This window comes from Amphibalanus amphitrite, unplaced genomic scaffold, assembly GCF_019059575.1.
Source record: "Amphibalanus amphitrite isolate SeventyFive unplaced genomic scaffold, NRLGWU_Aamphi_draft 000118F_arrow, whole genome shotgun sequence".
Lineage (NCBI taxonomy): Eukaryota > Metazoa > Arthropoda > Thecostraca > Balanomorpha > Balanidae > Amphibalanus > Amphibalanus amphitrite.
Genome location: NW_024881613.1, coordinates 900,033 through 972,121, shown reverse-complemented (window position 1 = coordinate 972,121; position 72,089 = coordinate 900,033). Strand labels below are relative to the sequence as shown.

Below are 72,089 nucleotides of genomic sequence, written 5' to 3'. Positions count from 1 at the left end.
CAGCTGCGACCGGTGATTCGTCGTAGTTGAGAGATGCGAGGGCGGACGCGGCGGCGGAGGTTCCTGCAGTGGGGGCCGAACCCCAGAGTCCTGTCCAGCGTTACGCCGAGTAACTTCAGTTCAGGGCCTCCTTCCACCGTCTGGCCCGCCACACGGATGCGGCAACCGACGGCGTCCCGGTGGCTCTGAGACAGAACTAGAAGCTGGGTTTTCTGGCCCGCCACCTCCATCTTGTTCTCCCGGGCCCACTTGACCAGGGTATCGGCCGCTCGTTGTGCCCGCTCCCGCGCGACTTCAATCGTGTTACCCGAGCACAGTGTGGAGGTGTCGTCCGCAAACATGTACGGAGTAGTGCCCGGCAGGGCTCGGAGGGTTGACGCTAGTGGAGCCGACCACAACAAAAACAAGGTCGGGGACAGAACACTGCCCTGGGGCAGCCCTGCCCTGTAGACGCGCTCGCCGCTCCTTGCTCCGTTGAGCTCGACACAAGCCCGCCGGTCTCTGAGGAAGCTCCACACCCAGGAGTTGAAGCACGCCGGTACTCCCATCTCAGCGAGCCGGGCACGCAGGAGGCGATGGTCCACCTTATCGTACGCTCGTGCGAAGTCGTACGCAACGAGGACGAATCTCTGCGCCGACTCACCGTCCGGCAGCTGTCTCCGGGATGGGGGGCACGGCTTCAGCTGCCATCCGTCCTGAACTTGTTGGGTTAGACGAGCGATGGCATCCTCCACACCCCGCTTCTCTCTGAAGCCAACCTGTTCAGGCGGGATCATGCTTCGGGTTGCGATGATGTGGTTTAGTCGAGTCGCAACGAGTCGTTCAGCCAGTTTGGCGATGTGGGATGTCAGGGCAATCGGGCGGTAACTTGCTATGAGCCGTTGGTCCTTCCCAACGGCTCATAGTTGAATTAATGAAGATCTCGTTTGTGTATAGGTTACGTCACAATGAAAGCCACCCATGCGGACAAAAAGCTTAAAGAATTCTTCGCAATTGCCCGAAAACATGATTGGTGGAGTCCTTTATTAAATTGTTGAATTTAGTTCGGTGTGGTAAGTATAGTTCACCGAATTCGTACTTGCATAAGCCATCAAAATATGGACACGTTAGACCTCTTATGACCCTATTCCTCGTTGGCACTGTGCAGACATGTGCATTGTGCAATGATGTCGAACGTTTATCGGCATCAACCTCTTGAACCTGGCTCAGTCAGGTCGAAAGTCATGGATCTGTCCTTGCTGCCACAACGGCAGGTTCACTTCCTATTTATGACAAATCTATGATTTTTGTCTGCACTGTCATGAGTGACCAAGGGCTGGCATGAATTATCGACTTTGCCAGCACCACATCGTCACACTTCCTCTCTCATGCCTCATTGTGTTCCACTGTGCTCCACCGCCGGTCTTCCGCTGTGTTCCGGTGTGCTCGACCGCAGTGGATGTTCCCTGTTTCGCTGTGTTTCGCCTGTGTTACGTCCCCTCACATCCCTTCTCCCATGTCTTACTGTTTCTTTATGCCGGTGTTCCGCTGTGTTCCGCCGTCGCCGGTGTTCCGCTGTGTTCCGCCCTCAGTGCGCCTGTGTCACGCCCCTCACCCCTCTCCCGTCGGTCGGTGTTTCTCTCATTTACACCCGCCGTCGGCACCGACTGTGTGTGACGAAGGAGCGTCGGCCCCCGTCGTCGGTCCGCGTCCCCCCACTCGGCGCAGCTCGAGAGCGGCCCGATGATAAAAAGTTGCCGCTATAAAAGTCAGAAGTGGTTCAGTAATGACGCATCAACAGGCCGGCGGGCACAAAGGCCGGCCCGGACGCCCCGCAGAGAGGTGCGCACACCACGTGAAGCGAGCTTTAGAGAGCGCCGCCATGGCACGCCGCCGGCTTTATATTCCGTATGAAGAACCCGAAAGCGTCGCCGTTTATGAGGCAATAAAAACGTGCGAATTTAAAGCGCAACCACTAACTGTAGTACTGCGAGGAGGGGTTATAAGGACCTCCGGGTGTAAAAACAGACTAGATTAGGAGAATTGTCGATAGCAAAAAGTCACCGAAGCGTTCATCCATTTACGAGTCTGAAGAGCATGGAGCATCGAACTAACATATTTTTATTGCCTTGTGACAAATGAGCGTAAGATCGCTATCTGCCACGCACGAAAGGATTCGACTGTATGGCACTGAGCCAAAGAACTGAAGAGCGTACAGGCCGGTCTGGTTCTTTACGCTGAGGAACAAAGGGTTAACTCAACAAGTGCATTGACAATTAACATAACTACACAACATGTGCTTCATTCGAGTAGCAGTTACTTTTAAAAGATGTCCTCAAGCATTTCACGCCACCTGAAGTTCTTTGGTGCTGTAACCTATTGGAATTTCATGCGAACCTATTGAATGACTTTTTGATTGACATCTGGCAGGTACTCGAAGGACCTTTTGATCGACATCTGGTAAGTACTTACATACTCAATGTTCTTAATGATTGATGATGAGATTTAGCTGCAAATGTTGTCAATTTTCCTGGTGCTGACATTTAGAATTATCCGTTACACCTGATTATCCAAATAATCCAAAAAGAGATGACGCTACCATTTCGTCAGTAAAACTAAACACCAGCACAGCGGTCGGCCACCTTTCTTGATATTCTCAATCATTTCCTCTGCTCTGCGGGTGTGTGACACCCTCTTCCACAGCCACACGGCATCCAGCTCCTCTGCTCCTCGGACCCCCGAGCCGTCGTGTTCGACGAGAGCCCCGAACAGTTGTCGTCGGCTCCGACGGGGCCCGTTGAGTCAGCAGCCGCGCGTGACGTCGATACGCGCGATGCACGCGAGGCGATCACACGCGCGCGGCGCGGCGAGCTTATCGGGCGTCATCACTCGTCATTGTTGGACGGCAGGTAATCGACAGGAAGCGGGGATGAACAGACCGGTGATCAGCTGGGTCGGTGACCTTAGGTGCTGCTCGTGGCCTGTCTGCATTATATATCGGGTATAAAATAGGGTTTGTGCTATGTTTGTGCATTCTATACTTACCAACTCCTAGCATATAGCTATAGGTATGTATAATGTGGAGTTATTTCTATTATCAAACTATGTTAGTAATTAGAAGTGCCTACATGATTTAGGTCATTCACTAATTATGAGGTGCCGGAGTGAATATGCACATGTCATATGCCGCGTGATTCAAAAATGCAAGAACGGCAATTTGGAGCAGCGGCGCGGCGGCGAGGGGGAAGCGGTAGAGGAACGAAGGAAAGTGGATTTATTGATATGGAGTGGAGTGAAGCAATTGTAGAAGCGTAATTGTTGAGTTCACGGCGGATTTCGTATTGAGTTGAAACCGATAAACGCTTTACTTTTATTCGGTCTCTTTCTAGTACAATACAAGCTATTTCGGCTCGCTTCAAAATGGACACAAATACTTTCGATTTGAGGATCATCCTAGAATTCGATGGAAGACAACCAGTGCTCGAGTGGCTGGAAAAAGTGGAACTCACCTGCAGACTGAGGTCAGTGACAGAGTTGGAAAACGTTATTCCGCTTCGTCTAACTGGTGGCGCATTTAACGTTTACCAGCAGCTCAGTGAAGAGGACAAGGCCGATGCGAGTCGGATAAAAGAGGCGCTGCGAACGGCATTCGCAGCTGACAAGTTCACGGCTTATGACCAGTTCATCTCCAGGAGACTCCGTGCTGGTGAGTCCGTCGATGTCTATCTTTCTGAGCTTAAACGGCTAGCTCTGTTGTTCGGAGGAATCCCTGATACTGGTCTGATATGTGCCTTTGTGGCCGGTCTGCCGGACTCTGTGCGTCAGACTATGAGAGCTGGGACCCGTATCGAGTCGCTAACCCTGAGTGAAGTGCTCGGCCGTGCGCGGGCGCTGCTGGCGGACGACTGCGACACCGCCGCGGCGGTTCAGACTCGTCAGACTTGGCGTGGTGCTACTAGCGACAAGCGCCAGCGTGGTGAGACTCGTGGGCCAGTGAAGTGCTACCGATGTGGAGAAGAGGGTCATATCGCACGCCTCTGCCGACAGGTAGTCTGCTTCCGGTGTCAGAAGTCGGGTCACACGATGGCTCACTGTCCGGAAAACAGGCAGGGAGGGGAGACGTCAGCGCCAGCCTCCTCTCCGCGCTAAGCGGCGCCCTCCCTACAAGACAATTAGAGGTCAATGGCACCAGCGGCTTGGCGCTGGTCGACTCTGGATGTTCCCGCAGTATTGTTGATCAGTCCTTCTGTCCCGGCTGGACCAAGAGAAGAATCAATGTGAGAACTGTAAGCGGCGAACGGTACCAATGTGACGGCAGTGGACCTATTCGAGTGTGTCTTCCGAACGGTGCTGCTGCTGATCTTGATGTCCTAGTGGTGATGGAGAAGCCATTGGGTTTTGATCTTGTGCTTGGCATGGACGGCATTGAGGCATTGGGAGGAGTTACGCTGGTAAACTCTAGTCAAGTGCAGTTCGGAGGTGAGCTCAACTGTGCTGCCGTTCAACTGACAAAACCAGAACCGACAGAACCAGAGCTGACAGAATCGAAACCGTTGAAACAAGGAGTGATGAACCCGGAACAGACAAACATGGAAATTGGTCTGAGTGGGAATGAGAGCCGTGTGAAAGTGCATGTTGATGAGGCAGATTTTCAAGCAAGTTACGATGAAAAGGATAAGAAGTGGACTATGAGCTGGAAGTGGGCGGATGGCTCGGCACCTGAGGCGCTGAGGGACACCGTGTCGGAGTATAAAATACCGCCAGAGAGCCGTGAGGAATATGAAGAGGAGCTGAAACAGTGGGTGGAAAACGGTTGGCTCGAGCCGTACGATGAAGAGAAACAGGGGCCGCCGAAGGGAACAATTCCTCTCATGGCGGTGCTGAATCGGAACAAGGAGAAGGTGAGACCAGTTCTAGACTTCAGACAGCTGAATTCGTTCGTTGATGCGCATACCGCAGACGCAGACGTGTGCGCCGAGAAACTGCGCGAGTGGAGGAAAAGGGGCACTGATGGAGCCATGATCGACCTCCGAAAAGCATACTTGCAAGTGCACGTAGACGAGTCACTTTGGCCCTATCAAACAGTTGTCTTCCATGGCAGACGGTATAGTCTTACGCGTCTTGGCTTTGGTTTGAGCGTCGGGCCTCTGGTGCTGAAGAAGGTGTTGGCCACTATCCTGAGCTGGGACGCAGACATCAGACGCGCTACTTCAGCATACATCGACGACATCTTTGTCGATGAGAGTGCTGTTCCGGCGGAGCGTGTTGTGGCGCACCTCAAGAAGCATGGCCTGGACTGCAAGCCCCCGGAGCGCCTCTCTGGCGGTACCCGTGTCCTTGGACTTCGGGTACAGGAGGGCGACGGTCATCTGGTCTGGAGACGAGACAACACTGTCGGAGACGTCCCAGAGCCACTGACAAAGCGGGCTCTGTTCTCGCTATGTGGTCGGCTCGTCAGTCACCTTCCGGTCTGCGGCTGGCTGAGGCCGGCTGCCTCCTTCATGAAGAGAGTGGCGAATGCGACTACAACGTCGTGGGATGAACCGGTGACGGACCCGAAGATACTGAAGATGTTGGAAGAAGTCATGCAGCGAGTGGATGCAGCAGACCCAGCACGCGGCAGATGGGACGTGGATGGAGAAGACGCAACAGTATGGGTAGATGCGAGCTCCCTGGCCCTAGGTGCTGTGGTACAGATCGGGGGAGAAGTGGTTGAAGACGCATGTTGGCTAAGACGTGACGAGTGCGCCCATATAAATATGGCTGAGCTAGATGCAGCACTAAAAGGCATCAATCTCGTGATTCCATGGGGAGTCAAAACAGTGAAACTGATGACAGACTCGCGGACAGTCTACCACTGGCTGAGCGATGCGATTTCAGGAAAAGCAAGAGTGAAAACGAAAGCGGCGGGGGAGATGCTGATTCGTCGGCGACTGGAGACCATCAGAAGCACGGTGGAGGAATACGGTCTCCAGGTAGACGTGAGCTTCGTCACGTCCAGAGAGAACAGAGCTGACGCCCTCACCAGAGTGCCGCAGAAGTGGCTCGCTCCGACATCAGACGGCTCTGCTGTCCGTGTTGAAGTCGGTGGCGCCGACCAGCGAAGTGACGGTGGTGTAGCCGCCGCCGCAGCAAGTCATGACAACTCAGATGAGATCCGGCGCATACATGACTCGACTGGGCACCCTGGGATACGGCGCACCTTCTACTTCTGCAAGAAGTCCGTACCAGCAGTCACCAAGAGCCAGGTGCGCGCCGTCGTCCATCAGTGTCACAAGTGCCTGTCGTTGGATCCAGCTCCAGTCAGGTGGTGTAAGGGAGATCTCAGCGTTCCGGAAACGTGGACACGGCTGAGCATGGACATAACACATGTGAACGGCGGCCAGTATCTGACGGTGATAGATAACGGCCCATCTCGCTTTGCTGTGTGGCGGAAGTTGAAGAGGCAGGACAGCAGCAGCGTCATCGAACAGCTGGACAGGGCATATTTTAACATACTGACTGCGTCCCATTTTGGGACGCAGCCCCCTGCCTTTGGGACGTAGCACTCGCGAAATTTGGACCACTGCGTCCCACACTGGAATGTCACGGTTTCAGTGGAAAAGTGCAAGCAATAATTACGAGCGAGCGAGCGCAGCGAGCGAAGCGAAGTCTTTTCAATATAACGGAAAAATCTCAGTATGAGCGGCCCGGCCCGGCCCGGCCCGGCCCGGCCTGTAACGCTTTTGAGAGGCTTATATCTCAGCAACCGCTTGACCGATTGGCCTGCGGTCTTTTTTGCTGGGTAGCCCCATCCCTTCTACCCCGTAATTGACTACTTTTGATACATCTCAGTGACCGCCGTGGCACGTGCCACGTGAAAAGTCAAGGGTGTTCAAGCTGTTTTGCAAAAGTAGTGATTTTGAGAGGCCCATATCTCAGCAGCCGCTCGGGCGATTGTCTTGCGGTAATTTTTGTAGGGTAGCTGCATCCCTTCTTCCAATGGTCGGATACTCTTGATCTATGTGAGTGACCCCCACTGCACGTGCAAAATGCAAAAAGAAGAGGTGCCAAATTTGTTCCCATTTCAATAACTCGGTAATTACTGGGGCGATTTCGCTGAAACTTGGCATACAGGTAGGCACCCACCAGGCAATGCATTCCCATGTGCTGCGGTTAGGGTGCTACTGCACGTGCGCACGTGCAGGGGGCGTTTCCAGATCTCGAGAACGGCTGGGCCGATTGCGCTCAAATTTGGTACACGGTTGAGGACCGGTTAGTAGGGTGCCGTGCAAAAGTCATTTTGGACCCTGTTTGCACGTGCGCACGTGCAGAATGCCGCTTCCAGATCTCAGGAACGGCTGGGCCGATTGCGTTCAAATTTGGCACACCGCTAGCGACCGGTTAGAAGGGTGCTTTGCACAAGCCCGTTGGAAGTACCCTCTCGCCCTTCCGCACGTGCAGGGCTCACTATCTCGCTCGCTCGTTCTTCGCCCAAAAGGCGTTTTACTGGTAATTAGCATGCCTCGGTCTTTTACTATGCAACAGATGTTGCCTTTCTGATTGCTTTGTGCCCTGATTTACTATGCACCTAAGCACATACATGCGCTCTCCAGTCCTTGTGCCCTGCCCTATCCTAGGGTCGTACACCTTGTTATGTCCCATGCCCTACTATACCCCTAGGATATGTGACCTGCCCAGTGCCCTGTCTTAAGGTCTTGTACCTTGCCCTGCCCTTCCTTCAGGCCTTGCGCCCTGCTCTGCATTCAGGCCCTGTGGCCCTCTCTGCCCTGCCCAGTGCCCTCAAACCCGATACCTTGTTGTCGTCCCGTCTTAAGGACCCCTTCGGTGCTGCTGCCGGTTCGGTGCTGGGTCCGGATTTCGGGAATATTGTGCATATCTAGTCATGTTCCTTGCCCTGCCCTCAGATCCAATAATACTGATATTGATAAAAAATCAAATGTAAGACTTTAGCTAAAGCTGGAGAAGATTATCCATCCCTGGACCTGGGCGGAACCCAGGGAGGCGAGGCGAGTTATCACAAGCAACATAAGTGTCACCTTTAATCCCCTCCGCTCCCCCTCCCCTGTGGCACCATCCGCCGCCCACCACCCATTCATGATTCACATTCGCGTAGTCGCCGTGCTGGACCTGTCGGAGCCGAGGCGGACGTGCGAGCCTGAATGTTAGGCTGACCCGGGCGGAATCGGCGCCCGCCTTTCCGGGGATTCCCGGCCATTGAAACCAAGGCCGTATAAGAGAGGTAGAATCATCCCGCGATTTCCAATGGACCGGTCGCTAAGCATTAGCGTGACGTCACTGGTGGAGACCGGGCGGCGCCCAGCTCCAAGCTGTACGTCGGGTACATTTGGCACCGTATAGTTGCTATTACTGAACGACGAACGTAACGACAACTAATGACTCTTAATAACTTTTTTACTCACCTAAAGCTGATTTCCTTGCCGGTACATTGCCGACATTGCCCCAGGGTTGACAATCATGGGATATGGGTCGGATGGGCGACCTCGCGACGGGAGGAGGAACGATTGCAATTGTTGTGTTCCGCACCGCCGATTGCATTCTCTATCTGCACCCGGGGGGAGGGGAAGCAGGGGGCACGTGCCCCCATCGGATCAGGGGGCCTCTCGGGCCCGAGGGGCCTTGCGACGCCAATTGGCGGCTGAGGGTCCACGCTGGCATCTTTCGACTCAGAAGGGCCCCACAGGGCTCGGAAGAACACCTTATGTGCTCCGAAGAGCCACACTTCTCTCCATAAGAGCCACACACCGGCTTTTTAGTGTCCCTTGTCGGCCTTTGAGTGCCCTTTGCCGGCTTCTCAGGGCCTATTGGCGACCTCTGAGAGCTACTTGCCGGCCTCTGAGGGCCCTTACCGGCCTATCAGGGACCAGCAGCTCTAAGGGTTCCACACACGCCTGCGATGACCCCCTAAACCAGTGGTTGAAGGCCCCCACAACGGCGCCTGCGAGGGCCCTCACCGGCGGCTGTGAATGCCCCACACCGGTGCCTAGCTGAGGGTCCAACACTGCCACCTCTGAGTGCAAGCGGCACCCCTGAATGAGGTCCCGAAACCAGTGCTTCTTAAGACCATATATCGGCGGCTCTGGGGGCTCAACGCCGGAGCCGCATCGGACGGCCACTCACCGGTGACTTTTGAGGGCCCCACACCGACGACTCTGAGGGCCCCACTGGCGTCTGAGTGTACCTTGCTGGTCTCTAAGTACTCCACAGGGCTCCTGAAGGCACCGCAGACCTCTTGAGAGCCTCTTGTCGGTCTCTGAGAGCCCCTGTCGGCCTGTAAAGGGTTCGAGCCAGCAGCTCTAAGGGTCCCACACCGGACTGTGACAACCCCACACTGCAGTGTCTCTGAGGGCCCACAACGGCAACTGTGAGGACCCTCACCGGCGCCTCTGAGGGCCCACAGCGGCACCTCTGGGGGCCCGCACCAATGCCTCTGAGAGCATCACACCGGTACCTGTGAGCTGTGAGGGCCCACACCAGTGCCTCCAAAGGCTTCATAACCGGCGGCCCTGAGGGCCCTAGGCCTACACGGGTGATTTTGAGGGGCGTACCGAAGGCACCACACAATCCCTTCGTCTCGCTGAGCTTCTATCCCAATCCCATACCGGCTTCTATCCCAATTCCGGCTCAACTAATTATCAGCCCCCCTCCCCCTCCATGGGTCAGCAGCGCCGCGCCGGTGTCGGGGGCCAGCGCCATTGGGGCGGCAGTCGGCCACGCGCACTCAGTGGTTAGCGCTTGCACCGGCGGCTAGCGCACGCCCGGTGTGTTATCGGCCGTGAGCCGCTCCAAAACGGCTGCAGTAACTGGTCGATATAGGTAGTAAGCAGATGCAGAGATGCAGGTGGATAAGGTATGTGCCCTTTCCGATCGAAGCATGTGCCCTATGCCACCTTTGGGACGCAGTAAAAAATCCTTAAAATATGCCCTGCAGCTGGAGCAGATATTCTTTGAACGAGGAGCGCCGCGAGAAATCCTAACGGACAACGCAGCGGCATTCCGTAGTCGTGCCTTCTCCGAATTCAGCGAGCGATGGGGCGTGACCATGCGATTTCGAAGCGCCCACCGACCCTCTGGAAATGGGATAGTGGAGCGGTGCCACCGGACAGTGAAGTGTATTGTAGCCCGCTCAAGCTGCTCAGTGCAGGAGGCACTGTACTGGTATAACGTGACACCCAAGGACGACGTCAGTGCTGAATCTGCTCCGGCGAATCAAATATACCGATATGAAGTGAAAATACGTGGAATCGACGAGAACTCCAGCGATCCTGGTGTAGTCTTGTGTCGGTTCAGCTTGGGAGATCGCGTGTGGGTTCGAGATCCCAACACACGATGTGACGTACCCAGTTCAGTGGGAACGGTCACCAAAGTGGTGTCGGCCCAGACCGTGGAAGTCGACAGCATTCCTCGTCATGTGCGCGATCTGCGCCAAGCTTCAACAGACTGCACTCAGGAGTCGGAGCCCAAGTATGAACGAGAAGAGCCCGGAGAAGACGCAGAGGAGTCATGGCTGATCCAGATACCAGCTCCAAGAACGACAGGAGGCTGCGAGCAGATAAATGACCCTGATGGTGCCTCCCAGCTCGAGTGTGAAGTGTCTCAGGCCACAGCGGCTGAGGTCAACGAGACTGAGAGTGCGGACAGCCCGGCCTCAGCCGTCGTCAGACAGATGCCAGCAAAGACGTGTAGCGTGAGGACCCGGCAAGGACATTGTAGTATTTGCCTCTGAAGTCTGCCCACGCGCGCTGTTGTATAGCGCTGCTCCAACGTTGTCTACATACAATTTAATGATCGGAGATCAGGGGGGAATGTGGAGTTATTTCTATTATCAAACTATGTTAGTAATTAGAAGTGCCTACATGATTTAGGTCATTCACTAATTATGAGGTGCCGGAGTGAATATGCACATGTCATATGCCGCGTGATTCAAAAATGCAAGAACGGCAATTTGGAGCAGCGGCGCGGCGGCGAGGGGGAAGCGGTAGAGGAACGAAGGAAAGTGGATTTATTGATATGGAGTGGAGTGAAGCAATTGTAGAAGCGTAATTGTTGAGTTCACGGCGGATTTCGTATTGAGTTGAAATCGATAAACGCTTTACTTTTATTCGGTCTCTTTCTAGTACAATACATATAAGTACTGAGGTTTTTCGATATGTTAAGTGCAGAATTTGCACACAAAAAAAAATGCGGCACTTATTTCAAGCTGCTATACTTGACAAACAAAAGCAAACCTGGCTGCAAAACCCAAATTCATTACAGCTTCATCGCGACTGCATTCCCCTCCACCCTTCCACAGAGCCGACGCGACAAAGCGTGAGGTCTCGTCTCTCGTCAATTCGCCGCCAATGCGCCCCTGCTGCTCACCTCAGCCGGGTGTCGGTACTCGCGGCGGCCGGTGCCAAATTGAGACGGGTGAGGCACTCTGGGTCTGAGGAAACTGATTTACGGGTCCGGTGCCGACAGCGAGCACCTCCAGGTGCGCCGCTGTGCGTCTGTGCGTGCCGGCCAGGACAGAAGCAGGCAGAGGAGACGGCCGACGACGCTGCCAGATAGAGGTGAGAGTTACGGCAGCCGTAATCTGGCAACCGCTCGCCGCTGCAGCTGCATTAGTGCCGCTCGATTTCACCGGGAGCGGCAGTAACTAACGGCTGATGGACCGAGCGCGGTAAATTGTCGAGGTGTCAGAGCATGGCGCAGACATCAGTCCAACCAGTTCCTCCTATTCATCGTGTTTGCGCCGACAGAAAAATGCAGTAATGCATTGCGGAACAGTTCCTGTCTTAGAGCTCGGCGACTCGCGGAAATAAATGGCAAGAGACTAACCGTCGACAAACGAAGGATGGCAAATGGTTTCGTAAACACTGTCCGGGGCGCCGTAACACCCATCCAGCACGCCCCCCTCGCTGCAAGTCGTGCACAAAGCGGGCGACGATGCCGCCCCCGACAGTCGCAGCCAAATTGGCCCGCGCAGCGCCTTATTGGCTGGCGTGATTTACGGTGTTTTGCCGGTCGGTCGCCTGGTCTCGGCGGGAGGCGTCTTATCTAGCGGCAAATCGCCAGCTCCGGTGCTGTTCCGCTAATCAGCCATATTTCAGACGCTATTGTGTGCGTGAAGAGAGGATGCAGCCCGGGTCTTCTGTGTCTCAGACGGGACGGCGAGCAGGAGTCAGGTGTGACCGGTGGCCTGGTTCATCGGAACGACTATCCAATCCAATAGATGAGCATAGGAGGTGTATAGGAGCATGCAATGACGATCTATTATATTATGTATATAGGGTTGGTATTGGATACTCATATGCTCGAAGGCATTGGTGATAAAACTGTGCCCCAGGAGTTGTACAGGTGAGCCGATATGCATCAAACGTTTATCCAAAGCATCCAATCCAAGCGGCAAGCGTGGACGATAGGCCTACGTTCGAGAATAACCCTCGACTTCATACTTGACGGGCGTTTCTGATCTTTGAGTGCTGCCTAAGCTGACGACGAAGGATGGACGCTGAAACTGCCCGCGGCGAGCACACACACGAGGGATGATCAAACGATAATATTTGGACAGAGTAGCCTCCCTGTGTCCATTCTGGTTATCTCTGTTTGGACAAGAGCTTTGGGGCTATGTCGAATTGTTAAAACGCGGTCCACGGATGAAAAAGTTGAATGCATTTACCTCCCTCAGAATTTTGTGTTCTCCACTAAAAGAAATATATTTCTCCTTCTTATAGCGAAATGCGAAATACCTGAAAAGCAAAATGCATTGCTAGGTAAAACACTTTTTTTGCTTAGCCTCGCCCAATTTTTTACTTTTATTTCGCAATTTTTACAATGAATTTAGCATAGTGAAACGCTTAAATAAAAGACGCTCGTTCTATCGAAATGCGACTTCACATCTTCACTCTATCTAAAACCCAGTCACACACCCGCCCAACAATCAGCGAATTACGGCCGTCCGCCTCAGAGGCGGAGTCGTCTCAATCGGATCGGCCACACTCAGCGCGCCGAGCCGGCTCCGCGGCAGATCGTCCAAAGTGGCGCAACTGAGACCAATCTGTCACCGTCGCCGTAAGCAACTTAACATAACGACGGCGCGGGGGGAGCATGAGCCGCCCGGAACCCGCCGCTTTTCGGCCTCGGCTCGTCTCCTCCCGGCCGACAGAGACAAATACCTGTCTCCGAGACGGCTCGAGACTGAGACAGGGCCGCGCAAATCAGCCGGAAAACGCCTCCGCCGCCGAGACTGCAGTCCCCGTTCGACGGGCTGATGATGGGTGACGGGCGAAGGGCGTCGATTGGCGGGGAGACGTCGGCGGCGGCGAGCGACTGATCCGAGTTTCATGGTCCGTGGAGGGAGGGGAGGGGACTCTGTTGCGCACGGGGAGACGGTGAGACGGGTGCCGGTGATTTGGAAGACAAGGGAGGCTGTCATCGTTATCCGAGTTCGTGTCTTCTTTATGGGATCGATTAAAGAGATGACATCAGGATTAAATGAATTGTAAAGTTGCTTTCTATCAATAATATGTTTCATTTGCTTTATTATTCGGTTCGTTGCGATATTTTCTTTTAATATTCCACTTGTTGGTTCTCGTTCTAACAGTGCGCTATGAAATATTAAATGACTACACAATGGGCACAGGGCAAAGTATACATGCGCATACGGGCTTCCATCATAATGAGAGGTTTCAAATAAAACCAGCCTTCCAGCCTTCACTTTCAAGTTCCAGCGTTCCACGTATTACACAAAATTATTACAAATATCTAGCATAATACCACAAGCTCAAACAGGGCATCACCAACCTAACATCACACAGCAAAAGTTCGAATGGTTAGCTAATAGTCCATGTCCCCTGTGACTCAGCATAGATCCGTCGCGGCAGTGACCTCCCGCCGTCTCTTCGCCGTTAGACCACCTGCAGGCGCGTAACCACCACTGGGGACACTGGGGACCGGTCCCCAGTAACTTTTGGGTTACTGGGGACCGTCCCCAGTAACACCGACGAACTCCTCAATTTGCTTAAATAGCCAAATATTGTCTCTAAAGCGACGTGAATAGTAATATCTATGTAGTCAACGAAAGACAACACTATGGATGTTTTGTTTAGCCAGCGTCCGGGTGGGCCTCTCAGTCAACTTCGCCATGGTGGGTCAACTTTTTGGCCACATCAGATTATCTCGGAAAGTAAGCAAGCTAGAAAGATGCGGTAAAAAGCAACAGATAGCTCGCTACAGTATCTTAAAAAAATTATCTACGTCATTTTTGATCAGGTCATCGCTGAGGTCACTGGAGGTCACCAAAGGTAAAATTTTCACAAACTTTTGTCCTCAATTTCAACAACTTTTTACAAATCGGCGCATGAGTCAGGAACCAATAGAGATGCAGTGCTGCCTGCGGGAAAGTGCATTCGATAGCTCTTTCAAAGGTCTTACTGAGTAATGTTCTCAGATTTGACCTGAGGTCAACGGTTTGGCTTCCAGGTTGGCGTTTTTGCGAAAAAGGTTTTTGTATAAAAACTTTTGACTCAAAACTTGTATGACGCTGGTTTGACCGTCATCGCGTTTGTCTCGTCAGTCGTCGAGACGCGTCTATAAGTTGACCTGAAAAGGTCAACTGGAAAATTTGATCCCTAGTCAAGGTCACGGAAAAGGTCATGTTGCATGCCATTCTATTGGTATTGTCGAGCTGAACACATCCATGGTGTTTTCAGCGCCCTAGCATGTTTATACCTAAAGTATGGTAAAAAAAAAACTGTTGGAGATGTTTCTGACCTGAGATGACCTCAGGGGAATTGGGGAATTAAAGGGGTTACTGGTGCAATTTTCCAGTTCAGTGTATCATGTTTACCTGTGTCGCGGTGTTTGAATTTGTTTTCGGCCAAAAGAAGAGCATTTCAATTTTCTCCCAACGACTTATAATGGAGAAGTCGCAAAACTGACCTGACATTAGGTCACCGAGGTGAAAACTTAAAGGCATACGAATTGTTCATACTGATTTCCTCATGCAAAAGCTCGAGTTTCAAACTTCTGAGATGTAAACTGTAGGAATGGCAGAGTCACAAAGTTTTTAGAGAGGCATGGTTACTTTACTTGACCTGTTGACCTGACCTTAGGTGCCCTGGTGTCCAAATTTTCACACACGATGCGAAAATGAGGTATCATAAGCTATACCAAGTTTCGCGGCGGTGCGCGCCGCGGTTTTCCTTAAAGCGCAAACAACTGGCAGGCGTGGCCAAAAACGTCTCCCACCCTCTCCCCCCCCCCCCAATCGGGCGAAGACTGGTCCTGAAACTTAATGTTTGGTCTTCACGGCCCTCCATGTGGTCCCCAGTAACTTCAGACTTGTGGTTACGCGCCTGACCACCTGTTCAGACCCCAGCGGATAGAGATAAGGGAACGGGAGGCCTGCTCTCCGTTCTGACCCTCCCCAACGCCCGCTGACTAATAGAGACCGCCCCTCCCGGCCCCCGGTTCGTGTGACGCACCTTATGTTAATGAGTCGGTGGCGGGTGGTTCCCGCCCCAGTTTCTCGTCTGGCCGGACCGGTTCCCTGCTCGGGAAGGGTTGTAACCGGGAGGGAGACCCACTGAATGGGAGACCTACCTGTTCAGATCGGGGCCGCTGCCAATGGTGGGAAGGCGGCAGAGTTTGGCTTTGTGGCGCATAGAGATCGAAATCGCTATCTGAAATTGATATCTGAGTGATGTAAAAACGGGCTAATGCAATTCAGGTGCTGCTTTTCACAACTGCTCACCTGTTGTAAAGGGCGCCGTAGGTAACGTACGCAGGTAGCCATTAAATCGTTGCTACTGGTACTATTTCGGGCCAGCATATGAATACCAACCCTTTAACCTGTTCACTTCATTGACAATCGAAAGGGTTTTTAAAGGGCTGATGTAGCCAAGTGATGAATTATGTATAATACGATTCGTCGCCACATCAATCACAGGGTTGAAACGCTCATTATAAGATTGTTATAGGTCTACCTTCATTTTAATCGGCCGGCGCAGGTAGTCATAATATTTATGCTTCTGAGGGTTGAACTCCGGTATCCACATGCAGACGACATTATTATGTCGTGTTCCGTTATCCATCTCATAACAACTTTTTCGAAGACAGACTCGACGGCCTGGAGTCGCCCAGCGCAATGCGTCGTCTGTCTGCCCAGCCCGGGCAGACTGGGCCCGTCTCCAGTCCAGCCTTTGGTCCCCCGCGCTGCACCGAGCGGCGCGACAGTGACAAATTCGGCGCACGCGGCGCCTTCTGTGCGCCACCGAGTATCGGCCGGCCATCAGCCGATTCCGTCCCGGGAGCCGCCCACCGGACCGCGGCGATAGCCTAATCCAGACAAAGAACCTTTATTCATCCTGCAAAAGAACCATTTGTCGGCCGGGAGCTTTATGGCCTTTGGTCAGCGCGCCCGGGGCGTTTATGTAAATCCGCGTCGCCGGCTAAAAAACACGGGAAATTCGTTCTGTCGAGAGCGGCGCTCTTTCACAGTCAGTGGGGCGGAAGAGTGGGGCGACGCCGCACTTTGTGATCCAACACTGTGCGACACCGTGTGCGGTCGAAATGACTGAAAGAAACTTTCAGGAGAGTAAAAAGAAGCAGCGGTTCGCCGGTTTTTGTGATTCGACGTTGCATGCTTTTGAATAATTTATCGTGGGGCACCTTCACTACCCAGTACCTGACTAGCTTTGTAGCTTTTTGGTTGCATTTCGACATGAAACAATTATATGATTTAGGTATTTAGACACCTTCTCGGTGTCAAAAACGTTCGCTTTCATTCGAAACAGAAAACCATGCCAATTAAGGGTGCGTTTCACGCGACCTTTACACCACCTGGCGAGGATCTTGCCGACATAGAGATGCGTTTCTAGACCAGTAGATGGCCCTAGCGCTGAACGCCGGTTTGTTGTCATAGGACAAGTATCACATTTCCCCTGTCCATCCATCTGTTAGCGCAGAGGGGTTCGACTGCCGGGCCGCCCCTCCCCATCCGCGCCCCGCGAGTTCGGGGAGGAGTGGCACGGGTCCGCCGCGCCGGTCAGGCCGGGCGGAAAGGACCAGATGTCATGCTTTCAGTCGAACCACATTGGGCCGAACCCGCGCCGACACACACGGATAGGAAAAGACCGGAAAAATGTAAAGGCTAACAGAATGAGGTACAGGAAAGCAGCTTCAGTCATATTCATAGTGTTAGCTTCATTAACCCTCGCCCGCACATGCCATTTTCCCATCCTAGAACGCACATGGGGGGGGGGGGGGTTGCCACCCCCGCGCCATTTCGTTCCTGTTGGAGATAGAGCTTCGCGGTAAGACCAAAAAGATTCTTTGGGAAGAGACGAATCCAATGATACCCAGTTTTACCTTCTCAGGTCAGTCATTGACCTTCCAGGTCAGGTCAAACTAAAAAATGTTGCTGTTTTGGGTCACCGTTGGATATCAAGTGCGCTGCTTAGCATATACCGATGAGGATGCCGTTTTCTGGTGCCAAGCCAGCTAGAGCCTCTTTGTCACACTACCCGACCAGGTTTTTGCTGCTGAGGTCATTTCAGGTCAAATTAGGTCAAGGTCAATGATACGTGTTTGTATGTCTGTGTGTGTCTGTGTGTATACTGATGTGTGGACCGATTGTTTATGTGTCCATATTACATGAAATCATGATCTGAGAAGCTTTTACCAAAAATGCAGTCAAAAAACTTCACGAAAAGTAAATTCAGCTTGCCTAAAACGCAATTATTTTAGATGACCTAGGTTGACCTTGACATCTGTACATCGTCGAACAACATGTTCCATGATATAGGTGGGAGGTAAGACTGGCAAAAAAGGCCGAGAAAGCAAGGTGTCAGCTCACAAGGCCCATAGCCAACGTAAGATGTTGAGAATTGGATGTCCATCAAGTTAGCGTCGTATTCGTATTCGTTTTCAGCGTCGAGTTCAAAACATCGCCAAACTATGCCAAACGATAGATCTTGACACGCTGATTCCAAAAATATCACTCATTTTTTCCTAGGTCAAATATTTTGACCTCTAGGGGCAAAAAACCACTCTGGCTATAAACAACAATAAGGTACTTCTTTATTTACCGTCCGATCGGGCTGAAACTTACACAAAACATGTGCCGCCACACAAGGATGCGTCACAATCAACAAAATCGCCGATCGAGGTCAAAGGTCAAGGTCATATTTGCGAAAAACCGTTATTTTTCGACGGGGTACCAAATAAAAACTTTATTTACCGTCCGATCGGGCTGAAACTTACACAAAACATGTGCCGCCACACAAGGATGCGTCACAATCAACAAAATCGCCGATCGAGGTCAAAGGTCAAGGTCATATTTGCGAAAAACCGTTATTTTTCGACGGGGTACCAAATAAAAACTTTATTTACCGTCCGATCGGGCTGAAACTTACACAAAACATGTGCCGCCACACAAGGATGCGTCACAATCAACAAAATCGCCGATCGAGGTCAAAGGTCAAGGTCATATTTGCGAAAAACCGTTATTTTTCGACGGGGTACCAAATAAAAACTTTATTTACCGTCCGATCGGGCTGAAACTTACACAAAACATGTGCCGCCACACAAGGATGCGTCACAATCAACAAAATCGCCGATCGAGGTCAAAGGTCAAGATCATATTTGCGAAAAACCGTTATTTTTCGACGGGGTACCAAATAAAAACTTTATTTACCGTCCGATCGGGCTGAAACTTACACAAAACATGTGCCGCCACACAAGGATGCGTCACAATCAACAAAATCGCCGATCGAGGTCAAAGGTCAAGGTCATATTTGCGAAAAACCGTTATTTTTCGACGGGGTACCAAATAAAAACTTTATTTACCGTCCGATCGGGCTGAAACTTACACAAAACATGTGCCGCCACACAAGGATGCGTCACAATCAACAAAATCGCCGATCGAGGTCAAAGGTCAAGGTCATATTTGCGAAAAACCGTTATTTTTCGACGGGGTACCAAATAAAAACTTATTTACCGTCCGATCGGGCTGAAACTTACACAAAACATGTGCTGCCACACAAGGATGCGTCACAATCAACAAAATCGCCGATCGAGGTCAAAGGTCAAGGTCATATTTGCGAAAAACCGTTATTTTTCGACGGGGTACCAAATAAAAACTTTTTTTACCGTCCGATCGGGCTGAAACTTACACAAAACATGTGCCGCCACACAAGGATGCGTCACAATCAACAAAATCGCCAATCGAGGTCAAAGGTCAAGGTCATATTTGCGAAAAACCGTTATTTTTCGACGGGGTACCAAATAGAAACTTTATTTACCGTCCGATCGGGCTGAAACTTACACAAAACATGTGCCGCCACACAAGGATGCGTCACAATCAACAAAATCGCCGATCGAGGTCAAAGGTCAAGGTCATATTTGCGAAAAACCGTTATTTTTCGACGGGGTACCAAATAGAAACTTTATTTACCGTCCGATCGGGCTGAAACTTACACAAAACATGTGCCGCCACACAAAGATGCGTCACAATCAACAAAATCGCCGATCGAGGTCAAAGGTCAAGGTCATATTTGCGAAAAACCGTTATTTTTCGACGGGGTACCAAATAAAAACTTTATTTACCGTCCGATCGGGCTGAAACTTACACAAAACATGTGCCGCCACACAAGGATGCGTCACAATCAACAAAATCGCCGATCGAGGTCAAAGGTCAAGGTCATATTTGCGAAAAACCGTTATTTTTCGACGGGATACCAAATAAAAACTTTATTTACCGTCCGATCGGGCTGAAACTTACACAAAACATGTGCCGCCACACAAGGATGCGTCACAATCAACAAAATCGCCGATCGAGGTCAAAGGTCAAGATCATATTTGCGAAAAACCGTTATTTTTCGACGGGGTACCAAATAAAAACTTTATTTACCGTCCGATCGGGCTGAAACTTACACAAAACATGTGCCGCCACACAAGGATGCGTCACAATCAACAAAATCGCCGATCGAGGTCAAAGGTCAAGGTCATATTTGCGAAAAACCGTTATTTTTCGACGGGGTACCAAATAAAAACTTTATTTACCGTCCGATCGGGCTGAAACTTACACAAAACATGTGCCGCCACACAAGGATGCGTCACAATCAACAAAATCGCCGATCGAGGTCAAAGGTCAAGGTCATATTTGCGAAAAACCGTTATTTTTCGACGGGGTACCAAATAAAAACTTTATTTACCGTCCGATCGGGCTGAAACTTACACAAAACATGTGCCGCCACACAAGGATGCGTCACAATCAAGAAAATCGCCGATCAAGGTCAAAGGTCAAGGTCATATTTGCGAAAAACCGTTATTTTTCGACGGGGTACCAAATAAAAACTTTATTTACCGTCCGATCGGGCTGAAACTTACACAAAACATGTGCCGCCACACAAGGATGCGTCACAATCAACAAAATCGCCGATCAAGGTCAAAGGTCAAGGTCATATTTGCGAAAAACCGTTATTTTTCGACGGGGTACCAAATAAAAACTTTATTTACCGTCCGATCGGGCTGAAACTTACACAAAACATGTGCCGCCACACAAGGATGCGTCACAATCAACAAAATCGCCGATCGAGGTCAAAGGTCAAGGTCATATTTGCGAAAAACCGTTATTTTTCGACGGGGTACCAAATAAAAACTTTATTTACCGTCCGATCGGGCTGAAACTTACACAAAACATGTGCCGCCACACAAGGATGCGTCACAATCAACAAAATCGCCGATCGAGGTCAAAGGTCAAGGTCATATTTGCGAAAAACCGTTATTTTTCGACGGGGTACCAAATAAAAACTTTATTTACCGTCCGATCGGGCTGAAACTTACACAAAACATGTGCCGCCACACAAGGATGCGTCACAATCAACAAAATCGCCGATCGAGGTCAAAGGTCAAGGTCATATTTGCGAAAAACCGGTATTTTTCGACGGGGTACCAAATAAAAACTTTATTTACCGTCCGATCGGGCTGAAACTTACACAAAACATGTGCCGCCACACAAGGATGCGTCACAATCAACAAAATCGCCGATCGAGGTCAAAGGTCAAGGTCATATTTGCGAAAAACCGTTATTTTTCGACGGGGTACCAAATAAAAACTTTTTTTACCGTCCGATCGGGCTGAAACTTACACAAAACATGTGCCGCCACACAAGGATGCGTCACAATCAACAAAATCGCCGATCGAGGTCAAAGGTCAAGGTCATATTTGCGAAAAACCGTTATTTTTCGACGGGGTACCAAATAAAAACTTAATTTACCGTCCGATCGGGCTGAAACTTACACAAAACATGTGCCGCCACACAAGGATGCGTCACAATTAACAAAATCGCCGATCGAGGTCAAAGGTCAAGGTCATATTTGCGAAAAACCGTTAAAGTAACCGAAAAATAACGGGTTTTCGCAAATATGACCTTGACCTTTGACCTCGATCGGCGATTTTGTTGATTGTGACGCATCCTTGTGTGGCAGCACATGTTTTGTGTAAGTTTCAGCCCGATCGGACGGTAAATTAAGTTTTTATTTGGTACCCCGTCGAAAAATAACGGTTTTTCGCAAATATGACCTTGACCTTTGACCTCGATCGGCGATTTGGTTGATTGTGACGCATCCTTGTGTGGCGGCACATGTTTTGTGTAAGTTTCAGCCCGATCGGACGGTAAATAAAGTTTTTATTTGGTACCCCGTCGAAAAATAACGGTTTTTCGCAAATATGACCTTGACCTTTGACCTCGATCGGCGATTTTGTTGATTGTGACGCATCCTTGTGTGGCGGCACATGTTTTGTGTAAGTTTCAGCCCGATCGGACGGTAAATAAAGTTTTTATTTGGTACCCCGTCGAAAAATAACGGTTTTTCGCAAATATGACCTTGACCTTTGACCTCGATCGGCGATTTTGTTGACTGTGACGCATCATTGTGTGGCGGCACATGTTTTGTGTAAGTTTCAGCCCGATCGGACGGTAAATCAAGTTTTTATTTGGTACCCCGTCGAAAAATAACGGTTTTTCGCAAATATGACCTTGACCTTTGACCTCGATCGGCGATTTTGTTGATTGTGACGCATCCTTGTGTGGCGGCACATGTTTTGTGTAAGTTTCAGCCCGATCGGACGGTAAATAAAGTTTTTATTTGGTACCCCGTCGAAAAATAACGGTTTTTCGCAAATATGACCTTGACCTTTGACCTCGATCGGCGATTTTGTTGATTGTGACGCATCCTTGTGTGGCGGCACATGTTTTGTGTAAGTTTAAGCCCGATCGGACGGTAAATAAAGTTTTTATTTGGTACCCCGTCGAAAAATAACGGTTTTTTCGCAAATATGACCTTGACCTTTGACCTCGATCGGCGATTTTGTTGATTGTGACGCATCCTTGTGTGGCGGCACATGTTTTGTGTAAGTTTCAGCCCGATCGGACGGTAAATAAAGTTTTTATTTGGTACCCCGTCGAAAAATAACGGTTTTTCGCAAATATGACCTTGACCTTTGACCTCGATCGGCGATTTTGTTGATTGTGACGCATCCTTGTGTGGCGGCACGTGTTTTGTGTAAGTTTCAGCCCGATCGGACGGTAAATAAAGTTTTTATTTGGTACCCCGTCGAAAAATAACGGTTTTTCGCAAATATGACCTTGACCTTTGACCTCGATCGGCGATTTTGTTGATTGTGACGCAACCCTGTGTGGCGGCACATGTTTTGTGTAAGTTTCAGCCCGATCGGACGGTAAATAAAGTTTTTATTTGGTACCCCGTCGAAAAATAACGGTTTTTCGCAAATATGACCTTGACCTTTGACCTCGATCGGCGATTTTGTTGGTTGTGACGCATCCTTGTGTGGCGGCACATGTTTTGTGTAAGTTTCAGCCCGATCGGACGGTAAATAAAGTTTTTATTTGGTACCCCGTCGAAAAATACCGGTTTTTCGCAAATATGACCTTGACCTTTGACCTCGATCGGCGATTTTGTTGATTGTGACGCATCCTTGTGTGGCGGCACATGTTTTGTGTAAGTTTCAGCCCGATCGGACGGTAAATAAAGTTTTTATTTGGTACCCCGTCGAAAAATAACGGTTTTTCGCAAATATGACCTTGACCTTTGACCTCGATCGGCGATTTTGTTGATTGTGACGCATCCTTGTGTGGCGGCACATGTTTTGTGTAAGTTTCAGCCCGATCGGACGGTAAATAAAGTTTTTATTTGGTACCCCGTCGAAAAATAACGGTTTTTCGCAAATATGACCTTGACCTTTGACCTCGATCGGCGATTTTGTTGATTGTGACGCATCCTTGTGTGGCGGCACATGTTTTGTGTAAGTTTCAGCCCGATCGGACGGTAAATAAAGTTTCTATTTGGTACCCCGTCGAAAAATAACGGTTTTTCGCAAATATGACCTTGACCTTTGACCTCGATTGGCGATTTTGTTGATTGTGACGCATCCTTGTGTGGCGGCACATGTTTTGTGTAAGTTTCAGCCCGATCGGACGGTAAATAAAGTTTTTATTTGGTACCCCGTCGAAAAATAACGGTTTTTCGCAAATATGACCTTGACCTTTGACCTCGATCGGCGATTTTGTTGATTGTGACGCATCCTTGTGTGGCAGCACATGTTTTGTGTAAGTTTCAGCCCGATCGGACGGTAAATTAAGTTTTTATTTGGTACCCCGTCGAAAAATAACGGTTTTTCGCAAATATGACCTTGACCTTTGACCTCGATCGGCGATTTTGTTGATTGTGACGCATCCTTGTGTGGCGGCACATGTTTTGTGTAAGTTTCAGCCCGATCGGACGGTAAATAAAGTTTCTATTTGGTACCCCGTCGAAAAATAACGGTTTTTCGCAAATATGACCTTGACCTTTGACCTCGATCGGCGATTTTGTTGATTGTGACGCATCCTTGTGTGGCGGCACATGTTTTGTGTAAGTTTCAGCCCGATCGGACGGTAAATAAAGTTTTTATTTGGTACCCCGTCGAAAAATATCGGTTTTTCGCAAATATGACCTTGACCTTTGACCTTGATCGGCGATTTTGTTGATTGTGACGCATCCTTGTGTGGCGGCACATGTTTTGTGTAAGTTTCAGCCCGATCGGACGGTAAATAAAGTTTTTATTTGGTACCCCGTCGAAAAATACCGGTTTTTCGCAAATATGACCTTGACCTTTGACCTCGATCGGCGATTTTGTTGATTGTGACGCATCCTTGTGTGGCAGCACATGTTTTGTGTAAGTTTCAGCCCGATCGGACGGTAAATTAAGTTTTTATTTGGTACCCCGTCGAAAAATAACGGTTTTTCGCAAATATGACCTTGACCTTTGACCTCGATCGGCGATTTTGTTGATTGCGACGCATCCTTGTGTGGCGGCACATGTTTTGTGTAAGTTTCAGCCCGATCGGACGGTAAATAAAGTTTTTATTTGGTACCCCGTCGAAAAATAACGGTTTTTCGCAAATATGACCTTGACCTTTGACCTCGATCGGCGATTTTGTTGATTGTGACGCATCCTTGTGTGGCGGCACATGTTTTGTGTAAGTTTCAGCCCGATCGGACGGTAAATAAAGTTTTTATTTGGTACCCCGTCGAAAAATAACGGTTTTTCGCAAATATGATCTTGACCTTTGACCTCGATCGGCGATTTTGTTGATTGTGACGCATCCTTGTGTGGCGGCACATGTTTTGTGTAAGTTTCAGCCCGATCGGACGGTAAATAAAGTTTTTATTTGGTACCCCGTCGAAAAATATCGGTTTTTCGCAAATATGACCTTGACCTTTGACCTTGATCGGCGATTTTGTTGATTGTGACGCATCCTTGTGTGGCGGCACATGTTTTGTGTAAGTTTCAGCCCGATCGGACGGTAAATAAAGTTTTTATTTGGTACCCCGTCGAAAAATAACGGTTTTTCGCAAATATCACCTTGACCTTTGACCTCGATCGGCGATTTTGTTGATTGTGACGCATCCTTGTGTGGCGGCACATGTTTTGTGTAAGTTTCAGCCCGATCGGACGGTAAATAAAGTTTTTATTTGGTACCCCGTCGAAAAATAACGGTTTTTCGCAAATATGACCTTGACCTTTGACCTCGATCGGCGATTTTGTTGATTGTGACGCATCCTTGTGTGGCGGCACATGTTTTGTGTAAGTTTCAGCCCGATCGGACGGTAAAAAAAGTTTTTATTTGGTACCCCGTCGAAAAATAACGGTTTTTCGCAAATATGACCTTGACCTTTGACCTCGATCGGCGATGTTGTTGATTGTGACGCATCCTTGTATGGCGGCACATGTTTTGTGTAAGTTTCAGCCCGATCGGACGGTAAATAAAGTTTCTATTTGGTACCCCGTCGAAAAATAACGGTTTTTCGCAAATATGACCTTGACCTTTGACCTCGATTGGCGATTTTGTTGATTGTGACGCATCCTTGTGTGGCGGCACATGTTTTGTGTAAGTTTCAGCCCGATCGGACGGTAAATAAAGTTTTTATTTGGTACCCCGTCGAAAAATACCGGTTTTTCGCAAATATGACCTTGACCTTTGACCTCGATCGGCGATTTTGTTGATTGTGACGCATCCTTGTGTGGCGGCACATGTTTTGTGTAAGTTTCAGCCCGATCGGACGGTAAATAAAGTTTTTATTTGGTACCCCGTCGAAAAATACCGGTTTTTCGCAAATATGACCTTGACCTTTGACCTCGATCGGCGATTTTGTTGATTGTGACGCATCCTTGTGTGGCGGCACATGTTTTGTGTAAGTTTCAGCCCGATCGGACGGTAAATAAAGTTTTTATTTGGTACCCCGTCGAAAAATAACGGTTTTTCGCAAATATGACCTTGACCTTTGACCTCGATCGGCGATTTTGTTGATTGTGACGCATCCTTGTGTGGCGGCACATGTTTTGTGTAAGTTTCAGCCCGATCGGACGGTAAATAAAGTTTTTATTTGGTACCCCGTCGAAAAATAACGGTTTTTCGCAAATATGACCTTGACCTTTGACCTCGATCGGCGATTTTGTTGATTGTGACGCATCCTTGTGTGGCGGCACATGTTTTGTGTAAGTTTCAGCCCGATCGGACGGTAAATAAAGTTTTTATTTGGTACCCCGTCGAAAAATAACGGTTTTTCGCAAATATGACCTTAACCTTTGACCTCGATCGGCGATTTTGTTGATTGTGACGCATCCTTGTGTGGCGGCACATGTTTTGTGTAAGTTTCAGCCCGATCGGACGGTAAATAAAGAAGTACCTTATTGTTGTTTATAGCCAGAGTGGTTTTTTGCCCCTAGAGGTCAAAATATTTGACCTAGGAAAAAATGAGTGATATTTTTGGAATCAGCGTGTCAAGATCTATCGTTTGGCATAGTTTGGCGATGTTTTGAACTCGACGCTGAAAACGAATACGAATACGACGCTAACTTGATGGACATGAATTGGTCATTTGGGTCATGACATGACCTGAAAAACAAGGTCATATCTCCGAAACCAAAAACCACAGAAACGCGAAATTTTCAGTGGACATCAAGAAAGGATAGAGGAGCAGCTATACGAAAAATCAGGCTTCTATACTCTGTTCCGTTTCAAGTTTGCAGCCGAAGTGCCCTGCTGAAAACAGTGCGTGATTTCTGTATATACAGCTCTTACATTTTAAGACACAAATTCTTGAGCGGAGGAGCGATCTGCCGAAGAAACTCCAACTGCAAGCTTGATATGGAACAGACTATAGCTCTAAAAATGTTGAGTGCAGAGCAGAAAGACTACCTGGGGGGCCCCCCCCATGTGCGGGCGAGGGTCAATCCTCGCTTGGGGAAGTGGGACGTTTTTTGGTCAAACTTGCAATTTTTGCCCGTAAAAGCGCCGCGAAACCTGGCATAGCTTATCATACATCAATTTCTAATCGCGGTTACCTCTAGGTTACCTGACCTGGTATCAGTGATGTCTTTTAGCAACATCTGTACTAGGCAACCAACGCTTTATCGATTATTTTCAATAAAATGCCTTTTAATCAATGTTATAACGCATTGTCTAGAAGGCCCGTGAACGGTGAAAAATTTTAACTTTGACCTGACCTGTGACGCCATCAGTGACCCTGAGGTCAATGACATTAATTTTCTCAAGTCAACAGGGCTATCGAACGCCTTTTGAGTTTTGCGAATCCGTCCAATAGTTTCGGAGATACGGGGGGGGGGGGGCAAAAATAGCCCCACTGGTGTGCGTCTTAATGTTATGTGATCCGAGGTCAATCTTTGATTTTGACCTTTCGAAGTCAACACATATATGCTACGAGGCGAAATTACGAGAGGACTACGATGCTGCTAATTGCTATTATGCAGTTTTTGCCTAGCTTTATTGCTTCAAAAGTGATACGTGAAACACTATCTCTAGAGACTAGGGTGTGTCATTTTGGGCACTTTTTTCGCAAAACATGGTGCTCCACTGATTTTATCGTGCCCCAGACACGTAGAAACCGTGTGACATTTTTTATTTCCCCCAAATATTAACACCCATGCGGCGCCGACCGCCGACACTTTGGCCTATCTCTCAGCATTAGCGACCTCAGCGCCCCTAGCGGCAATGTTTTGAACTAACACGCTCGCTATGCTTTGTGAGCTTACGATCATCATTAAATGCATTTTACCGAAATGACGCCTTGCTGCTGGCTTGTCTGGCACTCAGAGAATGTTGGTGAAAATGTGATGTTATGCATCTTAAAGCACGAAATAGTTCTGTGTTAATGTATATTGCGTAGTACTACCCCCGATCCCCGTCCTGGTCTGACGGGATACGTACGAGCGCATGTTTATAGTGCCTGCTATTAGGTGTCACATGTTTTTTTTGTAGCGTCGTTCACTGCATAGACCCCGGGGAACAGGGGGGGGGGGGGCAGTGGGGGCGCTTACCCCCCCCCCTCCAACTTGAGAGCCGAGTGGGCGCCGCCCCCTCAACATTGATGCAACGATGAAGGATCTCTGCTCCCTTTTATGGACCTACATGTTTGTTTTTATATAAACATCAGCACAAGGTATTTCTCTTGCATGTGAATGGTTTCTGCTGATTCGGCATCGATTTAAGAACACCTGCTATTGTCATCCCACTTTGATTTTATCTGAACTTGATCATAACTTTGGTAGGTCAGATTTTATACTGGACCATTTTGGTTCCGGATGGTATTTGATTTGGCGTGATGAGAACATTATGACGTACAACGGTGGTAAAGTCGCTGATTGATACAGGTTTACTCGCTCCGGTGGGAGGCAGTAGCGGCGGAACACCTTCAATTAAGTGGAGGGGGGGGGGGGGGCACTGCCGACTTTTGGTCCCATTCTTTCCATGCAACGCCCATAGGGCTAATGTTAAAATGCCCAAATCAGAGGGGGCACGGTGCCCCGGTGCCCTCCCCGTTCCGCCGCTTATGGTGGGAGGGCGGCGTGTGGGACTCAGAAGGAGACTAATGGCTTGTGTTGTGCCTTTGGTAGGACCCTCAGTATCACCGATGCAGGGCCTTCAGAGCCTCCAATTAGGGGCCTTTAGAGGCACTGGTGTGGGGTCCTCACAGACGCCCGTGGCCGTGTGGCCCCTCAGAGGTGCTAGTGTGAATCCCTCATAAGCGCCGGTGAGGGTCCTCACAGAATACAGACGCCGTTGTGGACCCTCAGAGACACTGGTGTGGGTCCGTTACATGTGGGTGTGTGGCCCTTAGAGCTGCTGGTGCGAACCCTTTAAAAGTCGGCAGGGGGCCCTCAACGACTGGGGAGGGGGACCTCAGACCGGCAAGGGGCCCACAGAGGCCGGCGGCATTTTCAGAAGCCCTGTGGGGTCCTTAGATACCGACAAGGTACTCTGAGACGCCAGTGCGGCCCTCACTCTCTGGTGTAGGGCCCTCAGAGTTGCAGGTAGGTGGCCGTCAGATATGCTTTTGCCGAACCCTCACAGGCGCAGGTGTGGGTACCTCAGAGCCACCAATATAGGGTTGCATAAATGGTGTGGCACTGGCTTGGGGGACCCTCAGTGGTGTCCTTATGGGCCCTTAGAACCACTGGTGTGGGTCTCTCAGAGGTGCTGGTTGTGAACCCTCAGAGGCCCTGCTGAGGGCCCTCACGGTCTCCGTTATGGGATCCTCAGAAGCCGGCGTAGACCCTGACGGAGATCTTAGTGTGGCTACTTAGGGGCTCATGAGGTGCTCTTACGAGACCTGTGAGGTCTTTCTCAGCTGAAATATAGTCAGCGTGGACCCTCAGAGGTCAGTTGGTACCGCAGGGGTCTTTATGGCCGGGTGGGCTCTCAGAAGCACCAGTGAGGGCCCTCAGTCTCACAGTCGTCGTAATGGGGCCGTCAGAGACATTGATGTGAGGCCATTACTGATTACAGGTTGGCGTAAGGCCCTAGATATGGCCCCTCTTGGGCCGGCAAGGACTCTCAGAGGCACGCTAGCGGCCATAAGAGGCCGGTAAAGGGCCCTCAGAGGCCGCCAGTAGCCTTCAGAAGCCGGCGTGTAACCCTCATGGACAATTTAGTGAGGCTTCTTTGGACTCACGAGGTGCTGTTACGAGCCCTATTCTTTCTGAATCGAAATATGGCCAGCATAGACCCTGAGTGGTAAACTGGTGCCACAGAGCCCCTCCGACCCGAGGGGTCCTCTGAATGCGATAGGGGGGGGGGACTAGATGGCACGTGCCTCCTGGGACCCCCTGACCACGCTACTATTTCATATGCGTCATGTCAGGTATTTTGGGCTTGCACCCCAACTTGAAGAATGTTCCTGGGCCCCTGTGACAATATATTGTATTCATTATAGGTATTCGTCATTAGCTTGCACTCTCTGCAATCTGCCCATACTATTATTTGTCCCTAGACGCGCTTACAGAGAGCAGGGATAAGCCCATACAGTCAACGGCCTGTTAGTTTCGCAAACAGCCGCCAGGGGCGCTAGGGGCGCCTATGTTGTGAGATAGGGCAAACTTCTCTCGCTCGGCGCCGCCTGGGGGTTAAAATTTGCGGGAAATTAACAATGCCACGCCCTTTCCACATGAGTGGAGCACAATAAAATCGATGGAGCACCTTGCATTGCGATTAGTGACACACCCTACTAGAGACGCTATTTTGACTGAAATTCAATCAATTGTAGGGTAGCCTGGGGGGGGGGGGCTACCCGAAACTGGGAGTCGAATACGCTTTTTGCCGTCTTCGAGGCATGATTGCAGGACCGTTTTCCTTAATACCTCTTAGATCCGAACTCCGTGCTGCGGGAACCACCGCAGGCCCTACGAGTAAAGGAACCTCCAGCAATCCCCACGAGCCAGGAGTCACCGCACGCCAGTCGCCACTACGGAGTGACGCCCCTCTATGGTCCGACCGCGACCCTACCCAAGGGTCCGGCCGACACATGAATACTAAAAAACGGCGCCAGCCTGCCTGCGGTGACAGCATCAGTGGCGATCGAGCCGAACAGATGCGGTCATTAGGCCAATATCGGCGCCCAGATGGAGCCGGACGCCGAGTGCCTCTGGCGATTTGTCACGCGCCGCACGAGAAATGGACAAAAAACGTCAGCGCGCGCCCCCATGTAGCCAGCTTTGTTTGGCCTTTCTCCGGGATTATAGGCCATTAGTGGAAATGGAACCTCAAAGAATGCCCCAGGGAGGAATGGAAAAGTGCAGCGGAACGGTCTTACATTCCTTACCGCCAAATTGAAGCGTCTCCGTTAGTGTGCGCCGAAGACCGAGCTATTGGCCGCGCCGGAAATTGATAGCGACTGGAGCGAAAACGCGGCCACCCAATGCGCACTGAAGCGGAAAGGTTTCAGCGCGAGGTGCTCAGCCACTGTTACGACTTCCCCGGGGTTTTATCCCGTATCGGAAAACAGGGGACGCAGAGCCGCATTGCAGATCTAGCGACGCACGAACGGGAGACTTGTCAAAAAGTCGCCGTGTCGATTTAAAACGCAGCTCGGCTTTTAATCCTGCGGCTTTAATCACATGGTTTGTACAAAACGACTTTTAACGATATCTAAAAGCTGAAAAAATGTGCTCTCAGCACTTTGCCTTTTCTGATTCACCCAAGATATGCACAATCATACTGGCAAGTGGCAACGTAAACTGATAGCCTAAAATATGTCTTGTTGAGATCAGCGACGGGGTGGCACCGTGACAATGGTTACTACCAAAGCATAAATCTCAAGTTATGATGTGGTCTTCGGGACTGCAGAGGTCATCGGCGAAAGTTGAGGTTGGGTATGGACCTGCATTGTGCGAGGAGCGATCCCGAGCCGTGGCTTGTCTCTCCGAAGAGTTCTGGTTGTGACGATGCCATTGTCCTTGGTCCTTGGGTTCAGGAATCAGGGCAGGCAGTAGGCACCTCAAGGGCGGATTGTGGAGGTCATCGACGCCCAGTTCTTCGGCTATATCCGCTCGCATCAGTCATCTTTGACGGCACTTGCAGGCGCAAGCGAACGAGTTGCACAAATACCATCTGAAAATGTTTCAACACTATTGCATATCGCAAAACAGACCAGCAGGTCAGAAAAAAGTACAAAGAAGACTATCAGAAATACAGTTCCCCCACCGCATCCCGCCGCAGAGACGGCGCGCACTTAAAGATTTATATTTCGTACCGATATCGATAGCAGTTGCATTACACACTCTCTCACTCACATCGAGTTAGTATCCCCCACCCATCTACTCCGCTGTGCAGGGCGTGGGGCGTCGTGTGCCGTCGCTCCGAGCCTGCAGCCCAGTCCGCGACCCACACAGGCGAACGGCCGAAAACGGGGGTCAGAAGGGAGAAAGCAGAGAGGGAGAGAGGGGTGAGGGCAGGAGTGACGGGGACAGACAGAGGTGCGGGGAGAGAGAGAGGAGAGTTACGTTTCACTGGTGTCACCACGGGCACGCACATCATACGGAGACACGAGCAACACCAACACAGGCGGGCGCCGGGCGCCGGGCGGGGGCGGGGGCGGGGGCGGGGACACCCAGTCCCCGGCGGACCCGCCCCCGGTGTCATGTCCGCGACCGCCGCGCCACTGGGGACCGGTTCGGGCCCGACAGAAACTCCCCGGCAACACAGAAAAACGCACTACGACCAATTTTCGCTCCAAAGCAGCCGTGAAAACTCATTGCCGGCATTTACGGGACAAGACTGGCAAAGCACGCAATAAACTGTTCTCACAATGAAAATGTAAGTTCTATGCACGGAGCCATACAACTCGGGACGTTTTGCCACATAAGAATATAAATGTCGGCCGGCCAGCGCCGGGATTCGGCGACGCTCGCAAAAGCGATGACTTGTCGCATAAGTCAGTCTTCGCCATTCGCTGGTGGCGAGTCGACATCTCTTTGAGGAACGAAACACAGACCTCTCGCGTCCAACCGCCCCAGATCATAAGAACAATTACCTACAGCATGATCCGCCCTCGTGGGTGCCAACAAAACCGATCCACTCACTCTCCGCGACGCCGGCGGGTCACGTGAACACTGTTATTGTCATCAGCGCGGCCGCAGCGCTGAGCGCGGCGTGTAACACCTCCTGCCGGCGGCGCCGGGCTCCGACAGGGCCCAGCGGGCCTGCCGCGCCGCCGGCGCTCCACGCCGGGCCGAGAGCTGCCTCGCTGCCAGCGACAGCGGCAGCGGCAGGGGCGGCGGACCGCCAATCACAGACCTCTCCGGACCCGGCCCGCATCTGACCGGGATCCAGCGGGCGCCACACGAGTGCCAGTCGCTCACACGGCCAGTCGCTCACACAGCTCCGCCAGTCGCCGGGTTACACTGCCGGGACCGCCAGCGGGTCCCCCGGTGGACCGGACCGCGCAGCACTGCGGTGCGCCCGCCGCCGAGGCACGTCAGCGTTCAGTCCGTGCCAATCACCAGCGGTGGAGCGGCCGCCGGGCCGGCGCCGGGTCCAGGCACCCCGCGGGGCCGCCCGCACGAGTCTCTGAGACCTCGCCGCGTCTGGGTCATCTGGAAGCCCTGTCCGGCGGACACGTCCTCTCACCATCTCACTGCTCTCTCACTGGGGCGGCGCCGGCGCTCACCGCGGCTCTCACTGCTGTCCTCCGATTCAAAAACCTAGAAGTCTCTGCCGCCGCGCGGCGACACTGCAGTAGCTCACGATCGACCGGGAGCCCCTGGTAGCCACCGGGCGAACGACAGTTTCGGACACCCGCCGCAGCGCGGCGCTGGCGTCGCGCGCCGGCCGGCCAGCCGACTATAATATACAATAGTGCCATATTTGTTGTGTATCACTGGGCTCTGCCGGCTAGTTGTCGTTGTATTTCAGCGTATGCGACTCGCTGGGCTGCGCCGAGTCGTAGAGCGTGTCCGAGTCCTGGGTGGGCTCGCCCTGCAGCTGGCAGGGGTTGCGCAGGCCGCGCGCGCCGCAGTCGCAGAAGAACCTGCCGCACCGGGTCACACGTCAGTCACGCTCACCAGTGCCAGGGTTCCAGGACACTTGATATACCATCACTAGGGCCACGCAACTTCTGCCGCTTCCTGCGAGGACCTTTTCTCACACTGCCGATACGTGATGTAAGACGGGAATTTTCGCATCAGCTTTACGTACATACATGCTAGGAATACCGAGTGGGTACCATGAGCGCGACATCCCAAGGCACATCAACCGGATATAATAACCCTCAACCAATGATGTAGAAGTAATCCGCATCTCAACACCAAAACAGTGAGCGACTACTTACAATTGGTGGGCCAAATCAAACACAGTTCACTGGAGAAGAGCAATTAGGGAAGTGAAGAAAAATGTCATTACCACACTCCCAGATCGAATGGGCCTGGAGCAGAATATCTAATATCTATTCTTCTATAACGGTGCATGATCAAAAATATAAGAAACCTCACTTCATATAAACCGGTGCAGCGACCTGAAAACTGGTCCGAAAACCACCCGACTAACAACTAAAGCTAACATCAAACTCGATACAAACAACGGCAAAACACGCACACGTCAATCCATGCAACTAACCTATCCTCATTATGTCCCCTGACCCACCTCACCTAGCCTCCCCCGCATCGCCATTCCCTCCTTACCTGAAAAGCCCCTCCCCCGCGCGGGGCACTCACCGATCATGCCGAATGTACTCGACGCTGTGGCCGGCGTGGCAGATTTTGATACAGTTGACGCAGATGGCGTTCTTTTCCGTGGTGTTGCACGTCTTGCACCGGTAGAAGTCGTGCATGGGGAACGACGTGTTGCTGGAAATCTTGTACAGACACTGGCCGGCCTCGATGGCCTTTTCCACCATATCCTGGTTGTCGAAGATCTTGTTGCCTGTGGGTCAAATGTCCGGGATATGTTGGTGAGCATAACTAGCGCCTGTCGCGTTATAACGTCACGGTCTAGCCGGGTTAAAGCGTCACCTCCGAGGTTCTGCAACTGATGACGTCATCTGATACTATCACGGTGATATTGGAGCCGATCTGATGTCGGAAGCCGGTGACGTCAGCGCGGTCTGACCTTCCCTAATACGAATCAACTGGTGGAATATCCCACTCACAACGATACTGTAACTAGGTGACAAAGAACCCACGAATGGGATGGGAGAGGATAAGAGAAGAGGATCAGCGATAGGATCGTAATATGCTGCCGGAATCTGAGATACCTGTGCTACCTCGAGATAGGCTATCAGGTTCAGCTGAACACGAGACCGACTTATCCGAGATCAGCTGCCATAACAGATATTAGAGCTTCGTCACAACCGAAGCACAAATAGCAAACACATCATCCGACCCGAAACAGCTTCCAGTTAGTGACTAGCAATGACTGTTGGTGACTGCCGGGGAAGGGGCCCCGCTCCCCCTCCACCCCCAGCGCGCGGACGTCCGCTGCCGTCATCCACCACCCGGCGCGATACAAACGGTCCGGTCGGCGGTCGCACCGGTCTACCGGCTCCCAGCCGCTCGGGCGCGCCGGCCGGCGGCCTTGAGATGCCGGAACAGCCGGCCGGCCGGTATGGCGCCGAGCGATCGGTTCACCGTGTCGTACTCTGAGTTACTGGGGCACGGAGTGCTCCGAGTAGCGACAGAGGCAGAGAGATAGAGGAGAAAGGATTATGGAAGGTGGACGATTACTTATACACATGACCGTAGTTTCTCTGTTACTAAGTGGTCCGATAATTATACCAATACCAATTAATTCCATAGCATCCGCGCCTCTCAAGACTTAAGCCTTTCCTATGCTTTACAAAGCATGCACTAGCCTGTCCTAAAAGTACCAACGCCATTGAAACCGTAGAGACACATGTTCCCTTGAGTCCCTAACAACAGAACATGAAACCAAGAAAAAATGAGAACGATTGAGTCAGGTTTAGGGGTCGCGCCATAACGCTTCATGTTGTTCTGGGTTGTTGCGAATTCTCTACTGTATACTGATAATTAGTGAACTGGATCACAACTGAATGCAAAGTGAGTCACTTCTCTGCCACCAATTACTTGCCTAGGCCTAACAGAAACTCAGAACACCTTTGTTGTGGCGGGAACTAATTTAGTGGCGCTGACCGCGCAGCCGATTGGCGCGGACGCGCAATTATCGGTTGAGTTTTACGCCTTTGTTGATAGTGTTGGTCGTTGCGGTGATTATGATTTGATATTACGATCGACACTTAGTTAGTAATATGTTTGGTTCGAAATGGCTTCGTTCAGTTTCGATCCTTTATTTCGCATAACCTGTTCACCCCCTCTCTTTATGATTGTCAACTGTTTTGGGTCGTAAGGACAAAGAGGTGTCGAGTCACCTCTAGAGCTTCTTCCGTTCTTGACCTTGGCCGAGATAGGGCCATGTGTGCCATGTGTTTTTCTGTTGTGTGTGTGGGGGAATAAACCGCAAGTGAGGCGGACGCAGGTTTGTCCAAACCTTCCCCCACCCCGAGGGCACAACAAGTGGCGACGAGGCGTAAGTTTTTACGCGGCCGTGATAACTGTCGGCAATGGATTTTTCGGTGGCCCCTGCGCCGTTTTTGCCGGCGGCCGGCGCCGAGCCCGGTACGGCCTGGCCGCGGTGGATAAGGATGTTCGATAACTTCCTGGTGGCCGTGGGCGGCGGCTCATTTTCAGCTGCGCGCAAGGAGGCCATCCTTCTCACGTGCCTGGGGGCGGAGGGGCAGCGAATTTTCGAGTCCCTCCCAGCTGCTGTCAAGCAGGAAGGCGAGGACCAGTACGCCTTCACCAGGCGGCGCCTGGAGGCCCAGTTCGCTCCTCGCCAGAATGTGTGTGTGGAGCGTTACCGTTTCAGGAGCCGGGTGCAGCAAACTGAGGAAACAGTCCAGCAGTGGGTGTCGATACTGCGCCAGCTGGCCAGCTCCTGTGAATATGGTGACAGAACCGACGAGTTCATAAGGGACCAGGTCATCGAGCGTACTAACTCTTCCAAGTTGCGACAGAGACTTCTTATGGAGGGCTCTGACCTGACTTTGGAGCGCACCCTCACCATCAGTGACACACTTGAGTCGGCTGAACGTGAGGCTCGGGTGATGGAGGCACCAGCTGCTCCAGTTCCTGTTCAGGCTGTCCAGCAGCAGCAGCAGCAGCGTCGGCGGCCTCAGCGTGGTGGGGCCAGGACCCGTGCTGCTGGTCGGGTCTCCACTCATCAGCAACAGCCTCAGCAGCAGAGGCCGGCAGGGAGTAGCAGTAGCCTGTGCTGGGGGTGCGGGCGTGCTGGACACAGGCGAGGGGACCAGTGTTGCCCTGCTGTCAATGTGAAGTGCTCCAAATGTGGGAAAGTGAATCACTTTGCCCAGCACTGTGTCCAGAAGCGAGTGGTGTCCAGTGTTCAAGTGCTGGCAATCGGGGCATCACCAATGACTCTGACAGCCCAGGTGGAGGGGAGGGAGGTCGTGTTCACGGTAGACTCTGGCTCCCCAGTGTCCCTCCTCCCCAGACACCTGGCGCCTGGTGCCCTTGAGCCAGCAGCAGACCGCCTGTGCTCATATGGGGGGAGTGTGTTAGATGTGTTAGGGGTAAAAAGTGTAAATGTGTCATGCAGGGGGGAGTGTCATGATGTAACTGTGTATGTTGTGCCACATGGTCGTGCTCTGATGGGCCTGGACATGATGAAACTGTTCAAAGTGTGCATCATTGGTGACAGTGTATGCTCTGTGTCCACAGACCCGTCCTGTCATGCCAGCCCAGTCCCTTCGCCCGTCGGGCCAGCCGAACCTGCCAGCCCTCACGCCGGTCAACCTGCCTCACCGTCCGAACCTGCCTCTCCGACTGGACCTGCTTCTCCGTCAGGAGAGCAGCCAGCCATCCTGGGCTACCAGCACCGGGTGACCATCGACCCAGGGGTGGCGCCAGTGCGCCAGCCCCTGCGGAGGCTGCCCTTGGCAGTGCTGGACGAGGTGAGTGCCAGGCTCAAGGAGCTGGAGGAGCAAGGGATAATTGAAAAAGTCAGTGCATCTACCTGGGTCTCTCCTCTTGTGGTGGGAAGGAAGCGGGATAGGTCCATCCGCCTGTGTGTAGACATGAGGCGGGTCAACAAAGCTGTGATTACGGATGGCTACCCGCTCCCCAGGATCGAAGATGTCCTTGACCGCCTGAGTGGATCTCAGGTCTTTTCCAGGCTGGACTTAAAGGATGCATATCACCAGCTGGAGCTCCATCCTGACAGCAGAGACCTAACGACTTTTATAAGTCATAAGGGACTCTACCGGTTCCGGCGCGTCAACTTCGGCCTCGCGAGCGCCGGGCCGTGCTTCCAGAGAGTGATGGCGTCCATGCTGGAGGGGGTGCCAGGCGTGGAGGTATACCTGGACGACATCCTGGTCCACGCGCCGTCCCAGGCCGAGCACGACGCCCGTCTGAGGGAAGTGCTGCGGCGTTTCGATGCCCACAAGGTGCGGGTCAACTGGCCCAAGAGCGTGACGAATCAGAGCGAGCTCTCCTTTCTGGGATATCTGGTCTCGTCAGCGGGTGTCCGCATCGACCGGGAGCGGATCAGGCCGTTATTGGAGGCGGCCGAGCCGCGGGACGAAAAGAGCCTGCGCGCATTCCTCGGTGCCGTAGGGTATCATGCGCGGTTTCTGCCACGGTTCTCGGACGTAGTAGAGCCGCTGAGGGCCGCGCTCCGGGCGGACCAGTTCGAGTGGACGGCGGCGCTGTCCAGCGCGGTCCGCCGCGTCAAGGACGCGATAAGCGAAGCACCAGCACTGTGCATGTTCAGCACGGAGCTACGAACGGTGCTCTCCACTGACGCCAGTGACGTCGGCTGCGGTGCGTGCGTGACGCAAATGGACGCCTCGGGTCAGCCCAGGGTCGTTGCGTACGCCTCGAAGTCTTTCTCGGCGGCCGAACGCAACTACTCGGTAGTGGAGAAGGAGGCGCTGGCATGTGTATGGGCCGTCGAGAAGTTTCGCCACTACCTGTGGGGTCGGCGATTCACCCTTCGAACCGATCACCAGGCTCTCTGCACCATTTTCGGTGTCAAGGGCTCCAACCGCGTCGGCCGGCGAGTCGCGAGGTGGGAGGCCCGGCTGCTGGAGTTTGCGTTCGACGTCGAGTACGTCAGGTCGGAGCGGAACGGAGTGGCGGACGGCCTGTCCTGTCTGCCGGTCGCCGAGACCTGGTGGCCTGATGATGATTCTATCCAGATCGCGGCTCTGTCGTTAGCAGCAGCAGTCACGGAGGAGGAGCTGCGGGACGCCTCGGCGTCAGACGAGTGTCTGGACGTGATCCGGGGGTACCTCGCCGGACGGTGGCCTCGCCAGAGGGATGTCGATCCTCGGGCGACTGGTTTTTACCAGGTGAGAGACGAACTGTCCCAGCTCGGACCGCTGCTTTTCCGTGGCGAGCGACTGGTTGTGCCGGCGGCGCTGCGTGAGCGCGTCCTGAGGAACGCCCACGAGGGTCACCAAGGTGAGACAAGGACCAAGCAGCGCCTGCGCGCGCAGTTCTGGTGGCCGCGGCTGGACAGGGAGGTACGTGACCTCCTGCGGAGCTGTGAGGTGTGCACGCAGCATGACGGCCACGTGCGGCAGGAGCGGCCCCCTCTCCAGCCGATTCCTCTTCCGGACGGTCCGTGGCAGCGCCTCATGATCGATGTGATTGGGCCCATGCAGGGGCCCCAGCACGAGCGGTACGGCATCGTCTTGTGCGACATGTTCAGCAGGTGGCCAGAGGTGGCGCTGTGTCGGGACGCGACGGCGGCGTCTATAATCAGCTTCCTGGAGGCGGTGTTCAGCCGCGAGGGGTTGCCGTTGGAGCTGGTCTCCGACAACGGTCCAGCGTTCCGGTCTGCCCAACTCCGTGATTTTTTGACCCGACTGGGGGTCAAGCAGACTTTCAGCTCACCATACTCTCCGCAGTCCTGCGGCATGGTGGAGCGTCTGAATCGGACGGTAAAAGACGCCATCCAGTCGGCCCGGCTGGCCCGGGAGCCGCGCTCGGAGTACTTGAGGCGGTTCCTCACTGAGTACCGGGCTACCCCGCACGCAGGTACGGGAGAGACGCCGTTCCGGCTGATGAGGGGGCGGGAGGCACGGACGTTGCTGGACGTCGTGCCAGGTGAGGTTTCCTCGCCGGACACCGGCAGTGAGCTTCGTGCGCGACACGAAAAGTATCAGGCGGCCTACAAAGCCAGATATGACCGGGGGTCGACTGGCGCCCCGCGCTGGCGCGTCGGCGACTGGGTTCGGGTCCGACAGCCGGTGAGTGGGCGTGTGGAGGGCCAGAAGGCCGTGCAGATCAGCCGGAGGACTGGCCCGGTAAGTTACCGGCTCACCAGCGGCGAGCGTGTCCACGCTAGACGCTTGGTGCCCGGCCGGCCAGAAGGTGAGGACGCGGCCGCGCCGCGGGGTGGTCCCGGCGGTGGTGCTAATCCAGTTCCTGAGCCCCGCCCCACGCCAGTGCGCACCCGCTCCTCGGCACTCAGAAGTCCTGCTCACAGCCGCTGTCCAACCCCAAAGTGTACCGCCCCGGCGGGTGAGCCAGGGCCCCGCCGTAGCAGGCGGGGTCGCAGAGGCCCAGATCGGTTCACTCCGGGCGAGTAGCGTTAGGATTGGGCTATCATCGTAAGTTACGTTTGATAGCTGTGAGTGTAATGGTTTCCGCGGATAGTGGGAGGCTTAAGAAGCGGGAGTGTTTCCCATTAAAGAGAGGGGTGGTGTTGTGGCGGGAACTAATTTAGTGGCGCTGACCGCGCAGCCGATTGGCGCGGACGCGCAATTATCGGTTGAGTTTTACGCCTTTGTTGATAGTGTTGGTCGTTGCGGTGATTATGATTTGATATTACGATCGACACTTAGTTAGTAATATGTTTGGTTCGAAATGGCTTCGTTCAGTTTCGATCCTTTATTTCGCATAACCTGTTCACCCCCTCTCTTTATGATTGTCAACTGTTTTGGGTCGTAAGGACAAAGAGGTGTCGAGTCACCTCTAGAGCTTCTTCCGTTCTTGACCTTGGCCGAGATAGGGCCATGTGTGCCATGTGTTTTTCTGTTGTGTGTGTGGGGGAATAAACCGCAAGTGAGGCGGACGCAGGTTTGTCCAAACCTTCCCCCACCCCGAGGGCACAACAACCTTCTTGGCAAGGTCAGCCTTCTTCCCGCGGCCCACCAACTGACGATGGCGGTGGACCAGTTTGAGCATGGGTGCTGCTTCTTGTCCATCTCGTGTGATGGAGTTGTTGAACTTCTCGATGAGGGCAATTCCTCGTTCAGCTGCATCATTCACAGCTGACAGTGCAGCTGTTTTCTCCCTGGCATGCCTGTAGGCTGGATCGAGGTCCCACTCACGAACGGGCCTGGTAAGGTCAAGAGACACTGGCGGATCCAGGCTTGCGTTTTTTTTTGGGGGGGGGGGCCAACTCATGCTGGAGCCAAACCTAGGGTACCCCCAAATCCTGTTTTCTCATCGGATTTAGGCCACTTATTTTTCGTCACAGCCCGACACTATGATTTTTTTTTCTAGAAAGAAAAATATATAAATGGTAGCCCACCCGACCCATGCCTTTATATTACTTTGTAAGCACTTACCATTGCTTTTGTCGACCAGTTAACCCGCTTCGAGTCAGTGCTTGGGTCCCTTTGCGGGCCGGGAGGTGGTAAAACACCCCCTGTCTAACTCGGTTCCTAGGCCACGCACTGATTGAACTACTAGTATGTTTCATTATCGTTTGGGGGAGGGGGCAAACGGGCCACTTTAGACCTCTGGGAACTGGGAAGGTGGCATGGCCCTAAATGCCCCCTCCCTGGATCCGCCAGTGTAAGAGACCATTGGAGCTGCAGTTGGGTACCTCAGACGTCAGGGTACGCCCTCAGATGTATAGGACTCGCATGGAGACCTCTTATGCTATAGTGGACTGAAAGGACCCAAAGGAGCCTGTCAAGGGCTCCCGGAGATAGACGTGGGCCCTCAGGAGCCCGCCAGAGCCCCCAATAAGGGATAAGTGAGGCATACCAAGTGCCTGCAATTGCATATTGCATAAGCCATAACGCCTTTACAAATCAATATATTATGTATCAGTGGCAGATCCAAGAGGGGCCACATGGGTCATGACCCCCCTTGGTGCCCGGGGGCACCACAGGCGTGTCAGGGGCACCACCGGCCTAGCAGGGGCACCACCAGCCCGCCAGGGGCACCACAGGCCTAGCAAGTAGCAAGGGCACCACGGGCCTGTGAGGGGCCCCACAGGCTTGTCAGGGGCACCCCAGATCTGTCAGGGACACCAGAGACCTGCCAGGGGCGCCGCCGGCCTCGCAGGGGCACCATGGGCCTGTCAAAGGGGCACCAGAGACCTAGTAGGGATACCACAGGCCTTACAGGGGCACCTTGGGCCTGTCAGGGGCATCACAGTCCTGTCAGGGCCCAGGGGCACCAGCGGCCTAGCAGGGGCACCACAGGCCTGCCAGGGGTACCACCGGTCTAGCAGGGGCACCACCGGCCTCGCAGGGGCACCATGGGCTTGTCAGGGGCCCCACCGGCCTTGCAGTGGCACCACCGGCCTTGCAGTGGCACCACCGGCCTCGCAGGGGCACCACCGGCCTCGCAGGCATCACGGCATCACGCAGGTCGCAGGAGCACCTTGGGCCTGTCGGGGGCATCACGGGCCTGTTGGGGGCACTTTAGGCTTGTCAGGGGCACCACAGTCCTGTCAGGTCCCAGGGGCATCAGCAGCCTAGCAGGGGCACCCTAGGCCCGCCAGAGGCACCACAGGCCTGCCAGGGTCCAGGGGCACCACAGGCCTAGCAAGGGCACCACGGGCCTGTCAGGGGCACCTCAGGCTCCCGTGCTACCCCCCCCCGGATCCGCCAGTGATGCCACACCACGCGAAACACCGCCAACTACCAGCTGCCGCGCCATAAACACATGCCAACAACAGTCTTTTTTTTTAAGGTCGACTCCGCTCGCGCAACTTTTGACTGACCCTCACTGCTACCATATTGCTTCCATATTATGCTGTGGAAAATTTACTTCACCAAGTGGCTAAAAACCTCCATCAAGGTATATTTTCTTAGAAATTTTTCTGACGTTTTGGGGGGGGGCAAACAGGCCACTTTAGGCCTTTGGGGGGGGGCATGGCCCCCATGGCCCCCCCCTGGATCCGCCAGTGTCAAGAGATGCACTGAGGGGGTCGAAGAGGGACTTCGCTTTCGAGGTGACGCGTCCGTTGAGAGTCCCGTCCAGTTTGAGACCTTTACCTTCCAGCTTCTTCGTGCCCTTCCGAGCAGGATGAGAGAGGACTGCAGCCATTTGTGGACGCTCTTCGTCGGGAACGTGAGTCGAAGAAATCTGATCTGTTCTTCAGATCTGATCAATAGTCATGTTAGGTCCGTCCTCCAATACGGAAGTGTCATTTGGAGCGGTGCAGCCCAGTTCCAACTGGTACGGCTGGAACGGCTACAGCGGACAGCACCGCTGTCTCATATGGCTAGGTGTTAAACGCTGAGGAGCTGTCCTATGGACTATCGTAGTCTACTGTGAACCTTTAAAATTGAGTCCATCAAAGCCCGCCTCATTCACACCGATACCATGTTCTTGTACAACTCCTTCACCACCGTACCGACTGTGCTTATCTGGTATCGATGTTTGGTCTGAATGTGCCTGAGAGGCGTAACCGCCGCACAGACTTGTTTCATGTGCCCTTCGGGAGAGTGAACAGTGAACACCGTAAAGAACTGTCTTTCTGTGCGTATACCTCGGTTGTGCAATCAATTTTTGGCACACAGCCTGTCGGTGGACTTTTACCATCCTTCCACGTCCTTCCGGCGCGAGGCTTTCCAGTTCGCCCGAACACTGGGCAGCTATATCGACTGATTTTACTTACTGTTTTCCATGTACCACCTATGTAATTTTATCACATGACTTCACGCTGAACTGGACCGATTTGCCTGTGGGTGTTATGTGGTTAATAAACAATAAACATTATAAAATCTACATTTTGGCGCGACCCCTAAACATTGACCGATTGACTCAAAAATTTGTAGGAAGCTTCCTTTTAGCAATGGGATGAAAAGCAAAGTGTGTTTGAATATGTGCTACACTTTTTGGATTTCCCTATATTAAAGTGGGACCGGCTAGCATGCACATTACTCTAAGCGTTAAACGTCAGCCACTCCCAACGGCTAACCGTCACATAAGCTCTCAGCGCGCTCACCTTTCATGATGGGCGTGACGCCGGTGGCCAAGCAGAGGCCGCCGAAGCGGTTGTTGAAGATCTTGTTGGCCTCGAGGGTGGCCGTGGCGCGGTTGGTGATCTCTATGCCAGCCGCCATGCCGTCAAAGATGAGGTTCCGGCGCAGGATCGGGTGCGAGTCGTTCGACACCAGCACGCCGGCCTGAACGTTACGGAATATCTCGTTCTCTTCCAGGATGCCTGAAAATGGAGGGGCGAGTGAGCATCAGCGTTAAACGCACCCAAATGAACACAAGGAACCAGCAGGGGCTCAAGCGATCAGAACATATCAAAGAAGAGGCAGATGAGCCTGTAGCTCTAGTGCTAGAACCCAATCACGAACTCATAAGCCACATTACAAGTACCATGCATTCAGCATAATGATGACAGGGTACAAAATGGCTCATTACTGCAAGTGCAACTTCAACCACTTAACAATCATCGACACCACCCAGCTCCCCGACTCTGCTCACCCTTTCCGCGCTGGAAGATACAGATGCCGCCCTCGCGTCCGTCGTAGATTTTGTTTCTGCGCAGCGTCGGGTTGCTGCCAGTCTTGATCCAGACGCCGGCCATGGCGTTGTCGAAGATCTCGTTCTGCTCGAGCTCGCCGAGGCCCGAGTTGTAGACGAGCACGCCGCCGTTCTGGCCGCCCCAGATCTTGTTGCGCCGGATCGTCGGGTTGCTGCTGGTGCGGATCTGCACGCCCGAGTAAAGGTGGTTGAAGATCTCGTTGTCTTCCAGCTGGCCGTGGCCGCTGTCGTAGAAGTAGACACCCACCTGCCGAGCCAGGGAAGGAGACGCGCGGGTGTCAAAGCTAATCAAGTGGTTGTCGATCTCAGTAGGGCAGTGATACCTTTGGCGTCACAGCCAAAGAAGGTGCCCATTTGCGGACTGAGGAGCCCCACTGATGAATGCAAGAGATACCATGCAAGAGCAGTTACATTTGGCGCCGCGGATGAAAACTAGAAAACTGGAGAGAAAAGATACACCCCAGCTAAGTAAAGAGTAGAGTATTAATGTGGCAACTGGCACGTTACAGTGTTACACGATAGAGGCTAAGCAAATGTCGTGAACCATTAAATTCATAGCCAGGAGATCTAACATACTCCTATTAAATTACCCTATTACTCCTATTTATGATTCCACACCAGGCAACGCCTTCGCGCCTTGCATTTAACATTTCAGCCTACTAAAATGCGCAAAGATCACACTGTTTCTCCACCATAGCCCTGCCATTTAGCCTTCAATTTCTATTCGATGTCGCCAGTCCCAAGCCCGCTCTTCCTCCCCGTTCTCCCCCGCCTCCTATCTCCCCTCCAGTTCGCACCTGTTTTCCCGAGTGGATGCGGTTTCTGCGCAGCACGGGCGCGCTGCCCGTGGTGATCCACACGCCGGCCAGTTTGTTGCTGAACACCTCGTTCTCCTCGATCAGGCCCTGGCCGCGCTCGTGCACGTAGATGCCGCCGTGCTCGCCGTGGTGGATCCGATTGTGGCGCACGATCGGACAGCTGTTGGTGCGGATCTGGATACCGGCCAGCTGGTTGCCTGGCAACGAGAACGGGCGCTCAGTCAGGTGGCTAAGCAGAGGGTGGTAGAGGGGCTATGTAGACAATGAACAAATATAGACAATGGACGGCCGGGTCAGAAATAGACAATGACATGGGCTGGACCATAGACCTCTATATACGGTATACAGAGGCCTATGTCCGGACAAACATTCACGGCAAAATTGCGTTGCAACAAGGAATGCTTGCACCATTCAATGAAAACGTAGGAGCGACTCCTCAAAACATCCATCCCGACAACAGCAGCTAACAAAACTCGGGTATAAGCCAATAGGTAAACCGAATACACCACCGTCAAACTATACAAGACTGCCGAGATGGAACTACCACAACGGATTATCGCAATACGCTCATCCCCCCCCCCCTCCTTCCCCAACCACGATCAGTGCCCAGTACTTGTGCCTGGATCCCTGACAACTAAACACAACAATCGAGATGACCATTAAATTACTGGTCTTTCAGCGCCTAAGTATTGTGGAAATAATTGCTTCTAAAACACTCGAAATGATCTCACATTCCTGCATTCCCTCAGCGTGGACTGTTCCCTAGAAACCCCCACGGGATCTCCCCACCCCACCCAGGTCACACTAACGCCTCACCGTAGATGTTGTTGTGCTCGATGAGGCCGCGGCCGTCGCTGAAGATGTACACGCCGCCCTGCTGGCCGTTGTAGATCTCGTTCTTGCGGATGGTCGGGTTACTGTTGGCCGTAATCCACACGCCGGCGTACGAGTTGGAGTGGATGCGGTTCTCCAGGAACTGGCCCAGCCCGTTCTCGTGCACGTAGATGCCGCCCGTCTGGCCATGGTGGATGTCGCAGCGCACCACCGTCGGGTTGGCGCCCGCCTTCACCTCGAAGCCGGCGATCCGGTTGGCGTGGATATCGTTGGCCTCGAAGTACCCCTGCGGAGAGGACATACAGGGGTGGTGGTGAGTAGGTGTTTTGTGGAGCTTTGCGGAAGGGACAGTCAACGAAATACTGAAATAAAGGGATGCCAATGGGAGACGCACTATCATACACACGCTAATAAAGAGAAACATACTAGCTGAACTATAAACTATTTCAGAAGTAGATCACATCTTCCTTTTTAACAAAAACGAAATATTCGCCGTAAAAAGTAAACAACATAGCCTATTCGATGCCAAGAAGCGGCAGTTGGGTAATGGGTACGGACGATAACTGATAGTGCTGACGTTCAGCGGCCGGGACATCACATGAATCGACAGAGGACATCACACAGCGTCATCATGACGGCACACTACCTCCGTGGTAGCACTGATAGCACGAACGCAGCGAGCTAAACGGCGGAATGGGACACATTCAATGATCCAGCGCAGTTGCATTTCATTTCCAACATTTCAGAACAAATATTTATTGTGAGGAGTAATTCAACAATCGTGCACATCTTGTTTCCTTCAACAGATAAAGATCAAAGCAGCTGCGTTCCTGACTGAATATCCGCCTCAGAAAAACATTTTATGTTCGAGAGAGCGACCTACCCTTGGCTGAATAAGAACGTTAATACATGATTTCCGGTGCGTTACTGGGAATTTATCCATTGACTAAATATGAAGATCCCATGCGCTAAGAGCGCGAGCGTGCAACAACTTAATTATCAGCACGCGTGCGATAATATTTTTGAGTGTGTTCCAAAAACTTATATGGCGTTGGTTCCTTGCTTGGTTCCAAATACGTTTGGTTCTTGCTCACCAAAACAATGGAGCTCAGTAGTGAGAGTGACGAACCATTGTCTCAGAACTCTCAAATGGAAGAGGCTGATTTGAATAATTTGGATGAGGCTGCGCAACCAAAAAACACGGAAAGAAATACTGGCTATGCTATAGGCAAGTTTGCTGCATGGCTCAAGAAAAGAAAGATCACTATCGATCTTTCCGAGGTGTCTCCAGAGGAGTTCGCCCCGATACTCAGGCGGTATTACGGGGAGCTTAAAACGTCTGACGGGAAGACACCAGCACCGGCAACTATGAACTGTCTGCGGGCTGGCATTCAACGCCACCTTACCAAAGTAAGACGCGATCCAATGAACATAACGAAAGATACTCCCTTCACCAAAGCAAACGCCACTTTCAAGGCAAAATGCAAACTCTACGCAGCGATGGGAAATGCGAAGGCCAAGAGGAAGGAAGAGATCGCCCCGGGGGACCTTCAAAAGATCCATGAATACATCGCAGATAACAGAACTGCAAAGGATCCCAGGCGACTGAGTCAGGCGATCTGGTTTTTGGTTGCCTTCAACCTGGGATGCAGAGGCCGCGAGCTGTACAGACAGCTGAAGAAAGACAGTCTCAGGTTCTCCGTCGATGACGTTGGCAAGGAGTATATGACGATCGAGCAGACAGCGGTCGAGAAGAATCACCAGGGCGGTCCCTCAAGGGAGGATCAAGCCAACCAAAGCACAAGAATCTATGATTGTGAAATCGGCCCGCACACCCTCATCGGGCTCATCAAGCTCTACCTGTCGAAGCTGCACCCCGAGTGTATATGGCTCTTTCAGCAGTGCCGAACAACTACAGACAATGATGTCTGGTACAAGAACGAGCCGCTGGGTGTGAACACTCTGGGTGCAATGATGAAAACGATCAGCAGTGCTGCCGAACTCAGTCAGACATATACAAACCATTGTGTCCGATCGACAACCATCACTGTGCTGTTTAATGCCGGGATAGCTGTGCAGCACATTCAGTCCCGGACCGGTCACCGTTCTCTTCAGGGCTTGCAGCCGTATATCGGCAACTCGACAGTTGAAAAGAAGAGGGGTGAAGCCCAAATCTTGCAAGACGCTATGGGATGTAGCCGGGTGGTTCTAAGCAACAGCAGACCTGCCGAGTTACACCAGTCGCAAACCATCCAGGTCTCACAGTCGCGGAATGCGCCGGGCAATGGTGAAGCGCCTCCTCAGCTGGTGTCCGGGCAGTTCACCAACTGCACTTTCAACTTCACTGTGAACCGCTAGAGTTTGCCGGTATGAAAGCTTGATTAGCTGCTATCTTGGCTATCTTATCTGAGCTGTTACGAAATGTTTGTTTCGTGTTTTGCTGGTCCATTAGTAATGGCATAACGTGTTAATGGAATACAATTATATCGGTGCAGCTTTTCTGTGCTACCCACCACGGCGGAAGGGGAGGGAGAGGAGAGCGCTCCGATTGCCACCATTTTTATTCTAAGTAACATACATTCCGGAGATGCGGCGTCGAACCTCAGCTGAGATAGGATGGATAAAATGACGTGCCAAGTGTAAACTCAACCAAGGCAGTACCTATATACCAACTCAATAATTCAATTTTCACCCGCAAGGTCTTTTTGTTTCCCTTTCTATAAACACCTATTTGAAGCATTTTTTATGTGCTTTTTGAGAGGTCAAGAAACCTCATACGTGCTGAATGCAATGATGTTGTTGCATTCAACAATAACATTTCGAATCGTAATGCATCTGAACGCGTGCATTATTTTTTATTTACCCTCCCCCCAAAAAAAACCATGCCCCTTTTTATCTTCTCCCCCCAAATAGAAGCCCTTTAACAATGATTGCAATGCGATAAGGATAGCTATATGTATCGTTCCCAGTAACACACCAAAAATCATGTATTAACTCACGTAACGTATGGTTTTGGATGCAATAATGGTTTTAGCGCACTCGTGGGTGATTATAGCACTCGTGCGTTAATGCACTCGTTTCACTCGTGCATTAACACACTCGTGCTATAATCACCCAACTCGTGCGCTAAAACCATTATTGCATCCAAAACCATACGTTAAGTAATGTTAACTGGTGGCATGACAAGTCAAGATCAGAAGGCCCTGACACTAAGTTTAGCTTTGCGTGCAGGCACGCGCAAGATCTGCATAGCATCAGACCAAATACCTTAAGTAGTTCACGCTGGGGCCTGGGCACGCAACTTCGACAATTTAGCAACGTCCATCCCATTCACAGAATTACACTATTTCTAGATTGTGAAGCTAATCTGAACAAAAACTATGCAGTCCAACACCACTGAGTCTGAGACGCTATAACGGACCCAATAACGGTCAGCTGTCGGATACCGCGTGTTTCCACGATCACAGGTCTATTCTACCACACAGGGCCAGCTCGGGTCCCGCCCGTTACACCGGTCACCACGCGGGGAAACTCCGTGAGCTCCGATTTCACGCTGGCGGGCCGGGGAGACCGCCGTAGGGGGCTGGGTTCGGCGGCGCACCTGCCGGGTTCCAGGAAGGCGCACCTCTGCCGTCAGCAGCCGGCGGCACAGGACAGCGGTGTCTCCCGCACCCAGTCACAGCCGCAGGCGGCGCAGGACAGTACGAGGGGGTATCGGAAAGTTCTGATCATCACATAGAAGATGTAGACCGATTTTGATGATTTTTGGTTGGTATTATATTTGGTTCTTAAGAACAATGTTCCCGCAAAGAGAATCCTGAGAAGTGGTTTTATCTTATGTAGGAGAGACTTAGAAGTAAAAAAGATGAGTATTGGGCCCATTGAGGACCGAACCGTCATCCAACTAATGCATTTGAAACGGTATCACACTGAGAAAATACATCAAGAACGTGAAATCAGTTTATGGCGAGGAAAGCCCATCTCATGCACTTACCGAAAATGAAGAAATAATTTTCAACTTGGTTGCATGGCCCTTGCAGGGGAGTCAAGAAGTGAGTGGCTACCAGTGACTGACAAGGTGGTGACTGTGAAGGAAGTGGAGGACCTCATCCTTACAGATCGTCGTGTGACCTTTCAGATGATTGTGCAACAGAAAGGTCTCAATGCTGGCAGTGCCTGAAAATATTATCAGCGAAGAACTACAGACGATACAGGAGTCAGCCCGCTTAGAAGTTCGTGTGTCTACTTTGTTCAAGAGAAAAATGCGTATTGGCCCTTCGAAATCAAAACTAGGCCTTTCTTAGGAAATTGAAGACATCTTCGATAATTTGATGACTTGTGACGAATGCTGGGTCTATGTGCATGATCCAGAGACAAAAAGATGATCAAGAAGTTTAAGCACGGCACATCTGTCCTTCTTAAAAGGCGAAGATGCAGAAGCCGATATGGAAGGTCAATGCTATCAGTGTTCTGGATCTGGCGTAGGATAGTCATTACCGACTGTCTTGATGATGGTCGGATAATGATAAGCAAGCACCACTGCACACTTTTGAAGAAGTTGCGAGAGGGCCTCAAGCAGAATCGCCGCAAAAAGCCCAAGAAAGATGTTTTATTCGCACCGACAGCGCTCCCGCCCATTCGTCCTGAGCTGCGATTGAAGAAAGAGCATGATGTGGACATCAAATCCTACCGCATCTAAGAAATTCACCTGACCGGATATTAAATGACTCTTGATTGTTACGGGAGATGAAGAATGCACAGTATGGCCGGTGATTTAAGGACAGAAATGACGTCATCGATGAGATGGAGCAGTGATTTACGGGACAGTGCGAAGGTCCTACAATGACCGCCTGAGGCAGCTCAAGAAACGATGCAATAAGTTTGCGGTCGTGTGTGGTGACTTGCAAAGGAGTAATGAACATCATGTAAAAAATCAAATTTCTATCACATCTCATTCGTGTTGATGATCAGAACTTTTCGATACCCCCTCGTATGTACAGTCTGTCTTAAAAGTACCGCGCAAAGTGACGGTGGATCCATCAAGCCTGACCAAGGAAGGGCCTGCTCTAATTTGAAAGTCACCCAACTAATTAACCCGGGGAATGAACGAGGATGTCAATTGCTTCGGTGACTCAAATTTAGCAGGCCCTTCCTCGGTCAGGCTTGATGGATCCACCGTTACTTTGCGCGGTACTTTTAAGACAGACTGTACACGACAGGACAGGACGGGACAGGACAGCGGTGTCTCCCCGCGCCCAGCCACAGCCGACGGCGGCGCAGGACAGGACAGGACAGGACAGCGGTGTCTCCCACACCCGGTCACAGCCGACAGTGGCGGAGGATAGGAGAGGACAGGACAGGACAGCGGTGTCTCCCCGCACCCAGTCACAGCCGACGGCGGGGTTCACCGAAATCTAGGAATGGCGGTGAAGAACAAAGGTGAGAAATCCAACGCTCACTGATGTATCATGCTTTGCGAAATCTGATGCTAACTCAGCCAGCTACTCTTATTATGACCCTTACAATTTCAGAGGTAGACATATCATATTTGATTGCGATTTACCGAGAGAAAGATTACGCAATACTTCGCTATCATCAGACTACAGCTAATAATTTTCGCAACATAGCTCTTGCATCGCAATAAAGTCGGTGATCTCGTACCTCATAATCATTAGATCATCATTCACATAGGTAGAGTACAACAGCGAGTAAGTCATTAGCTATGACCACAGGTTTGATCACTCATATAGCTATATGCTTCGCTGGTTTCTCTTGGAGAAGATGCAGTGCACTGCTGGACCTTAAGTTTCACACATTTTGCATGAGCCCCAAACCATACAAAGACGAGCACATCTGCCAATGCACTGGTTCTCGCTCTAATAAATTCCATGCTTATATTCATAGCTTAGAGTCAAGATTCAGTGACAAAAGTGTGAATGGCTGCGGAGCGGGAAAATCCAGCCGACCGGTTACTCGCAGAGCCCGTTAGTCACCATTTGGCACCAGTTAGGTTACGGTGGACTGAACGGTTACTTCGGAACAGGCAGGACCACGGACTCAACTGAGAGTATGTTCCACTGAAGCACGGCTAATTGATGTGCGCCAATCGAAACTGTGGTGCTTTTTAAATAGTGATCTAGAAAACAAAAACAGCCGGTTCAGGTCACATGGAACCCGGGAGGTAGGGGAGAACTTTTTTTAAAAAGCAGTTACTGTAACGGAATATGTTGCTGAGGTAACCGGCAGGCAGCATAATGGTTATTGAGCAATGCCGATCTAGCAAGTATCGCTTTCCAACAATGAGCTGCCCTCGTTCAGTGTGCTGATACCACGCACAACACCAGCATTATGCATGGCCAGCTCTGACCGCCACCCACTAACTTTGGGTCACCAGCACTATGGGGGCCAACCGCAGCATCAAACCATGAGTGCAAACACCAACAGTGACATCTAGCTTCCGGTTGACATTTGGACCATTCATACAGTCTGCGCACATTTCCGACCAGTTGCCCACATCCCAGGGGCTTCATTCCCCAAACGACCAGAGTCGGTGGAGACAGGTCCGCCGGCAATGGTCACGACCTTCCTAGGTGGACACTTCATGACCAACTTTAAAAGCAGCTGAAAGCCTGTTGGCGACTGTGCTCCGACTAAACCGCTCTTCTGATCTTCAATGGAACGACTCATGAACATAATTGCACGCACAAACTTAATAAGTTACAGGCAGTAATTAATGACAAGTTAGCTGTTCAAACGTCAGTTACATTGATGCATGATCGTGCACGAACATTTATAACGATTTGTTGCATCCAAGCGTATTTCAAAAATCAGCCGATAAAAGACCCCACCCGACCCACCATATTGTCGTTATCGCAAGAAATCAGGCCTACATCCTCAAGCGCAAAGAGCCAACTGGCCCACATAATCCACTACCTCATAGCCGACAGATCGCACGGCCTGTCATTCTAGCGCTACACCGCTAGAGGTTCCAAATATGGACGTTCTTTTACACTGGTTCAAATAAAAATACGGTAACGGCGCTAAGAAATACAGGATTACGCAAAAGGAATAGTAGGATTACGCAAAATAGTAGGATTAAGAAATAGTAGGATTACGCAAAAGGAGCTAGCACAAGACATAAAAACCCACACGGACCTCAGCAGACTTCGATCAATGCCATTAGTTTCCTGTGCCATTGCTTATGCAATCATGTACTCCACTTCATGCACTAATTCGTCACGATTAGCAAACAAACGCTCACACAGACAATCCTAAGAAGGGAACCTAGACTAACTGGTTTCCCGTCAGACGGAACCCGAGGACACACGCACACACAAGCCGTTGCACAGCACAGGGTTGTGCTCGACTCAAAAAAATTTGCCGACTCGACTCATCATTCAACTTCAGAATGCCCTGACTCAACTCTGACTCAAACAAGGAGCTGATTTTTTCCCTTGACTCGACTCATGACTCAAGCGGCTCAATGAAAATATGAGTTGACTCAAACTTGACTCAAATTTTTTGTTGAGTCAAGTGTGTTGACTCAAAATTGACTCAGATAAAAAAGTTGTTGAGCGGGGGGGGGGGTGAAAAAATCCGGCAGCAGGGCCAGGCGTAAGTTGTTAAGCGGGGGGAGAATGAAAAGCTTATACTATATGTTGTTTCTAAAAAGTTGAGTCAGCTGACTCATGTTCCTAAATGTTCTTGACTCAACTCAATGTCAAAAGTTATTTTACTGACTCAACTCTGACTCAACTCAACACCTTAATATTTTTGTCCGACTCAACTCTGACTCAACTCAACAGCTCAACCTTTTATCCGACTCGACTCAAATCTGACTCATTTGAGTCAGAGTTGAGTCAAATTTCTGACTCGACTCATGAGTCAAGCACAACCCTGGCACAGCACGATGCGACCTTCTGACGGCCATAACCTGTGACCGCTGTCCCACCCCTCCCCTCACGCCCCCCTCTCTGACCTACCTGTCCGTTATTGAAGGTGAAGATGCCCACGTCCCGGCCGTGGTGGATGTGGTTGCGCCGCATCACCGGGTTGGCGTGGTTCTTCACCCAGATACCTGCCAGCAGGTTCTTGCTGATCTCATTGTCCTCGTACACGCCCTGCGCATAGTCAGTGATGTACAGACCGACGTTCTCGCACTCGGAAATGTCACAGTGGCGCACTATGGGCTCGGCGCGGGCGCCGCTGACACACACGGCGGCTCCAACCAGCGACCGGCTGCGCACCACGCAATGGTCCACGGTGGGAGAACACTGGTCGGCCGCCGGGGAGCAGTGCTCGCCGCTGGGCGCCGCGTTGGCCACCACCTCCAGACTGTAGTGCTTCAGGTGCGAGGACTCGTTGTCAGGCACGAACTGCAGCGTCACGTAGCCCACGTAGGCCTGGCGCGCGCCCTTGCCGAACTTGAGCGTCGACTCGTTTCCGTGTTCGATGATGACGTGTTTGGCCACATTGCCGGCCGCGGCGCCGATTAGCTGCACGTTCGACTTGATGACCAGCGACTGGCGCATGTAGTGGCCCGTGTGGATGAAGATGAGCGGGTTGGCCGGCGCGCCGGGTCGCTCGCTCTGTTCCACCGCAGACTCCACCGTCTCGGCGTAGGCGACGCGCGAGGAGCGGGCGCGGCCGGCCGGCGGCGGCGGCGGCACGCGCGCCTCCCAGCCGGGCCGCACGTGCACGCCGTAGCACAGCTGGCGGAAGCTCTCCTTCCACGGGTTTTCGAGCTCGCAGTCGTCGGGGTTGACGAACTCGAACTCGCACGGGGCCGGGTGCAGCAGCGGACGGTCGTACTCGAACACGTTCTGGTACAGGGTTTTCCTGCCGGACAGATAAGCCAACGTCACACACAGACACCAAGAGAGCTGACCCGTGCCAGGTCAGCGAAACCACACCGGAACAAAGATGCTGCAAAATGAGCATGAGCAGTTTTCAACTTTAAACTTTGGACGAGGAGTTCTAGCGCGACCAAACTGCGGTGGTCATCGGCGAACACTTGTTTCCAAGATTGAAAAGAAAACGCGGAGAAAACAAATAAGAAAAAGAAAACACAAAATTACGAAATCCGAGATAGACAAATTATACAAATATCCATGACAAATTCGCCCCACTGGAGTAATATTGCACACATATTGTGCAAATCACTCAAATTAGTGCATACGTCCCTATCTAGCGTGGGAATCAAACCGGTCTACCCGATCCGCGGCAGTTGCGTAATGAGCACCTGACACTCTTTTCCCCGCGACCCGCCTCGGTGCACCGATACCCGATCGGACCGACCAGCCACTCTGGACCCGCGCGATCCGGCGCCAGCCGGAGACACTCGCCGGCGATAGTGCAACAGACTGACGGCGTAAGGGAGACGACCAACTATACACCAGCGTAAAGCTTCGGCGAAAGGCCATCCGTGGCCGATACAAACCGAGCGTCAAATCAGTGACTCGATCCGGCTCGGGTGGGCGGCAGACGCGACAACGAACGCACTGAGTGTGTTCTGACGTACCGATCGCACTGCGTGCCCGATACTGGGTGATGGCAATGAATCCGCGTCACCCGGCCTGAGGCGAACTTATCCAGGTCTATGACGTGGCCTCGTATGAGAGGTGATATAAAAACGGGTATCAGATTACTCTCGGTGGCTTGATCCATACCAGAAGCTAGCTTGCTGCTGCCCAGTAATTCAGGTGTGTGTTGTCCACCATGCATTCAGTTTCCACGAGCTGGCCCATAACCAGCTCATAATAGATGTCTCATTGTCATAATAGATGTTATTCACACAAGAGTTCAGCCGCGCGAATCTAAATTCCAGGGACACTATGATGCTCTCCCGTTCAAAAACCATCGGTAACTTTATCTAAAACCCCTCAAGGCAGCCTCCGCTACTAACTAATACAAACACACTCACTATCTCTCGTCGTGCCTTACGGCAGAGGCACTCGCCAAAGACACAATCACATCCCCGTGTACCCCACGGCCCGGGCACTCAGTAAAGAGCTCCACGCGCTCCACCAGCACTCGATTCACTCACCAGAGTCCCAGGTCGTTGGCGATCTTGTAGAAGCGGCGGCAGACGCGCGCGGCGCGGCACAGGTCACATTCGTGCAGGTAGGAGAAGATGGTGACCAGCACCTCGTCAGGCAGCTCGTACAGCAGGTACTGCGCTGCCACGCTCTTCTCGGTGGCCGCTGCGGCGGGCGGGGTGGCAGAGGGGGTGGTCAGAGCGGCAAACGGGACAGGCAGAGTGGTAGACGGGTTAGGCGGGCCGGCAAAAGGGGCGGTCAGAACGGTGATCACACTGTCCGCGTCAGGTATCAGCATAAACTAATGGTTGTATGAAGTGACAGCAATTCAGATAAGCATGGATGTGCCAAAATGCCAACAAATGAATAAAACTATGAAATACCAACAGAACCGTTTACAGAAACTATTAATCGACCTTGATATAAATAAGATTAAGGCACATCACTACTCCACAAGCAAGACCTTGTGAGAGAAGTGCAATCACCACGAACTACGAAATCTTGGTTTCCAAGTTCCCACTCACCAGGCCTACCACCCACTCAACTAGAAACTAGTCATAGAGCAGCCCCATTCATTAACTTCCAACTAGAGTCCCAGAGCAGCGCCGCCCACTTGCTCTCAGCTACGGATTCCCAGCGCGGCCCCGACCACTCACTGCCGGGAATCAACTATCAACTACCTAGGAACTGTCAACTAGGGAGCCCCTGTGCACCCCGGCCACTCACTTTCCACCAGGGATCCCTTGCGGGGCCGTTTTCTGTAGGGCAGCAGGGTGGGGTCGCGGCTGGCGGCGCCGCACGAGGGCGTGCACGCGCCGCTGGGTCCGGGCGTGGGCGACCGGTGGCGCAGATGGTAGGCGGCGGCGGCCGCCGAGCCGGCCAGAGACAGGTCCTCGCCCATCGGGTCACAGCTGTCCTCTGCAACGGCCAGAGCGGTACACAGTCAGCGGCGCGTACCAACACAGCGGCAGAATGACAGAACGTAGAGACGAAGGCGTTAGTAAATTGGGGCACCTCCAGGGTACACAGCATTGAACCACCCTCGGTTTCCTATTCACATTGAAGATAACATTAAATAGGGCAATCAGGGAAAAGCTGCTAGCTTGTGGTTTTATTCACAGAAGGACAGCAACACGATCGATAAGACAAACCAAAACCACTTGAAACTCATCGAGCAGCAGATTCTGTCTGACGCCCCAGTGAGCCTGTCTCTACACCGCCTCCCCTCTCCCGCGGAGTCGTCCGGCGCGGGTGTCTCCGTACCGTCTGTGGAGCTGCGCCGGGCCGGCCGCGGGCCCGGGTAGGCGGCCAGGTGGCCGCTGGGCCCCGGCGGCGGCGACTTGGCGTTGCGCAGCCGGTGACTGTGCGGCACGGCCGGGCCGGCCTCGGACGGCGCGCTGGGCGACACCGGCCGCAGGAAGTTGTCCAGCTCCAGCTCATTGGGGAACGGCAGACGGAACAGCGCTGGGAGCGGAGAGAAATGCACACGTCAGTCGCGGGCGGCTCCGTGTCAGCAGACTGAGCGGCTGCGCGGGAGTCATAATGGCATCGAACACAATGATTGAAAGCAGAAAAAGGTGACAATCTAACTACCGATGACATTCAAACATGTAGACGCATGGAGTTTACTACACACGCCATCACCTGGCGTCATCACGTCACGTCTGATCTCTGACTCTGAATTTCTGACCCAAAAATATTAAAAGCAGACAAGATGATCAAGAGGAACGTTTTGTCAATGTCTACACTGCCAGTTATTCTGCAAATTTTATGCTATTTGGTTATAAAGACCTTCCAATTGCAGGTGGTGTAGCACCTAAACATGAGTAAAGCTGCTGACATTGGTAGCTCAAAAGGTGGAGTAGCGATGATATGAAAACCCCCAGCTAACTGACTTTTTCTCCCGACGCTTTTTGACTCTTCCGAATATATCGGTGATCGTTCCAGCGCTCCAAACTATGATGACCTGGACATTAAATGATGACATGTCCCTAACGATCGAGCTCTTATACTTCAGTGTTTATTTATATTTCTGACATCACATTCAGATCCAGGGAAGGGGGCCCCCTCCCCCTCCCACGGCGCCCGAAACCGACCCAAATTTACGACTTTTTTTTTAGAATAGAGCAACAACATATAAACTTTTGTGCGTAAGGGTTTGTTTAAAGCCGCACAGCTGAGCGTTGGGAATCGAAATCCGATGAGTTTTTAGAATTCGAAGAATTTTTGGAGGTATGCCCCCGCAGCGTCTAAGACCACCTTTCAGGATCCGCCAGTGTCTGAGACGCCCTCAAAATCCAAAGAACGTCTGTTGCGCGAACAGAAGGTTAGTTGGGTACTGCAGGGTGACTTACACTCCATCTGTTCGGGACTGAGGCGGCCGCCGGCCGGATTGGGCAGGTAGCCGCGGCCGGGCCTCTCCACCGAGGTAACGGAGCCGGAGGCGTCATCTGTCGGCGACACAGGGGAGCGCGCGGACCCGGTCAGAGGAGGCACGGCAGGGTCGGCTGGGTCGGCACAGGGGAGCGCACACACGATCAGAGGGGACACAGCAGCAGTTAGCCGGGCGGCACAGGGGAGCGCGCACACGATCAGGGGAGGCACGGCAGGGCCGGCCGGCCGGCCGGGCGGCACAAGGGAGCGCGCGGACCCGGTCAGAGGAGGCACAGCAGCAGTCAGCCGGGCGGCATACTCGCAAAAAATGTCGCAAGCACTCTGTAACCTCACATATTCGCCCAATACACTGAGGGAAAGTAATAACATAGATCGCTCATGAACCAGTAAACCGCCCCGGGCCGGGGGCCACGTAGCGACACGCGGTAAACGGCATTCGAAAGAGCGTCAACAATAATGACGAAAAAACTTCGGTCATTTTTTTTTAGGCCAGGTCAAAGGACAGGTCACCAGAGGCCAGCGAAGGTAACATTTTGCCTATTCTAACATTTTTCGACAAACCGGCGCATAACTCGGGAACCAATAGAGCTACGGCGCCGGAGATTACCGCAGTCGATAGCTCTTTTAACGTTCTTTCGCTAACATGTCCTCAGATTTGACTTTTGTTCAACAGTTTAGCCTCCAGAGGGCAAAAACTGGAAAAATTGCCGTTTTGCGAAGCGTTTTTCGGTAATAAATTCTGAATCAAGAAATGCACAACATTTATTTTACCAACAACGTGTTCCTGTCGTCGAGACGCGTCGAATGCACTACAATTTGAACTTGAAAGATAATTTGAAAAATATGACCAAAGGTCGAGGTCATGACTTGACCGGAAAAGGTCATGTTGCATATCAGTCGATTCGTATCGTCGAGCTGAACACATCTGGGGTGTTTCCATCGCTCTAGCATGTCTTAATCAAAAGTTATTTTAAAAAACTGCTGGGGACCTTCCATGACCTGAGATGACCTCCAGGGCATAAGCATGGGCCATGGCTGCAATTTTCCGCTTCAGTGTGTCAAGTTTGTGTATGTCCCGATGCCTGAGTGTTAAGAATGACGTTCGTCCAAAACAGGCACCTTTAAATTTTCTCCCATTTACTTGTAATGGAGAGGGCGCAAAACTGACCTGACCTTAGGTCACCAATATCAAAATTCCAAGATGTACATTTATACATACTTATCACTAATTGTTTCAAGGCGGCCATTCAGTAGGTGTAGCAAGGATGAACATACTACTTTTTCTGAGGTGAGGTCACTTGACATGACCTGGTGACCTGACCTTGAGCGACCTGGCCCTAAAATTTTCACATTTGTGGAAAGATGCATGAACGGGTGTGCCAAAAGCACCACCGTTTTGGAAATACCTGCAAAAAAAATGCAGGTGTCCGAACATCCTCCTCCCAGCGCGGGTTAAAATTTACTGAAAACGATTTGGAATCAATGTGATAAATTATTGTAGATAATATACAGCACAACAGCCAAATATTTGTCAAAGCCACATGACAGTCTGCGGAATAACAAGCAGCCTGTGAGATACTATCAGATGTATTCTGAGTTACACTTTAAAAGATGGATTAAAATGAAACAAAATTAACCTGCAGCCTGCTGGGTGAAGGGGGATTGAGCACCCTATGTGTTTTCTTTTTCGGCACACTTTATCATACACCTTTTTTACACAAATTGTGAAAACTTCAGGTCAAGGTCTCCCAAGGTCAGGTCACCAGGTCAGATCAAGTGACCTAAACTCAAAATAAGGTTCAATGCTTGCCAGAGCTAGACCAAGAGACAGATCGCTTTGAAACTTTCAACAATGCATAACAGCAGCATTATGTACAAAATGTATCTAGCAGAATTTCGATATCGGTGACCTAAGTGTGGGTTAAATGATCACCTGGCAAATCATCTGATTATCAGATGATTATCAGTGGTTCTAGCCAGGGCTGCGGAGTCGGAGTCGGAGTCGGAGCCGGAGTCGGAGTCGGTCGGAGTCGACAGTTGTGACCGGAGTCGGAGTCGGAGTCAGAGTCGATTTTAGAAACCCGAGCCGGAGTCGGAGTCGGAGTCACCGAAAATCTGTCGACTCCGCAGCCCTGCTAGGTCTGCGGAGTCGGAGTCGGGAGTTGGAGTCGGTCGGAGTCGACAATTCTGCCTGGAGTCGGAGTCGCCGAAAATCCATCGACTCCGCAGCCCTGGTTCTAGCATAAAGAGACCATATCCCACCATATCATATGCTGATAAGGTTATCAGTCTCTCTATGCTAGAACCACTCAATACAGGTATCATTGCTGAATACCTTTAAATAAGTAAGTTCATCAGCAGCACCTACTTCAATGATTGACTTTGTCACAATGCCATTTTCTATTGCAGGTAGTAAAAAGATGTATTTTTGTTTAGTAAGGATTGATTTGTTAACTTCTTAGTGAATTAGTAGTAGTGGTTTCTGGTGGAACTGATATCTTCACTAAAATACTCTACACTCAAACCCTGGGGAGGTAGGTTGGTGGTTACCACTTAGCAACCTTGAATGCTTAAATCACATTCTTTGAAATCTTTTATTCCTACCTATCAATTTTCCAATCCAAATTTGTTCCCTAATTCATTATCAATATAGTTGGTATCACTGAAGCTAATGTCCAAATGCATCAATAATTTTATTTTAATGCTGCATAAATTTTCATATGCTTATTCAAATTTTGATGATAACCAATGCTGCACATTGATCAACTAAGATATGGAGCATAGCATATAAAAGAGTGGCAATGTCCCAAAATTTGTCGATTTGGGTGGGAAATGACATCCAAAGGAAATTCATTTTCCACTCTCACCACCAATTTTTAAGAACAATTTTCCACTCCCAACCAACAAAACCTAGATTTTTTTTTTACCTCTAGAAAGAGCGGTTGTGTGAATGCCCGGTTTAGCATCAAACATTCTACATACATCCTAGAATAAAATCCATGTTTTGTGGCGTTTCTCACTCTTTTTGGATCTAATCAAATCAGCAGTTTTCCACTCTCTCCCCTCTTTTTGGTGGGTAATTTTCCCCTCTGACACCCCAGACAAAACTCAATTTTGGGACACTGAAGAGTGGTATTTGCCACCTTCTGTCAGAGGTAGGTGTTAGGTATTGGTAGGTGCCGGGCATAGGATTATGTAAGGTTAGGTTAGGTTGAATAAGACTGGGATATATCAGATTAGGTCACCAAGATAGGTTATAAGTCAGGTGACCACCAATGAATGTGTTATCATGGTATCTGCTGCACTAATCAGCATCATTTTTGACTAGGGACATGAAAGAATTATTATTGATGGAACATATTCTTATTTTCAGTTTTAAGATATTTTGACTTATTCTTATTATTACATAATGTACACATGAATCTGAATGATTAGGGCCGTCTAGTCCCATGCAGCATATATCTGTGCTAAGTGTGTCATACATTAGTGATGTTAGCTGCCCAGTTCCACCCACTCTCTACCCATACACAGAGCTGAAACACAGCTGCAGCATATCCTGCACACACTGAAACTGTGGCACGGGTGGACTGGTGTTTTTGTTCAAAGAATGGTTCAGATGCAGTTGAATGTAATTTATAGCAATGTGCTAGTAAACATGGTAAGTAGTAACAATAGCACTATAAACAACATATTACCTCTTAAAATGGGAAACAAAGGACTTTTTTCCTAAAGTTGCACTACTTTCATTTATTCTCCTGCAGTAGGTAGTACCTAATAAAGCAGGCATTTTAGGTGGTAGGTTTCAAGTTGTAGGTTGTAGGTAAGGTAAGGTCAGGTTTGGTTAGGCTTGGTTTGGTTTGGTTTGATTACAAAGCATCTCTGGGTACCTATATAGCACCTCTCCCTGATTGCAAAAAAAAAGTATAATGCTTGCTTTACAACTACCAATTTGTGTGCAGTACACTGGAAAGTATGCTGCAGTAGGTGATGTCACACTGGCAATGACACACCAGTGTGGGCAGAACCAATAGGCATAGTACCTAGCTCTCACTGCGCATGCGCGTTGCAGCATACCTATTTCATTTTGGCTGCAAAGCAAAGCAGGACTCTGTGGACACCGAGACTTACACCAATTGTTAAGCATTGAAAATGATTTCTGAAAAGTCTCAGTAGATATATGCAGCATACTGAGTTCCCATGGCTTATTCAATTAGGTCAATAAAATAGAATAGTTATATTAACAATGAGCTCAAGCCTCAAGGACACCAATCGGTCATCACCCTACATTTTGCACTCCCCCAAACAAGAAGTTATATAAAGAAGGATTTACACTGAAATACGAAAAGAGCAGCATATGCCAAACTCTACTTTCTGGTTTAATTGGACGTTGAAAGGCCAATTTACCTTCATTGGCAGGACAAGGACGTTTTGCCGATCTCCTCTTGGATCTCCGCACACTTCCACGCATTATTTTAGTAGAACTAGAAGACATCCTGTTCTCAAAATATCACAAACGAAACTTAACAGCAATAGTGACACATTAACTACACCGTCACAAGGAACAAAGCAGACAGCGCATCCTGTTTCCCAGAAAATTCGCTGCGCGACCACTGCGCCATCAATACGCGACAACAACAGAATCAGGGGGCGTCGAAGTCTAGTAGGAAAATCTGGAAATCCCCGGCGTGACGTCACGTCGGGGATGACCGACGGCACCTTGCACTGAAAGATACGGCAGAACGGCTATTTTTGAAAAATGATTAAAAATACTTGTGTGCTGTTATGACACATAAAACGCTTATCAGCATGTTCCTCATCATGTGATAAAGGCATATCCGTGGTCGAAAATAGCTGAGTCCCTCCCAATTTCCAACCACCGACCTCATAAGCAAAGGATGCAAGCGTAATCCTTAAGGGCGACTTTCCTATACATATCCGTACATATGCGTCCTTATGGAAATCGGTAGTGTGGCGATTAGCGACGCGCGCGACATCTGTGTGGCGACCAAGTGGCGACTGTGGCGACATCTGGTGGCTGTTTTTCTGCTGTATGTAGGCATTGGGGTTTTGCCAGATGTGGTTCCTACTGCTACACCACTATGTTGACCCAATACTAGAAAAGTTATTTTGCTAGTAAAAGGCAAGCAAATTGAAAGTTGATTTATAAAATTGCTTATAAATGATTATGAGATAGTAATAAAGAAATTTTGATTGAATAATTATTTAAATAATCAACCGTGAAACTATATTCTGGTAGGTTTAGTAGAAATAAGTCCGTGCAACCTTGTATTTAGGGCCTTGAACAGAATCTTCAGCTGCGACAGCAGCCCTGCGCCATTTTGTGATAGAGAAACAGGTGACAAGCTATAATATTCAGGTTTTTAGCGTCTTGCTTTGATTGAATTTGAAAATAATGTTTTTAAATTTATTCAAAAACATTTTGCAAAACAAATTGGGATTAGAAACGCTTTTCAGCAAAACCAAAAATGCTCAGCACTAAATTGGGAGAGCCTATAGAGCTGCAGCTTTTACATCCCGTGGAGTGCGGCTCTGTCATGACTTCATTGACCTATACTAGACTTATAGAGGTCAATGCATGACTTGGTCAAATGGTCACAGGTGCCCGGGAACTACTTTCCGACTGGGGGGGGGGGGGCACACCATAATAGAGATCAGCCTAGGGTACCCCCAAATCTAGTTTTCTCACCGGTTTTAGGCCACTTGTTTTTCATCCCTCGGCTTTTTCAACAAAAAAGAAAACATTTGCAAAACAAGTGTGGCATTCCGTCTCAAAGCTGTGGGGGCACCGCCCCTGCACGGCCCCAGGGTTGAAGGGGGGGGGGGCAGGCTGCCCCCACTGCCCCCCCCGGCTAGTCCCGCGCCTATGAATGGTCATGACATCATTGCTTGTGTAAGGGCAAAATTTAGCGCGACGTGTACGTCGGAGAGGAGCGGCGGGCCGGAGTACCAGAGTGCGTGTAAGGCCAGTCCGCCGTATGATAGCCTCCGGCGGGAAAGGCGTGCCCGCCGGGTGAAAGGCTGCGGCTGGCCGGCACCTGGGACTCGCGGGCCCGTCTCTCGAGGCATTTGCCAGTGCGGTGTCGTCGGGGCAACATCTTTCGGTAAGCGATCTTTTCCATCCCCCCCTAAATTAACGCCGCAGCGCCCAGGCGCTGCGGAAGTCCCCGACATATGTCCTGGATTTTATTTGGCTTTCCGACCCGCCGCAAATAGCGGTGGGCACTCCCGTTTATATCCAGGGCCGTCCCATCTAAATTATAATTAATCGGCGCGGCGCGTGGCGTATATGAGTGAGCGATTGTAAGTGTGATGTGTATAGTGTGCGTGAGGAAAATGATCCGAGAGAATGACACTTCGTCCCGCGAGACCAAAATACAATGTAATGGGAATGTGAGCCAAATCTTTGAGTTGGGTAAAGGCAGATGCCGGGCTGATACACGGTGAACGTGAACGAACAATCACACGGGCCGCTTAGTTTAATACACCCGGGTGGCAGGCGGGCATTGTAGTAGAGGTCTGCACCGGCCGGCTGCAGCCGCGGCTGGCTGCAGCCCCACGGCTGTGGGCCGGGGCGGCTGCAAATATCTCCAAGAACACGGCTACGGCTGTGGCCACGGCTGTGAGATTTCAAGCTCAATCTTAAGTACTCAAATATAAAATTTTAAATCCTTAATCTTACATTCTGATAAGCAGCCTAGCCTGTAAAAATCATGCAAAGGATGCCCAGCAATATTGAAAGTGGTGAAGCCTTTGAAAACCTGTAATGGTTTTACCATTTGCTGTAGAAGAGTTTGCACTCTGGTACAGAATACTAATTATAGGCACCAATTGTTCCTTCATCATCAATAGCTTGACAGTTTCAGAAAATGCAACATGTTGCTGTCACATCCCCCTCAAATCAATCTCAATCTTACCTGGTCATTAGGAGAGCACCTTACAGCTATTGAAGATGAGCGTTCAATAATTCTTTCAGGTAATAGAAAAAGAAATCACGCCTAGGTAAAGGCAGGTAAAGGCTTCATAAAATATTATCTAAAATAACTCTTAGATGTACTTCTGGATTTTCGGCAAGTCCAATTACATAATATAAAACTGGCGCTTTATGTTCTAACTGGCGTGTGAGTGACCGCTAACAGAAAATGCTGATCAACGAAGCCAATGGAATTAGATTATAAGTGAGTATGAACCTTATTTACGGTTAATTCACATGATGGTGGAAACCCTGAACACGTAATTCACATGACGGTGAAAACCCTGAACACAATATTTCTTACGCGAGCTGTTGATTTTACTAATATAATGACGTCTTCCTCTAAAAATGTAAAAATTTGATAATTGATATTTGTTTGAGAGCAAATTTTTAACTGTATAGCATTATTATTGATTAATTATGATTTCTATGGCTGTTTATGGTGACACAAAACAATTTATTGCCACTTCTTTGCTTTTTACGTCATTTGACTCAAGTAAAATTTTTGATTGAAAGAGCAATCGCACGTCCTTGGGGATTTGAGCGAAGATCATTATTTGGAAAAATCAAAATAGATGAATGTTTTTCTTTCTTGGATGCTCACTAGTGTTTTGATGCCTTGCATATCAAATTAGTTGGAGACTTGCTCAGAAGGTTGCTTCAAGCCTGGCATATCACACCCCAGAAAATATGCAGGGTAAGAAAGAAGCAAGAGTTTTGACTAGACAATCACTGTTTGTCCATCAACTTCAGTTTCATTTTCCATACCTAACATTGATAATGAAAAGCATCAGGGTCTGTTGTTCTGTCCCACAACCATGCTTCAGGATTTGGCATTAGATGTCTATTCTACACTGCTAGTGCTTCTATTCTGGTTCGTTGTTTATGTTTTCTGTTGATGTAGGTACCTACCTTACCTAACCTACCCATCTTTCTTAACCCCTTGCAAGGGCTTGTGTAGGCATGCGATGCGCATCAGGCTTCAGGCCTTCGGCCTAAAGCCAGATACACAACCACTTAGCCTATGATGCTTCATGAGCTTGAGAATCTATAGCCCATTGCAATGTGCTTTTGGCTATATGTTTCAACTAAAAACAACTTATTATATACTATTTGGTTGCATTTCATCACGGCCGGCTGACGGCTGGCTGCCCACAGTTTGCCACGGCTGTGGGCGGCTGTGGCTGTGGAGCCACGGCTGCGGGGCGGCTAGGCTGTGGAAAATTGCAGCCGTGCAGAACTCTACATTGTAGAGTAACTTTGATTAACGTAATGTCTGTACATGGGGGGAACCAATAAAAGGTTGCAGGTTCCGATGCATGAAACCCCTACATAAAAATGGTGCACCGCGGCCGGGAAATCTTTCCCATCGGAGGTCAGGATGCCCGAAGTGTTCCTTCCGCCATAATCTGCGGCACGCGACAAGTGTAGTATTCCGCTCCCCGGCACCAGGGCACATTGGTACCCGGGCGTATTTGCCGCTTCCGGGCACGCGGCCCACTGGCCCGTGCTGGCGCAACGGAAGGCCAGCGCTACCCGGGATAAAACGCCGATCGGTCCTGATAATGCCGTGAGGGAGGCCCGGACGGAGCCCGGGTGTCGCAGAGGCGGGGTCAAAGGACATGACGTGGGCGCCGTTCGGCCATTTCCGCTCCCTTGGAGGTGGTTACCGGTCGAGCTGTTCTTACTTTTGGCTTCAATATCTTGTGTAAATCTTTGTTTCCATACCTTTCGTCACGTTCACACGCGTGAATCAGCCCAATTAAAGGGGGGTATGGGGGGACAATTTGCCACCGCAACAATGAGAGATGAGAGATGAGGGCAGTCGGTTCGCGCGAGACCGTCGGAGATCGGGGATGAGATCGACGGCGTTCGGTGGTGCGGAAGAGTTCGCTCGGGCGGAATGGAATCCGCTTGTACGCGAGATGAGTGCTCGCGTCGTCGTCGGTCGCATGCGAGCGTGCAGGTTCGCTCGTTCGGCGGAATCATGAGTCCGGTGACGAGCCGTCACCGCTGGTGTGATGGCAACGTGGAGGTCGTCACCGGTGAGTACCGAGGGCCGCGAAATACCCCGGTATTTCAGTGTTACATGTGTGGGCGTATGATTGGATCGTTTAATGTACAGGTATGTTACGGTTGGTGTGATTGAGTTAGTGCGAACAAGGTCATGTGTGGTCACGAAAAGATGCGGAAAATGGAATTTTACTTATTTGTCATCAATTTGCTTTCATGATTAGTAATCAATTTGCTTTCATGATTAGTAATCAATTTGCTTTCATTCATACACCTGATTTAACTATGTAGCAAATTGCTTCATGTGTCGCCTGTCATTCACGCCTCATAATGAGACCATAGAGGCTTTAGACATTTCCTGCGATTGCTTGAACAATCGTTTAGACCACAGGGCATTATATCTATAGTCTTAAGTGCAGTGCATCTTTGCTGTGCATATTAATTGCATCTTAAGATATTAACTGGAATGTCCATGGTTTTACGGGATATATAGGCATAATCGGTGCAGTGGATCGGGGAAATTATGGTTGGGTGTTTTTAAGCGGAGTTTTTAAGCGGGGATGACGATCCCTCCCGTAAAGCCGTGCACTCAGTGCACCTTGTGGCGCTGACGAGTTGCCATTAGGACGGCATCGAGGTTGTGCGTGCTTAAAGCGGGCAAGCTTAGCTCGGCAGCAAAGCCCTGATTAATTATTACCCCACGTTACACCAAGAGGAGCCGCACATTCTGGCAGCTGCACCTTTTATATCCGGAACCCGATGTCAAGGTCTGGCGCAAGGCGGTGCACGCCGAGCACATTCTCCACTTTTTTTTTAATCCAGGGAATGGATTAACGCTTACGGTTCATTGCAATTTCTTCTGATGCAAACGTAAAATGTCTTGTCAAATCTTCAATGTTATGTTCAAAGTAGTTCATTAGTTCGTTCATTCCATGCATTTTTGCGTTGTAATTTTGCTCAAAATGTGGTAGCGATACTCAACTAAGTTCAGTCACGAACCAGAAACAAGTTCTAAACAGCTTTGATTCCAGGTTTAATGGCAACATTTATTAACCAGAAATTCTTCAAGTGGAGCGCTGAGTGTTCAGTCAAATGTGCCCTTATTTAAATTCCATGCTGCATAAGTTCGTATCTTCGTTATATAGAATTACAGTTTATGATTAAATGCATTGAGTAATATCGGATGAACCCAGTGCCCCTCAACCATTTCATGGTAACTCAGTAGGACGGTATCTCTTGGACCATTTTCGGCTTCGAATTGACAGATAATCCGGAATTAATCTTGTAGGATTTTCAATCCTCTCTAAAGTGTTGCCAGGCACTAATCGTCACCTTGCCGTCAAATGGAGCCTAAATCATTTCGTAAAGTAGGAAATTTAATTTGTTCTGTATAGAAGAGCAAAACATGTGTTTATTGGACTTTAAAATGCACACTCGAGGCAAATACATTTGAATCCACGTGGCGCGGATTCTATCCGTCGCGACCGCACACGTCATATTCGAGCCTCCAACCGAAGATGACGCGGCGGGAGGTGACACAAAGCCCTAGTTGTTGAGCCGACTCCGTTCGGGACTGCGCTCCAGCAAATTCAGCAGCACGGGCCCATCCAGTGACTTTCCTGGACGGTTATGGTCTTGGCGCTGCCGTGCGCTGCCACACCAGTAACGGGTGATTTCATATGATGTATAATATAGCATGTGCCACATTGTCAGTTCTCGCGTGTTGTACAATGCATGTTGTTGTGCAGTACGGGTTAATTTACTGTGAAGCACGTGTTGTATTTCATATCATATCCTATTCCTGAGCGGTGTGTGGGTGCCCGGCTTAGGCTTCACCATCATTGGCCCGAGGGCAAATCGGATCCGCCAGCTTGCCGATATCCACCTGCTCAAGCAGACGGGTTGGATCCGACCCCTGTGCTCCCACACCACGCGCACCTGTCAGCGCCGGGCCAGCGCCGCCGACCCGAGCAATTATGGTTCGGTCACCGCGCCGCCCGCGCAAGGGGTGGCAGGTCCGCGGCAGGGCCCTCCCCGACCGTCCCAGAGAAGGGACGCATTCCCATCGTGATGGGATCGCGCCGCCGGCCATGGGATCGAGCCGGTCGCCACGGGTAGGCCACCCACCCGACCGAAGGCGAGAGCCGCCACATGCACGGCCGATCCCAAACGCCTCGGGGCGGGACAACCCGCGCCCCGCAGAGCGAAGGTCCGCCAAGGAGCAGCGGCGAACCGGGCCGATCCGCAATAACAACACCGGAGTCATTGGACTCGCCCGTCGCTGGCCGCCTGCTGCCGAGCACTGCACACTAGGGGTACCCATTTTTGGGTCAATTTTCCAAATTTTAGGTGGGGGTGGATTTTCCCATTATTTGGTCTATTCTGATTCCACCTGTGCCAAAAATACCGAAATCAAACGATTTCTAGGGGTCGCGAATTCAAAATGAAAATGCCAATTTTAGCGAAAAATAGACAAAAATAATGCTATTTAATTTTGAAACAAGATTACCATGCCAACAGGTTGGGGTCAATTTTCCCATTATTTGGCCTATTCTGATTCCATCTGTGCCAAAAATAACGAAGCCAAACGATTTTTGGGGTCACGAATTCAAAATGAAGATGTTAATTTTAGCAGAAAATCGACCAAATTAACATTGTTTTATGTTGGGACAAGGTTACCATGCCAACAGGTTGGGATCGATTTCATCATTATTTGCTCTGTTCTGGATCTATAGCAGTGACAGAAATAATGATATTAGACTTCTTTTATGGGTCGCGAGCTTGCATTGGAGTTTTAATTTTAGTGGAAAAATGATTTTATTTGAACGACTATGAATATTCAAAGCCAATGTGTTGCAGTGGTATTAATGACTGTTAGACACCGTGCAACATTGCTTTAGTTGTATATTCGACGTGCAGCGGTAAAAGAGAGCACCAAAAATATCATTTTGGTCAATGAACAGCATATGCTCATTTACACTCACTCTGGCTTAGACCGTCATTAGTAGCTAAAGACCGCAACTCTTAGAACGAATGGCTATGTAGTCAGGAGGGCCAAAATCAGCGATCGAAGCTTTCTCATTGGGACCACCTAATTTTCAATGAGTCGTCTCATTCAGCAAAGGCAATGACCGATCCCCAGGACATGAACATTGACCTATCGATACAATCTGGGTTTGAGTGGCATTAAAAACCGTTACGGTATGTGACGATATAACTCGCATGCCGTATTTTAACGGAAATATGGCATGAAGTAGATAAACAAGTTATCAATTGCTTCTGTATATCTATACCGACATAAAAGCAGCACTAAGCTATGCCGGTATGCACGTCTGATGACCTTTGCCAATTCGCTAGCCGAACTCCCCGAGTCCCGGAGTTGCAGAGACAGCTGAGGGAGGGGCGCAAGCTTCACACCACCGTCGGGTGACTGCTGTATGAGTGTAGCTTTGCCCCCGCCCCACAAACACCCAAACCCGCACGCAGCATGTGCGTTTGTGCATATGGAAAGGAAGCTGGCCAAGCACACCAAGGACGGTAACACCGAAACTCCATCCTCACCCCATTATGAAAGAAATATGTTTGCAATTTTGCTGATGACGGACAGCACTGGCCTGGCCGAACGCGTGCACGACTGCTCGTGACTCCAGTTCTGGGCATGTGCCACTCCTATACCAGCTGATGACTTGAGACGGGTGCAGATATCATGTTATGGAACCATGGTGCCTGGTGACGGCCGCTGCCAGCAGTATCCTTGCAAGATAACGGACCTTACACTGCACACTGCACTCTACAGGCTCAGTCCAAGCCCTCAGCTGATGCTGAACTGAAGTCGACGAATGCCATTGCTTAAAGCTGAAATTAGGAAGGTGCCAAAGTCTAGACGGCTCAGCCAACTCCGGGGCAGAACCGTTTACTGACCCCTGGCATTGGCACGCACACTCCCTTATATGATGCGTCCTGGTATGTACCACCATACGGCCCATGCAGGATGAAAATATCCTGCTACATTAGGTTCTTCAGACTCAGACGCCAAATAGGTACCTGAGATCACAAGTGATCTGTGCAAGAAGCTGTGAAAGGTCTTCGTCACATATCAACCATGCACGTATCAGCGCATGGCTAGTCGCGTGTGGTCGAATATGAACTCGTAAATGATCTGCAGTTGTATCGGAAACTCTTTCACAAGAACGGTGTGTATCTGTCCCCACTGAAGAAATGGAATAGTACGTACATGGTTGTTGGGCGTGGAAAGAATCGACGCTTTGAAGTTTATGTTTTCGGATTAGAAGTTGATATTTTTGGGTAGAACACCCAGATTTATCCTACTCTATCTCAGAGGTCTATTACATCGTAGCCGTGAGCGATCAGGACTGCGTTTCTTGTGGAAGCATACGGTCAAACTGGTTTGATCGTTTTCTAATTACATGAATTGAAGTCCATTCGGAGCCATGATCTGTGAGATGTATCCTGAGCTTATTTGCACGGACACAAAGAGCCTGTCATGAACTGAGAGTGGCAACTGAAAGGTCACATTTTAATTTGACGTCACAGGTCATCAAAGGTCACCATTACAACTCATGACCTTCAAGAGGCAGAAGATATCAAAAATGATTACACGCTGACCAGAATGATACCAACAACAGGAGCAAAACATCCCGGGCCGGGATGTTTGCTCCTGTTGTTGGTCGCCGGGATTCCCGGTTTCACCAAATGTTACAATATCGACATCGTAATGATCGCTAGTAAAGCATTTAACCGGAACCACGTGATGGAGCACAGCGATCTGGATGAAAAAGGAGCGCTCAATGACCCCTCAACCCGACTTTCAAAACAAAAACTTTGCCTTTAGTGTGATTTATTATCAGCGTA

At 50.8% G+C, this 72,089-nt stretch overlaps 1 protein-coding gene across 3 annotated transcripts; it reads right to left on the bottom strand.

The window, feature by feature from the left end:
• Positions 1-31,572: 31,572 nt before the first annotated feature.
• Positions 31,573-65,286, bottom strand: LOC122381340 (F-box only protein 11-like). 3 transcript variants are annotated; one of them, XR_006256519.1, is made up of 13 exons: positions 62,618-62,852; positions 58,174-58,269; positions 57,083-57,283; positions 56,546-56,737; positions 55,828-55,984; positions 53,765-54,620; positions 45,765-46,068; positions 44,928-45,145; positions 44,071-44,377; positions 43,580-43,798; positions 34,057-34,264; positions 33,108-33,374; positions 31,573-33,073 (listed from the first exon to the last, which is right to left on the bottom strand). XR_006256519.1 is itself a non-coding variant. In XM_043365382.1 (13 exons), exons 2-13 carry the CDS (start codon positions 62,703-62,705, stop codon positions 33,239-33,241), a joined length of 2,982 nt encoding a protein of 993 aa, XP_043221317.1. In that variant the 5' UTR covers positions 62,706-62,855; positions 63,524-63,551; the 3' UTR covers positions 31,573-33,238. The 3 variants fall into 3 exon arrangements, 2 of the variants coding, with proteins under 2 accessions (XP_043221317.1, XP_043221318.1); XM_043365382.1 differs by adding an exon at positions 63,524-63,551 and having other exon boundaries at positions 31,573-33,374; positions 62,618-62,855; XM_043365383.1 differs by lacking the exon at positions 62,618-62,852 and adding an exon at positions 65,149-65,286 and having other exon boundaries at positions 31,573-33,374.
• Between the last annotated feature and the right edge of the window lie 6,803 nt (positions 65,287-72,089).

Coding starts and splice junctions, on each gene's coding strand:
- LOC122381340 (XM_043365382.1), bottom strand. CDS start 62,705: ATGTCTTCTAGTTCTACTAAAATAATGCGTGGAAGTGTGCGGAGATCC. Junction 57,284..58,173: donor CAGTCCCGAACAGATGGAGT/GTAAGTCACCCT, acceptor CTCCGCTCCCAG/CGCTGTTCCGTCTGCCGTTC. Junction 43,799..44,070: donor TATCTTCCAGCGCGGAAAGG/GTGAGCAGAGTC, acceptor CTCCATTTTCAG/GCATCCTGGAAGAGAACGAG.